Source organism: Scylla paramamosain, chromosome 28 (assembly GCF_035594125.1).
Source record: "Scylla paramamosain isolate STU-SP2022 chromosome 28, ASM3559412v1, whole genome shotgun sequence".
Lineage (NCBI taxonomy): Eukaryota > Metazoa > Arthropoda > Malacostraca > Decapoda > Portunidae > Scylla > Scylla paramamosain.
Window position 1 is genome coordinate 12143690 of NC_087178.1, and position 69565 is coordinate 12213254.

The 69565-nt window shown below is 43.7% G+C and overlaps 7 protein-coding genes and 2 non-coding genes across 12 annotated transcripts; 5 read left to right on the plus strand and 4 right to left on the minus strand.

Annotated features, from left to right (window-relative positions):
- Nucleotides 1-18547: 18547 nt before the first annotated feature.
- Nucleotides 18548-20494, plus strand: LOC135115127 (multiple epidermal growth factor-like domains protein 6). Of its 2 annotated transcripts, none has more exons than XM_064031625.1 (3): nt 18548-18867; nt 19544-19666; nt 20238-20494. In XM_064031625.1, the coding sequence occupies exons 1-3, from the start codon at nt 18636-18638 to the stop codon at nt 20381-20383; spliced, it is 501 nt and encodes a 166-aa protein (XP_063887695.1). In that variant the 5' UTR covers nt 18548-18635; the 3' UTR covers nt 20384-20494. The 2 variants fall into 2 exon arrangements, with proteins under 2 accessions (XP_063887695.1, XP_063887696.1); XM_064031626.1 differs by having other exon boundaries at nt 18552-18867; nt 20292-20493.
- A 2422-nt stretch (nt 20495-22916) lies between these two features.
- On the plus strand, nt 22917-24981 carry LOC135115151 (multiple epidermal growth factor-like domains protein 10). The gene is made up of 7 exons (XM_064031653.1): nt 22917-23079; nt 23163-23288; nt 23432-23541; nt 23909-24012; nt 24308-24480; nt 24600-24701; nt 24800-24981. Exons 1-7 carry the CDS (start codon nt 22917-22919, stop codon nt 24979-24981), a joined length of 960 nt encoding a protein of 319 aa, XP_063887723.1.
- Nucleotides 24826-26636, plus strand: LOC135115128 (protein draper-like). The gene is made up of 4 exons (XM_064031627.1): nt 24826-24955; nt 25264-25523; nt 26138-26278; nt 26430-26636. The coding sequence occupies exons 2-4, from the start codon at nt 25421-25423 to the stop codon at nt 26552-26554; spliced, it is 369 nt and encodes a 122-aa protein (XP_063887697.1). The 5' UTR covers nt 24826-24955; nt 25264-25420; the 3' UTR covers nt 26555-26636.
- Nucleotides 26598-27903, plus strand: LOC135115153 (multiple epidermal growth factor-like domains protein 10). Its single transcript, XM_064031654.1, has 5 exons — nt 26598-26658; nt 26870-26998; nt 27101-27267; nt 27395-27523; nt 27613-27903. The coding sequence occupies exons 1-5, from the start codon at nt 26598-26600 to the stop codon at nt 27829-27831; spliced, it is 705 nt and encodes a 234-aa protein (XP_063887724.1). The 3' UTR covers nt 27832-27903.
- A 7583-nt stretch (nt 27904-35486) lies between these two features.
- Nucleotides 35487-39822, plus strand: LOC135115154 (uncharacterized). The gene is made up of 3 exons (XM_064031655.1): nt 35487-35846; nt 35921-38413; nt 39172-39822. The coding sequence occupies exons 1-3, from the start codon at nt 35487-35489 to the stop codon at nt 39820-39822; spliced, it is 3504 nt and encodes a 1167-aa protein (XP_063887725.1).
- A 3509-nt stretch (nt 39823-43331) lies between these two features.
- On the minus strand, nt 43332-43524 carry LOC135115163 (U2 spliceosomal RNA). Its single transcript, XR_010275836.1, has one exon. It is a non-coding gene; the product is annotated as a U2 spliceosomal RNA (small nuclear RNA).
- A 1885-nt stretch (nt 43525-45409) lies between these two features.
- Nucleotides 45410-45572, minus strand: LOC135115159 (U1 spliceosomal RNA). Its single transcript, XR_010275833.1, has one exon. It is a non-coding gene; the product is annotated as a U1 spliceosomal RNA (small nuclear RNA).
- Nucleotides 45573-45830: 258 nt separating this feature from the next.
- On the minus strand, nt 45831-56930 carry LOC135114914 (uncharacterized). 3 transcript variants are annotated; one of them, XM_064031177.1, is made up of 3 exons: nt 55863-56549; nt 53811-53850; nt 45831-51692 (listed from the first exon to the last, which is right to left on the minus strand). In XM_064031177.1, exon 3 carries the CDS (start codon nt 51325-51327, stop codon nt 45988-45990), a length of 5340 nt encoding a protein of 1779 aa, XP_063887247.1. In that variant the 5' UTR covers nt 51328-51692; nt 53811-53850; nt 55863-56549; the 3' UTR covers nt 45831-45987. The 3 variants fall into 3 exon arrangements, 2 of the variants coding, with proteins under 2 accessions (XP_063887247.1, XP_063887246.1); XM_064031176.1 differs by having other exon boundaries at nt 55785-56549; XR_010275716.1 differs by lacking the exons at nt 45831-51692; nt 55863-56549 and adding an exon at nt 56642-56930 and having other exon boundaries at nt 51701-53850.
- Nucleotides 56931-61367: 4437 nt separating this feature from the next.
- On the minus strand, nt 61368-66164 carry LOC135114916 (uncharacterized). The gene is made up of 2 exons (XM_064031178.1): nt 65897-66164; nt 61368-64893 (listed from the first exon to the last, which is right to left on the minus strand). Exons 1-2 carry the CDS (start codon nt 66020-66022, stop codon nt 64675-64677), a joined length of 345 nt encoding a protein of 114 aa, XP_063887248.1. The 5' UTR covers nt 66023-66164; the 3' UTR covers nt 61368-64674.
- Between the last annotated feature and the right edge of the window lie 3401 nt (nt 66165-69565).

Consider the following 69565-nt stretch of genomic DNA (forward strand, 5'->3'; position numbering starts at 1 on the left):
CTCGCTGAACCAGAAAGCTTCCATGATTCACTATGATACCTCACAAGTACATATTTTCAGTGACAGAAGAAAAATTAATTCAGTCTGCTAAAATGGAAATGGAAAAAGAAATGTAACAGGTTAATGAATGAAGCGTCACCTGATCTAGGTGAAACTATGTAATACTTCAAGGCTTCTGTCACAGGTGTTTTTGAATGGAACACTTTTAAGAGCGAACTATGGAGCACATTAATAATAAAGTTCAAGGTTCCCTTCATCATAATTTTGAGGTGTTTCCGCCACGAGTAAGTACATTTATCAAGAGAATTTGTTATCACTTTGTGCGTAACTTCTAACATAACAATAACAACTTGAAATAAGTAGAAATACACATATTACCTGCTTTATAAATACTTGCTTTACTGATACGATTGGGAAGATGTAAAAAAGCAAAAAGAAACCTGAAGTTATTATCTATGTACTTTTAACTTAATGCGGGAGGAAAGAGCTATAACAGAGAAAAGAAAACTCTTGGTTTGTTCAGTATTGTTCAATAAAGACCATTTTATGAAGCACGCAGTCAGTCATATGACAGTTGTACAACAAAGACAGAATTGTACGCTTCAAAGAATAATTCATGAATATTTGTAAATATTTTGAAACACTGGACAGTTTTTTTTATATCTACACTTACTAATAATTTCTGTACTTGGGTCATCCTACTTAAAGCGATGATAAATGTCACAACACAGGTTATGTTCCATAACTGCGTTAAGTAAAATTGTGGAATGTAAAATTAAAGTGATCTTTAAATAACGCATGTCATCCCCTTCCATTTATCACAGGTAATTACCCTATGAATCAGTATTACATTCTAAATAAAAAAAAAGAAATGTTTTTCTAAGAAGTTTACGATCAAGAGAAAATGGTCTGAAAACCTGCCCAACATTGTAACACCATTCATGAAAACAATTATTGCTATTACCACCAAAGGAACAGTTAGTAACGTCTCCTCGTCTCTTAAAACACGAAATATGAAAAAAATAAATAAATAAAATATGCACCCTTATTTACTACACACACACACATACACACACACACACACACACACACACACACACACACACACACACACACACACACACACACACACACACACACATTAACGAAGACTTGTGGCCGTCACCTCCTTCATGGCTCCTGGCTGTAGTAATCTGGTGCTGGGAGAATGCAGTGTGATCCATGGCGCCCCCACTTTATATTTTAAATGTGATCACTCCCGACGCACCTCCGTTAAGGGATATATGAGAGAGAGAGAGAGAGAGAGAGAGAGAGAGAGAGAGAGAGAGAGAGAGAGAGAGAGAGAGAGAGAGAGAGAGAGAGAGAGAGAGAGAGAGAGAGAGAGAGAGAGAGAGAGAGAGAGAGAGAGAGAGAGAGAGAGAGAGAGAGAGAGAGAGAGAGAGAGAGAGAGAGAGAGAGAGAGAGAGAGAGAGAGAGAGAGAGAGAGAGAGAGAGAGAGAGAGAGAGAATAAACACAAAATAATCGCTACATCGAGAATATCCATCTAGTCATATTGAAATCAAGGTTCACACACAGTCTTAGAAAACTAATTGAAAAGGAAAAACAGAGAAGAGAGGGAGAAGGGAAAAAAATAATGATGGGCAGTGGTGATGGTGAATAAGAGGAAGAGAAGAAGAGAGAAAAAGAAACGAGAAAAGGAAGAAGAGAGATAATGAAGGATAAGGATCCTCAGGAAAGGTTCATTAGTCTGATTTTCATAGACATTTGTAAAGATATGTGTGGCTATCCCACTGACACTGACGAGAAAATGTAAGTTTCCTCGCTAATTAGTACCAGTAATAGTAATACTACTTTGTACTACTACTATAGTGTATCATCTAGTCAAGATGATGTTGTTGCTGCTGATGATGATGATGATAATTATTATAATGATGATGATGATGATGATGATGATGATGATGATGATGATGATGATGATGATAAATAATAAAATAATAATAATAATAATAATAATAATGATAATATACTACTACTACTACTACTACTACTACTACTACTAATAATAATAATAATAATAATAATAATAATTATATAATAATAATAATTATATAATAATAATAATAATAATAATAATAATAATAATAATAATAATAATATAATAATGATAATAATAGTAATAATAATAAAAAACTGATAAAGGGAAAGGATGGATGAATGTGATTGGCCAGATGGGGAGAACGGGCGCACCTGATTGGCTGAGTCCCTAGCAGAGGAGCTTGGAGGTGAGTAAGAGCTTGCCGAGCCATCATTTCATGTTAAATATTACCCCCTCCCACATGTCTGCCGTAGCTGCCTAGCTACGGCAAGACTGACTGAATCATGGGTTCCAGGAAGATTCTCAATAATAAGGAGAAGCAAATCACTGGCACAGATAATCCCAGCGCCTGCACAAGCATGGTAAAGCAGCGGACCCAGCAGCTTCCACCACAGGGCGACAAGACTCAATACAAGACCACGAAGAGTCCCTCTAAGACTGACATGGCGCCGCCACCGATCGGCCCAGCACGCGTGGCGTGGGCCCGACGGGAGGCCGCCAGGAAACACCGGAGGCGTGTGAAGGCAGGCGAGGAGCCCAGGAAACTGGCTCCTCCTCTGCAAGTGTGGATCGCTCCTCAGCAGGATATTAAGAATGAAGAGGCGAATTGTCCCGCTATGGAGGCGTCTCTTGGTCTAAAGGAGATAGAAGGTATCCGAAAAGAAATTCCGTCTGTTACTACAGCACTTTATCCTACTAAAGAAGTAACGTCTGCTGTTGAAGAATTACCGTCCATTCCTGAAGAAGCAATTGTAAATGAAGTGATCCCTTGCGTTAACAAGGAGGACTGTACTCCTAAAGAAGTGTCGTCCACTGGAGAAGTAATGCCTGTTTCTGAAGAAGAGATGCCCTCTCATGAAAAAGTAATGTCAAACCCTAAAGAAGACGACACACAGTTTTTGCGGCGACACGTCCCGTTTTTGACAGAGGAACAGCTGCACAGCCTGGGCCCTGGACGCCACCTGGGTGCTGGAGGCTACGGCTCCGTCAAGCAGCTGCGGTATGAGGGCACTGAGGCGGTCGTTAAAGAACTCCTGCGCGATGGCGACCCAGCGCCGTTGTTAAGAGAGGCCCGCGTTCTGGTGAATGTAAATGGTGCTGGTGGAGTGCCACGGTTGCTGGCAGTGTGCCAGACTTCACCAGCTTTGCTCCAGGAGTTCTTAGGGCAGACTTACGACTATTATTTAGACGAGTGCTCGGTTGAGCTATTCCTTAAATCACTTATTAGCATTTGTCAGCGAATGGAAGAAGTCCATGCCAAGGGATACGTTCATAATGATATCAAGTACAATAACATCACGTTTACCGGCGCCGTCAGCGATCCTGATCTTCATATCATTGACTTTGGCTTGGCTTGTCACATCGGGGAAATTCTCTATAAGCGTCCATTCGACCTGACTGAAAGGCATGCGAAGGTTTCACGGAGGAAAGCCAAATACGCAATAACTGGGGATACCTTTGAAAAGTTTTTAGCATGCTTCGATGATAAAATCACTAATGAGGACCAAGGAAAGGAAAATAAGGAGGCCGACGACGACGAGGTAGAAAAATGTCCCTGGATGGCACCCGAGGTGCTGGGAGGAAAGCCAGTGCTGCCATCTGGGGACGTGTACAGTTTTGGTTACTTATTGGAGTTTTTAATGAAATATTCAACACAGTCTTTCGTTGCGAGCCCTCTCAGGAGACTATCACATCTATGCACCGCCTGGGACGCCCACGCACGCCCCTCCCTCACCCAGGTGGTTCAAGGAATTGCAACACTGCTTCAACATTTGACTGTTACGCAACTCGCCGAAAAATTTGATATCGACGACGGCAACGAAGACGAAGAAAACAAGTCTGTCAATGATGAGGTGCCGTGTGTTGCCCAGAAAGAGTCTCTTGGTCTGGAAGAGAAAGATAATGTTCTCGAGGAAAAGCCTTCTGCCACTCCTCTTGAAGATGTAATGCATAGTCTTGAACAAGTAATACCTGCTCCAGTAGAAGTAATACCGAGCCCTGAGGAGAAAGATAATGTTTCCGAAGAAAAGCCTTCTGCCACTCCTCTTGAAGATGTAATGCATAGTCTTGAACAAGTAATACCTGCTCCAGAAAAAGAAATATCGAGGCCTGAGGAGAAAACTATCAAAGAAGAGGTTCCGCTTGTCAGTGAGGAGACACGTAATTCTCTGGAAAAAGCAGATTGCGTACTGAAAAAGTCACTGTCTGGAACTGAAGGATTGTATGATAGTGAGGAGCCAATGCGTGTTATTGAAGAAGAAATACAAGCGCCTGAAGAAGTAATGCTCGCCGGTGAAAGAGTAATGACAGTTGAAAGCTTTGAACTGGAGCACGGCTACGAAGTGCCGTGTGCTGCCCATGAGGCACCTCTTGCTCTTACTCTTCTTCTGTTCTTCTATTGCCGAAGAGGTGCCGCCTGCCACACGCGTTGAAGAGGTTTTCTTTTTTCTTGAAGAAGTAATACCTGCTCTGAGAAACGACAATGAAGACGAGGATTGAGGGAACACTGATGAAAACCGTGATAAAAGTGAGAAAAGTGTAAAAAAAAAAAAAAAAGTTGTCGCGAAATTATGTACGTATGAGTAAAAAAATCTTGTTGGAGGATAAAAAAAGTAAAAGAAAAGTTAAAAGGAAAACAAAAGAGAAAACATCTATTAGACTTCGTATACGTGTGAAAAACGTATCTTGAAGAGGATAGAAAATAGTAAAGAAAAAGAAAATACGTAGTAAGATTATATACGTGAAAAAAGTGAGAAAAGAAATATGGTGTTTCTAAATCACATAAATGTGTAAAAAAGAATAAAAAGAATAAAGCATAAAAAGAAAAGAAAAAAAAGAAAAAGAAAATAAATGAAAAATAAAAAGAGAAAGGAGATTAAAATATTTTGGAAAAGAATGATGTATATGTGAGAAAGACGTAACTTAAAAAAAAGGAAAAAAAAGTATTTAGCAAGATGATAGGTGTGTGTGTGTGTGTGTGTGTGTGTGTGTGTGTGTGTGTGTGTGTGTGTGTGTGAAAACTAACTTCTTGAAAATAAAGAAAAAAGAAAAAAGAAAATAGTATGTAATGTAATAATGGATGTTTCTGTTAAAACCGTAACTTTTCAAGAGGATAAAATAAAACAAAGAAAAAAGAATAAAAGAAAATGAAATAAAGTAGTAAATTTATTTATATACGTATGATGAAAAACTTTAAAAAGACAAAAAAAAAAAAAAAAGAAAGAAAAATATTGATAGTAAAATTATTGATGTATGCGTGAAAATCGTAACTTGGAAGGGATGAAAAAAAAAAGAAATGCAGTAAAATTACAGATGCGTATATGAAAAATTTGTCGTTTTTTTTTTTTTTCTTACATAAATTTGAGGCTTGCTTTTCATGCAGCAAGATCACTACCTTTGGGAGAAAGAGAAAATAAGGAGAGAGAAAAAAAAAAAAAAAGAATGTTGCAGTAAAATTTCTACGTATAAGTGAAAAATGTTACTTCAAAAGCATTAAACAAGAAAAAAAAAACGGAAAATATGTAGTAAAATAATGGATGTATATATGGAAAAATACAAAGAAAAAAAACATATACAATAACTATGGATGTTTGTGTGGAAAACGTGACTCGTGCAAGAGGATAAAAGACAACAAAGGAAAAAAAAAAGAAAAGGAACACAATCATCTCATAATGTAATAATGTACTCGTATATAAATGTCAATCCATAACATGTTCAAGAGGATGAAATAAAGAAAAGAAAAAAGAAAGAAAAAACTATGTTGTAGAAAAATTATGTGCATAGCATGTGTGAAAGAAAAAAATGATGATGATGAATATGAATAAGGAAACGAAAAAAAATAATAAAAATAAATAAAAATAATAAAAACGTAACTTATAAGATAAAAAAAAATAAAGAAAAAAAGAAAAAAATATGGATATTTGTGTGAAAAAGATTACTTGTGCAATAGGATAAAATGAAACAAAGAAAAGAACTAAAAAGAAAAAAAAGTAAAAAGTATAACTCCTTGAAGAGATTAAAAAGAAAAAAATCTACATTAAAACGTGAAAAAAATAAAAATAAAATCTTTTAATACAATAATGTATATAAGTGTGAAATGGTAAGGTGTCCAAAATAAAGAAAAAGAAAGAAAAAAAAGAATAAAATATATGTTCTGGAAAAATATGTATATAATATGTGTGCAAAAGGAAACTTAATGATAAAAGAATAAAGGAAAAAAATAATAAAAAATAAAGGAAAAAATATATAAGAGGATAAAAAAAAGAAAAAAGAATATATAGTGAAATTATAGAAATTTGCAAAAAAAGACAATTGTTGAAAAGGATGGCAAAAAAAAATGAAAATACAAAGAAAAGGAAAATACGAACTATAATTATGGATGTTTGTGTGAAAAGAGCAACTCGTTCAAGACGATGAAATAAAAAAAAATAGATAAATAAATGTAGTAAATTATGTACGTGTGAAAATCTTCACTTAAAAAGGAGAAAAAAAAATAACGAAGAAAAAGGAAAAAAAAAAAGATAATATAGATGTATGTGTGAAAAATTGAACTTTATAAAAAGGATACATGTTTTCTTATCCACAAGAATTCCAGTTTTGTTATTTATGCAGTAAGAACATTGTTTCATTTGAAGATGATAAAAAGACATGCAAAAAAAAAAAAAATGAGGAAGAAAGAAAAGCAAAAAGATTGTTGTTGTACAAGAAGAAAAAGAAACAAAACAAGAAAATGTAGAAAATAATTGATGCATATGTGAAATAAAAACTATGTTGGAGGATAAAAAAAAAATAAAAGACGCAAAAAAAAATAAAGGAAAAGAAAAGAAAACATCTTGAAAAAAAAATGTTTACAGGAGTGAAAAACGTAACTTATTCGATACGATGCAGTAAAGAAAAGAAAAAAAATATGTATACATCTGTGAAAGAAGAAACTTGAAAATTTGAAAAAAATAAAAGCAAAAATGATAAAAAGGAAAAAAAGTGTATTAGTAGTAAAATTAAGTATACATATGTGAACAAAAAAAAATATCAAGAGAGTAAAAATAAAAAAGAGAAAGAAAAGACATGCAGTAGAATTATGGTTGTACTACGTGTAAGTTGTTGAAGAGAACAGACTGTCTTTCTCCTACAAGTATTTGAGTTGTTTTTTCATGCAGTAAGATCATTAATTTTGTTGCATTAAAAAAAAAAAAAGGAAAAAAGAAAAGTTCATATGCTACTTGCCTTGAAGAGAAAAAAAGAAAAAAAAGTATGTAGCAAGATTATACATATATTTGTGAAAAACGTAACTTGTTGAAAAAGAGCGAGAAAGAAAAATACAAGAGTAATAAATAAAACAGAAAATAAATAGAGGAAGAAATAAAACAGATAAAATAAGAAAATAAGAATAAAAAATGTAATAAAATTATGTATATCCATATGTGAAAACCATAATTTGAAAAGGATAAAAAATAACAAAAAGGAAGAAAAGAAAGACATTATGGATGCATGAGTTAAATGTGATGAATTTCTTTTTACCAACAAAAATTTGAATGCTGTTATCCATGCAGCAAGAAAATAATTTTATGAAAAAAAAAAGTAAAACAACAAAGCGAAAAAAAAAGAAAAAAAGAAAAAACGAATATGATGTAATACAAAAAAAATAAGAAAATATATAGTAAAGTAATGAATGTAGATGTAAAAAAAAAATTGTAAGAAACGAATATATATATATATATATATATATATATATATATATATATATATATATATATATATATATATATATATATATATATATATATATATATATATATATATATATATATATATATATATATATATATATATATATATATATATATATATATATATATATATATATATATATATATATATATATATATAACACGCAATATAATTATGGATGTTCTGTGAGTGATAAACTAAACTTGGCGGCAGATATGTCTGACAGTCGCCTTGAAGAGGTTCCCTTTGCTCTTGAAGAAGTAATGCCCGCTCCGAGAGACGCCACTGAAGAGAATTGAGGGAACAATGATGAAAACAGTCAAAGTACGTGAAAAAAAAAAGATTAAAGAAAAAGAAAATCAAAATAATGTATATGTGTGAAAAAAAAAAATGTAATTTGTTGAATAAGATGGAACCCCCCAAAAATACAAAAGAAAAAAATGCTGCAGATTTATGAATATGTGTGGAAAATTTAATTTGTTTAAGAGCATAAAAGAATATAAAAATAAAAGGAAAACGATAAATAAGTTGTAAAAAAATTACATATATCTGAGTGTGAAAAACGTAATTTGTTGAGAAGGATAAATTGTTCTTTTTACACACTATAATTTAGTTTTTTTTCCAAGCAATGATATTATTATTTGTCGCAATGAAAAAAAAAAATAAATAAATAAATAAACAATGTATTTCAGCATCTAATTAAAATTAAGTGACTGCGTATGTTTAGCAACGATGTGTTCGCTTTACAATGATACCAAAAATGAGATTATAAGAGGAGGAGGAGGAGGTGGAGGAGGAGGAACTGGGGTAAAGGGATTTAGACACACCTGGCGTGTGGTGCTGGCTGCCTTGCGAGTTGAGGAGCACGTATGGAAGGAAGTTTGCGTGAGAGAGAAGCTGCCACAGAAGTTATCAGAAGAGCGAGGAGCATATGAAGCAATCACATTATCATGCTTCCTCTCGCGCCTTTTTCCGTCTCTCTTCTTTACAATGCTTTTTCTCCCTTTACTCGTATTTTCATTTTTCCCTTCTGATATTCTTCCTTTGTTTGCTTTCGTACTTACTTTCTCTCTCTGCACGCGTTACTTTCCTTGCAATCGTGGGTTAGTGGATGTGCAAGGCAGGGAGAAGGATTTGGTGTATATTCATCCTTTGAAAATATCCTTATACTGTTTCCCCCCCCCTTCTTCTCTCTCTCTCTTCCCCCTTCTCTTCTTCCTCCTCCTCCTTTTCTTTGTCTACATAGTTTTTCTACTTTTATCTTCTTATCTTCCTCATATTTCATTAATTTTTCCTCCTTTTCTCTTTATCCTTTTCTTGCCTTTCTCCTTTTTCCTCGTCTCCTTTTTTTTTGTTGTTCTTCTTCTTTTTCCTTGTAACTAATTTCTTCCATACTTTCCTTTTTGTTTCCTTGTCTTCTCCTCCTTTTATTCCTTGTATTCTCTTCTTGCGTCCCCTTTTCCTCCACCTCCTTTCAGCTTCTAATCATTATTGTCATTATTGTTACAATCATTATAATTACTACTATTATTATTATCATTAGTATCAGTATTAGTATTTTTTTTCCTCGTCCTCCTCCTCCTCCTGTTTACCCTCCTCCTCAGTACTCCACCCACGGTATAGGAACACCCCTTTGTGCACTTTCACCACTTACACTTACTAACCCTTTGTTGACGCCGAGAGACATCCACACACTCATCCAGGACTCCCTCCCACACAACCTTCTCATTTCAGCACATTTCCCAGCCGGTATCTCCCTAATCCCATGGAACCTCCTCCTTTAAGTCCCCCTCATCCGACAGTCCCGTTTTTCTTCTTTATTCTTAGTCCAGCTTCCCTTTTCCTTGCCGCTTGTTTTCCGAGTATCAGTTTACACGTCCTGTTTCTTGCTGGCCTCGACCTCTGCTGCCCCGTGCTATATCAAAGTTAATTAGCTGACGCCGTTTATAATGTAGTACGTGGTATCAGCCCCATTATGACTGTGTGTGCTTGTGTGTATGAAGGCACTGCTGTTTATGCCTCTGGGTTCATCTGTCTCTGCCATCTCATTGACTTGCTGGTTTGTATCAGGGTTATTTAATTGTTCCCGTATACTGCTATCTTATTTGTTGCTGTGGCTTATGAAAAAAAAAAAGAGAAGAGAAAGGAAAAGACATTTGTTGCCATCCCTTAATCCCGCCTCTTTAAAAATAAAAGACTAAGAATCAAGGTACTCTTAAAATATTAGTGTATATTTTTCTCTTTCGTTGTGTTCCTTTTATCATTTTGTCATTCGTCATTTTTTTTTATAAAGATAATTGTACCTTCAACCAAAAAATACCTAACTATCTAGCTTTTTTTTTTTATTTGTAATACGTATGTATGAATGTGTGTGTGTTTGTTTGTTTGTCTGAATGTGGGAGAAGTAGTACGAAGCTCTGTCTAAATGTACGTATGTTCCTGTTTGTCTGAATGTAGGTATGTATGTTTGTCTGTATGCCTGTCGGTTTGAATGTACGTCTCTCACTCTAACTATCTCTCTCTCTCTCTCTCTCTCTCTCTCTCTCTCTCTCTCTCTCTCTCTCTCTCTCTCTCTCTCAAGCCCTCAACACCCCACAGTAGCACCTCAACGGACCCTAAACACAACTGACAGCCGCACCAATCACGTTCTTCACCTTTAACATCAACACGAACTCATTTCTCTGCGAGACAGAGTACTGGGCACACCTGTACGTGAGTCTGGGAACAGCAAGGCGAGGAGCTAATGTATGTGAAGGTGCCACCTAGAATTCGCCAGGTGTGAAGGGTTCCCCGCACTGAGAACTCGTGCCAAACTCCCAAACACAGACCTGCTCGTATGTTCAATGTTCTATAATAAACGAAGTACATTTTATAGTTAATGTTGCACGTGAGAATGGTTTACATTTGTCTCAGGTCTTTTCTATATTAGCTTAGCGACACTTCCGGCTTACTAGGACCAGCTGCTGTTGAAGGCTTTTATGTATACTAAGTGGAAAGAAAGAATAAGACGCTTGGAAACTGAAGAAACAGATGATGAGATTTAGTAGTGTAAAAAAAAAAAAGCAAAAACGAAAGTAATGGAAGAAAAAATTAGAGAGGTTTGAATACACTTTTCAACTCAAAGATAAATACATGAGCTCAATGGAAGAACAAACAGCAGCATACCTGATGGCCCTTACGAGACTGTTTGTGATAAGCTACAGTAATCTAATCTAAAACAAGAGATGTATGATGGTGAAGATGAAAGAAACTTTGGGGGTGTTGGTGAACATTCTTATGCTGCGACTGTAATTATAAAGTTGTTAATTATGTAGTCACACCTGCGTTTACATGATCACACACACATCTGTTGTAAGTTACTCGTGGCGTAACGGGTAGCGCTCCTGACTGGGAGGCGGAAGGTCCCATGTTCGATCCCCCAGTAGGTGTTTGTTATTCTGTGGCGAAGCTCCTTCCAAAGATGTATATCGTATGCAGTTCAATCATGTCCACACTATGAAAGTGGTGAAGCTATGTAAATGGTGCAGCTTCAGCCAAAAAAGTATATCGTATGCAGTTCAATCATGTCCACACTGTAAAAGCGGTGAAGCTGCTGCCATGTAAATATATATGCCATATATATATGTAAATATGTATACCATGTAAATCAAGACCCCTTCAGCGACTATCACTGTATTGTCTGCTGCCTCTTGATAAATAAACCTGATATTATTATTATTATTATTATTATTATTATTATTATTATTATTATTATTATCATCCCCCCCCTCTCTCTCTTTCACCATCACCACCCCCTCCTCCACCTCCTGTTACCAGCAATCACAAACAAGAGAACCACATCCTTGCTCCCACGCTCCGCCCCTTCCACCACCCCTCCTCCTCCCATTCCCAGCCCCCACCACCACCCCTTCCCCTCCATCCCGCAGGACGCGACTGGCATAATCTCTTCTACTTGTCAATTCCGTGACGAATCGCCCCGAGTCCTTCTGGCGCCGGCTGGACACAGGACATGACGGTCGTGTGTGTGTGTGTGTGTGTGTGTTGATGTTGAATAAAAGGACTGATAGACAAAAGAGGGGCTGTGATGAATGGGATTGCTTTTTATGGATGTGTCACAGTAGAAGTAGGAGTATTAGAGTTGCAGTAGTAGTAGTAGTAGTAGTAGCAGAGTTGTAGTGGTGGTGGTAGTAGCAGTAGTAGTAGTATGTGCTGTTATTGTTGTAACCATCGTCGTCGTCATCACTGTTGTCGTTGTTGTTGTTGTTGTTGGTGGTGGTGGTGGTGGTGTATTCAGGGTTTGTGTCCAGGGTGTACACAACATCCTAACACATAATTTGATTTATATGTAATTCTTGTCTGAAACAATATTTTACTAGTTACAAAAAGATCACTTCATCCAGTCTTTATCAGTTCTCCTCCCAGAACCCTTCCTTAAAAATTTTATAAGTTTGTTGCCTCAATTCATATTCAGCTCAATGAAGAGGCTGTCATCGATGAAAGATGTATAGAACATATGTATCTTAAGAGATGTGAGTGAGTCCATTATCAAAGAGACACAGGGAGGGAGAGAGGACGGTGATTCGTGTGGCGATTGAATTTGGAACGTTTTTCTCACATAATAAATTATGTGTGGGCTATATATATTTTGACTTTACACGTCACTCTCATCCTGATGTTTCTTATTTACTATTTATCACTTTTTTTCATCAAACTCTCACTGTATAAGGAAAAAAAAAAGCTGTACTTGGCATAGTATTTTCGTAAAAACTAACAATAAGAATAAAAGATTGTTATTCCTGCGAGTAAGAGAGAAAAGGACTAATCGAGATACGGAAAGACGCAGCGACACATGGTTATAAGGAACAAAAGCATAGAAAGGACGATAGAGGAATGACTCTGTGGAGGAACAAGGAAGGGTTAGGGCGCGGCGAGGAGAGCGAGGCAGGTGTGAAGGAGGAGAGAAAACACCTTGATGTTTAGAAAAGTCAGGCGGTGGAGGAAGGAACAATTATGAGACGAGTAGCAGTGGTTGGAAGAAGACACGAGTGGGGCTGAAATTCTGTGAGAGGAGGTTGGGAAGGTGCAAGAAAGGAAGGGAGGGAGGGGCGCCGGAAGGGAAGGGATGTTAAGTGGAACCATGCTGAGTGGAGAGATGAGTGAGGCTGAGTGAGTGAAAGAGGGAGAGGGAGAGTTGGAGCGATACTGAAGCTAAAGTGAGTGATTTCACAAAAAAAATGTGAGATTAGGAAACAGGATGATGATAATAATAATAATAATAATAATAATAATAATAATAATAATAATAATAATAATATGAAAGCGAGCGTTATTATTCAGAGAGAGAGAGAGAGAGAGAGAGAGAGAGAGAGAGAGAGAGACGCTAGGCTATAGATGTGTCATTCACTCAAGAGGTACCAAGCCCAGAGAAGATGCAAGGTGTAAGGTGGGAACCCGTGGTGGCTCATGAAGGGGGGTGCGGATGCTGTGGAGGTGGGGGAGGCATTGGGAGGCGTGTGGGTGAAGAGGAGGGAGAATAAGGGAGGAGGGTGGGAAGATGAGGAGGGTGGGAGTGCTACCGGGTGCTGTAGAGCCTTATAAGCACTTCACTGATGCCTATCGTGGATGCTACACTGTCCATTGTATCCCTCCCTGCCTCCCTGACTCCCTCCTGCCTCTAATCCTCACTGTACCAAAGCTGCTCCCAACTTCTCACTCATCTATTTTTATCTCTCGCTTTCATCATCCTTTCCCTCTCTATTACTCATCGTTTTCCTCTCTTCCTCACTCGTTTGTTTTTTTTCATTTGTATATTTCTCTTTTATTTGATATTTCACTGCGTTTTTATCTTTTATTTTATGTTTTATTTATTTTCTTATATCCGGTTTTTTTCGTTCTTCCATGACTATTGTGTTTTGTTTTTTCTTTCATTCATATTTATCCGTTCTATCCTTCCAGTCCTTTAGTGTATTTATATATTTTTTTCTAAGTTTTTTTCCTACCTTTCCTTTCCTCCATTTCCCCGTACATTCATACATCACATACCTCTTTTCCTCTCACATATATCTTCCCTTTCTCTTTTTTGTTCCCCTCCCTTTCCTTCCTCTGTAATGTCTTTTCCTTTTTTTTCTTTTTTACATTATATTCATGTTTATTCACATATATATTTTCTTCTTCCTCCCTCTGAACTTTTTAATCCTTCCATACAGTCTGCTTCCATCTCTCATCTCTCTCTCTCTCTCTCTCTCTCTCTCTCTCTCTCTCTCTCTCTCTCTCTCTCTCTCTCTCTCTCTCTCTCTCTCTCTCTCCACTGCATCCCTTTACTCTTCTCTCGTATCTATATAATGTCTTCCCTTTTCTCTCATTTTACGCTTTCTTTCACATATCAAATTCCTTTCCCTTGACATTAATTCTTTCTTTAACTCTTAAATTCTATCTTATAATCTTTTATCTATATAACTCATTACCTTTCTTTTAATATTCATTTGTTTATACGCTTCCTATCATCGTAATGTGTCTCTGCCTTCACTCTACACAGCACATTACCATAACAAGCATTTATACTCTCCAAGTGGTTATAGATGTCAACTTCTTTTTATTTTATTTTATATTAAAGTTATTTTCTCATCTAGCATTATAGTTTGTGTGATTTAGTATGGTAAAATGTAACGGCCTAATCCGCATCTAAAGGCCTGTTGCTGTTAGAAATTGTTAGTAATTCCCTGTAATAATCTTTCTACATGGCGGTACTCCTCAGTCACTACACTTAACCCTTTTCAATTTTTCTCTTGTATCTATGAAATTCCTTCCCTCATTCTCTATTTCATCTTTGCATTCTTTTGTTTTAATTTTTTTTCTCTTGTATCTGTCAAATTCCTTCCCTCACTCTCTAGTTCATCTTTGTAGTCTTTTTCCTATCTTCGTATTTCACTCATCTCCATACCACAAACTTAAGATCCACGTCTCAACAAATGAAACTCTTCGCTCCTTCCTTATCCTCTTCACAACACTTGCATATGCTCTTCCCTATACCTCCTTGTACTTCCAACCCTTCCCGCGCCGCACCCTCACCTTCACTTCCCCGCCAGCCTTCCCTTTCTTCACACTGTCATTCCGCTAATTAGAGGCGATGGGGTCAGATGATGTACCGCGCGGGGAGATCGACACCAAGACTATGGGGAGTCTCCAGGTTTGGCGAGTGGGGAGGGGGCAGGCCACGAATGGGGCAGCCAAACGAGGCGTGATGTGAAGCCTCTATTTACTATGCTTTGCTTCGCCGCGTGTAGCAAAGGGAAATTGCTCCTAGGGTAAGGGGCGCGGAGGTCGTGTGCAGCCTGGCGGGTTCTCATATTTTGAGTGTCTTGATTAAAATGTTACTGTTGGTCTTACTGCTTCCTCCTGTTATTGTTGTGGGTTGTGACTCTCTTTTTTGCTTGTTCTGTTGTCTTTCTGGTGCTCTCTCTCTCTCTCTCTCTCTCTCTCTCTCTCTCTCTCTGTCAAATACTTGGATTTCATATATTCTTTTCTCTCTTAGCCAAACATTTATTAATTGTTTTCTTGTCTTGATAATGAAAAAGAAATCTCGAGACGTTAACTTGACAGACGCAGGTATTTGCTAAGAACACCAATCACAGCCACAGCCACGCTCTGTCTCGCTCGCAGCTTCACCCTCCCTTGCTCACCTTACCCTTCCTCCCTTACAGTCTAACCATCCCTCCCTCACAGCCTCACCCTTCGTTCCTCATAACCTCGCCCTCCCTTACTCACCTCCTCACTCTCCCCAACATCCTCACTCTACCTCCCTTACCTTCACCCTCCATTGCTTATACACACATCCTCCCTCCCCTACATCATTACTTATATCCGCACAATCTCACCTTACCTCCCTCACATTGTCACTAACTCGCTTACATCCTCACTTTCCCTTACAGCTTCACTCTCCCTCCCTCACCTTCACCCTCCTCAGCCATCGTTGTTCGTTACACACACACACACACACACACACACACACACACACACACACACACACACACACACACACACACACACACACACACCATCAACAACAACAACAATAACAACAACCAAAGAAGAAAATGTTGCGCTTTTAGATTCAGGTTTGATTACTCTTCGCGTTCGCTATACGTACAAAGTTCTCATTCTCGGTATTATTTTTGCGAGAAGTCATAAATACTTGTTACCCAGTGTGAATATATGAATGCCAAACACTGAGGGATAAATGTAAGAGGAGACCTGATATTTGTAGCCTCCGTTGGTAAAATATACACCACTACGTACTTCTTCCACTGGTGATTCTGGTTTGATATTCGCCTATCAGTGTTTCTACTACACTTTCGTCACACTTCCCATCCTTCCCTCAACTTAGATTTTCCCTCCAGTAAAAATAAATATCACTACTTCTTGCTCCTGTGATTCTGCTTTGTCATTCGCCTCTCAGTGCTTCCACCACCCTTTAGTCACACCTCCAATCCTTTCCTCCAGTTTTATCTTTTCCCAACAGTTCCTTTCTTCTTGAGAGTCCCTCCTACAACCTTACAATCATCTCTCAAGGCCTCTGATTACACACTGCACCACCTTTTCCAGTCCGCCCTTTCTAGCAGTTTGTTCTCTTGTCCCTTCTTACACGCCTTTCACCTCTACTCTCCCTCCCTTCCTCGCTCCTTGCTTCCTCGCCCTCAACATCCTGCTCAGCCCCTCCCAGATCCTTAAGGGCCAGCGGGCAAATGTGTGATGTACAAAGCGTTGGGAAGGAAGCGCCATACATCACGCCAAGCAGACACCTTATTTACTGCTTGTTTACCTGCGAGGAGGCTAATGGACATGACCTAAAATGTGGAGGCTAGGACACCATCTGAAGGAACTGTGTGTGTGTGTGTGTGTGTGTGTGTTGAGACAGAGACAGAGAGAGAGAGAGAGAGAGAGAGAGAGAGAGAGAGAGAGAGAGAGAGAGAGAGAGAGAGTTTTGAATTAATTTAGCCGTATTTATCCTTGCTCTCTCTCTCTCTCTCTCTCTCTCTCTCTCTCTCTCTCTCTCTCTCTCTCTCTCTCTCTCTCTCTCTCTCTCTCAAACCCCCTTTCCTTCCTTTCCCACAATCCCTTCCCCCATTAACTCTCCTCATCCACCACCCCGCGATGGCTACACAGATTAACTCATCACAACCCTCCAGACCCCCGGCCCGGATGACAGGTATCCCCCCGCAGCTCCTCCTGAAACCGCCGCCTCCTCCACGGTGACTTGGGCCAAAGCGTCCTCGATGCCGCGCCGATAAGCGATACACGAGCGAGGACTGTGTTGGTGCTCTTATCGAAGAAGGGTTTAGGGTATTGATATGTAATCTAGACGTGGGATTCTGTGACGCGTGAAGTTTTATGTTCATGTAGAGTTTGTAGACTGCAGATGCGTTGTTGTACTGTGTTTTTATGTGGTTAAGGTATACATGATCTACACGCAGTACAATGTATACTAAACGTACACATTACCATATCAATATTTATTTATAACCTCTCCCCTAAAAACAACGGTGGCTGCAGCAAACACCATCTCTTTTTTCCGTTGACGTACTGCGGTTAGTTTTTAAGTGTAATACCGAATAGTGTTGTGGAACCAGTGAAATTAAACAGCTTATTAAAGACTTGAAGGATTTATGTTGTTATAAAACTTTCCGTAATTTTTTGTAATGAAATAAGAAGAGCAACCCTGAGATGCATAAAATATAATCCCATAATGAAATAAGGTAAACAAAACTGAGATGCACAGAAAAGAGGAGTTAGGACCCACATCCTTCCTTTAAGAGGTGAAAGGTGAAGGCCGGCCACAACACCAGCACAGTTGCCATCTCCCCTCGCGGATTGCAAGGCAGACTCCACGTGGAGTTCCGTTTCATGTCTGTGGTCAGCTTAACGCGGGTTACATAATCTTCCTCCTTTGTACCTCAATAACTGACTAACTCCGTGCTCTGTTCCACTCCCGCCTTTCCTTGTTTCGCTATCTCATTAAAGCAAGAACTAGCTAACCAATAATCATTTTTCACCACAATATTCCCTTCAGCAGCATCTTTTTATGTAACAGGTGCACTGGCTAAGGGCTACAAAACTATAATCACAATGTAATTTGTTTTTTTCTTATTTTTGCTCAAGACTCTTAGAAATATTAACGGCCTAGAAAAGACAGAATTGAACTGACTCACTTTTTTCATTCTGCATGTCAAAGCAAACATTGGTTTTACAGTAATCTGAATTTTGACAAAAGGTGACCATAGCTGTAAAAGGGTCAAGCATCAGCGGGATAATGGAGCAGAATGTGGTGCGCAACTGTTGCATATATACCTATGCGTCCAGGTATATTGACATGCGAAGTCAGGGCAAGCCACCCGGAGAATGGCAGGCGGGGCAGCAGGCGTGGCGACTAGTATGGGGGGAGAATGAAGAATATACTTAAGTCTTCTCGACGTATTAAACTTATGACTCCATCAACACACACACACACACACACACACACACACACACACACACACACACACACACACACACACACACACACCAGAATTTGCATATTGAATTAAGCATGACAACCTTCCTGACTATTCAATCTGTCTCAGACTTCGCTGTTTCAATTTCGCAGTTTCCATTTTCTATAAATTTATCAAGTGAAAGAGCGTAGGTTATTTTCTGAAAGCGTCTCTTAACACTTGTCTCCAGGCTGTTTGTATACTGTAAGTTCAGATAACAAAAGTAATAGGCATATTATTTCTTTCAGAGGTGCATTATAACCAATTTTAGTTTCTTTCTTTATGCATGATAATCTTTAAAAAAACATATTTTGTTAGTTCAACGCAGACTATTGGCAATGCTCGAAGTGTCCTTAAACTATTTAACGACCCATTACCTTCTCTCGCCCTCACAGACCGCGACAAGTGTCAGGTGAACAATGGCGGATGCGAACACTCCTGCAAGAACACCGTGGGCTCCTTCATGTGTTGCTGCAGCCCGGGGTACAGACTGAGGCGTGACGGCCGCACGTGTCAAGGTGGGGCTTTCCCCATTCTATTGCTCTCCACTACTTTCTTCATTGAGATAATCAAGTAAATGCTTCCCTCTCTCACTCGCAAACTCATCACCCCTACGAGTTTATGAATAGGTGGTACTTTTAAATACGGTAAAGTTCTTCAGGGAATGGGTTGAGCGACAGTAATGACATTTATCTCTTATTCTGATACTATTGGCCTCATTTCTATATTTTTCTTTTCTTCTTCTCTACTGTAGCTGATTAACTTCATTCTAGTCTTCTCCTCCGTCTTTCATCTCTTTCTTCAGTTTTTATTTTTTCCTTACTTGTTCTTTAACTTTTTTTATTCTTTCATTTCCTCCTCCTTTTAGTCGACCACGCTTCATTTCCCCCTTAATGTATCTCTTTCCATACGAATACTGAAGTGTTGGTGAACCTGAGTGTGTGTGTGTGTGTGTTGCATGGGAAAACACCAAAGTGAAAGCCTGAAGTTGTGAATGAATGAACGGAAGAAAACACGAATGAGTCATTCAGTGAATACATGGACCCGGTGAGCGAAAGAGTGAGCAAGTGAGCAAGTGAGTGAATTCAGTCTTCTGTTTATCATTTTAATCTATTTTCCTCTAACTTTATTCTTTATTTTCCTCTTTATGCTTTATCTTTTATCTTTATTCTTAATATTCATTGTTTATTATAGATGTGAATGAGTGTGAGTTTCACAACGGCGGATGCTCTCACGAATGTGCCAACACTGTGGGCTCCTACCGCTGTCTCTGTGGTCCCGGGAGCCGCCTGATGCCCGACGGACGCACCTGTGTTGGTAAGGCCAGGGAGGACGGGAAGACAGGACGGAGAAGGCAAAGTAAGTGGGAGGGACAAGAGGAGGATGAGAGGAGAAAAACTGAGAGGATGAAGAAGTGAGATGGTGTGACGAGAGGCAGGAAATAGAGGAGGAAGATGGCAGTGAGAAAAGGGAACGTGAGGAAGGAACGAAGAGTAGATTGTAGAAACTAGAACAAAAGAAGGGAAGAGTAGAGGGAAAACACAACGTGGAGAAAGAAGGGAAGACAAAATTTAATATATTAAAGTAGTGAAGAAGAGAATAGAAGAAAGAGACGAGAGAGAGAGAAGAGAGGAGACGAGAGGAGAGGAGAGGAGAGGAGAGAAAGAGAAGGAAAGGGTAAAGGATAGATTAATTAACATAGGCATAAAAATCTAAAAAAAAAAAGTATGACAAGAAATAAACCAAGAAATAATGAAGTACAGGAAAAGTCAAGTCAAAGGTAATCAGATGTAATCTATGGGCAAAAACGCCCACGATTTTTCTGACTTAAATTCTAAGATCTACACACAAGCGCCGAGCAATGAGTGTGCTCGTCTCGCCCTCGCAGCTTCGCCCTCTTGTGCCACGAGACGCAGGCCTAACATGGCGTGTCGTCTTGCAGGTGAGGCTTCGTGTGGCGTGAGGAATGGCGGCTGTGACCACTACTGCGACGACACCGCGGGCAGGCCAAAGTGCTCCTGCCGGCCCGGGTGAGTTGTGCAGCGAGCCGTTCAGTACTAGTGATAGGTGATCTTTATGGGAAGGTCAGCGTGCTCAGACCCGTATTCAGAAACGCTTTATTACTCTCACCACGACCATTTTCAAAGACTATATAAATGACTAGCTGGTTTCGCAAAAGTCTTAATCTGTCACCACAACCATAAAAAAAATAATAAATAAAAAATAAATAAATAAATAAAAAAAAACTTCTGTAACTTCAACCAAAGCATTTTGAAAGTAGTGAAGGTTCTCAGTGTCATGCTAAGGCGTGACTAGAATAAATAGCTGATATTTGTAGCCATTCCTAACCTTTTCTTGTGCAAATGCTTCTTTTCCTGTCCATCTTCAATTCCAACACCAATAAAGCGGTATTCGTAGCTCGCAAACTTTTCAAATAGTTGGTTCTTTTCTGATAAGTTTTCATTTCACAGTCGTATATTATTATTATTTTTTTTATGATATTAGCCGTGTTGATGATCAGCTACATTGTAACACACATTATACTGTATAAAATAATGCCTGTTCCCTCCTACAAACACCTGATTCCCACCACCAGTGATCATATGGTATAATCCCCAAGAGCATAGGAATCAAGGAGAACTTGTATTATTGTATACATTTATTATAAATCCTATTAGTAAGTACTAGAGTATTTGCATTTAAGCCACCATTTTTAAACGCTGACAACACCGTGTGACTCATCGCCACGACATCGACACGATACACTGAAAAACCTCTCTCCTGATCTGTAAGTTGTCCATGCTCTTGGTAAGATTTGAAATGAGAGCTAGTTCCTCAACAAATAGCGTCGAAAAATTATAGAAGATAGAGGATTTGTTTCATTATTATTACTATAGAAAAATTGGAAGTTGGTTTACGAACACAATTATATTCATGAGTAAGGACGTTCACGCTTAGTCTCCTCTCCAGTCTTGGGCGGTAACTACGACATGGACTACTCTGGCTACAGCATCCGAGGCGACCAGGACATGGGTTCGACAGTCATAGAGGACTACTCGACGGTGCTGGACGGCGAGACGACCAGAAACCGTGACGCGTGGAATGACGTAACTTACGCAGAGTACAGCAAGATCATTATCCTCCAGACGCGTAAGTCAAGAAGCGCACAGCGCACACATTTGCTGTGTCTGCTTGAGTGTGTGATGTTAATGTTTGTCAGTATCACAGTATCTCATTAATTTCAGAATTAGTAAAACTAAAACGAACACTTCATGTCATACTCGCATTTTCACTGTTTTACGTAATTTTCTGATATTCCCTGATGTTTATCCTCAGTTTTTTAAAGATCCGTGCAAATATTACTTTAATTCATCACAAAACTTTTAAACATTCGTGCTTACTTATAATGACTGACGAAGAGTGGCAGGCGGAATGAAATTGAAGGAATGGAAGACGAGTGAACATCAATATATTGTATGAAACGTGTCCCAGTGTCAGCATGAGATTCTGTCCTACAGGTTGCGTCCCTGGACGTTTTGGACCTAACTGTTCCCTCACGTGTAACGACTGTCCCGGGGAATGCGACAGCTCGGGGTGTGTGTGTCCCCCGGGCAGGACTGGACCCATCTGCGAACTTGAGTGTCCCTCGGGTTTCTACGTACCCAGCTGTAACGAGGCGAGTCCTGCTTACCGAGTATAACTAAATATGGCCCGATGGATCCATCACTGCACTTGTAAAACTGCAGTAAATGTTACATAAAAATTACATTTGGCCATTTTTCTATCAACACGCTTTTCCTTATGATCATAAAGGTTATTTTTTCCTGATAGGTGTGTCGCTGTGAGAACGGCAGCACATGTGATCCCGTGACTGGCAACTGCACGTGTCCACCAAGCGTGTCCGGAGAATTTTGTGAAGACGGCTGCCCTGCAGGTGCCTTGTTTCCGTCCTTACTACTTCTTTCATTGCTGCATTGTATTGAAATAATCTATTCAACGGGAAGCACAGGAACAGGAAGTAAAAAGAATGTTAAAAATAATTTGTATAAATTATCTTTTATAATGAACTTTTAGTTCCGCAGACCGGAAAAAAAAAAAACCACTAAGTGTGTTTAAAGATATTTCTAAATTGCGTCAGATACAGCAGCAAGGAACGTTTCTGGTTTATAACAACCTTTACCTCTCCAGGATACTACGGAACATCGTGTGACCGGCGCTGTCCCATGATGTGCCCCAACATGCGCTGCAACAAAGTTTTCGGGTTCTGCGAGTGTGATCCGGGGCGCTTTGGACCTAAGTGCAATATGCCTTGCCCTTCCCTCACCTGGGGGCCAAACTGCCGCCACCAGTGCCAGTGTGAGGCCCGCTCCACGTCTCGCTGTCATCCAGAGGCAAGAAATTTTAAGCTAAGATCGGTCTGCCGGTACTCTGTGGGAAAGTCACTTATTTCACAATACTATGGTGGAGCAGCTTCTGTCGCATATCAATATTATACTCGAGCACACAACCATGATGATGATCGTAACCTTTACTTCCCAGAGTGGGGTGTGCGAGTGTAAAGCAGGATATGTTGGCATTGACTGCTCCAAAGAGTGCCCAGAAAGTGGGAAAGTGGGGAGCCGGGTGTCTGCATGAGTGCCAGTGTGCCAATGGAGCCACGTGTCACCCAGCTACGGGCGTCTGTGGCCTAGACTGTCCCCCAAGATTCATGGGAACCGAATGCTACACACGTACGTTATTTTCATACTTTCATGAGAATATTCCTAACACGTACATACAACACGAGTAAATGATGAGAACACTCTCTTGACAGCGTGTCCGGCTGGTCACTATGGACCGCGGTGTATGAAGGCGTGTATGTGCGGCCTGCGACCCTGCGACCCAAGCACAGGCGTGTGTCTCTGTCCGGCGGGGAACAAGGGACCAAACTGCAATCAAGGTGGGTCGTTGTACAGGCGCATTCGGCTCGCAGGCTTTTCTCTCAGGCATATACGGCATGGCTTTGCAACGTGGAGAGAAACATAATACTAACACTGTAAGGATTAACTCATCATTGACATTTAAAATATTACTCCCTCCTAGCGTGTTCTGAGGGACAGTGGGGACAAAGCTGCTTGAGGAAGTGCGAATGCCAAAACGGTGCTACGTGCAACTCTGTGACTGGAGAATGCCACTGTCAGCCAGGATATGTGGTAAGGCCTCTTTCTCTGCACCTCGTTCTTGCTGCCAAATATCACTAAAACTATTTATGTACTACAGTGTATGTATATCAATAGAATTTTTTTTTGTGACTGCTACTTTTTACTCTTCTCAGCAGCCATATTTTACATTAAAAAAAAAAAGTATTACTTCATCCGTATTTCCTTCTTCTATACTGACTAATGGGTGCACTAGTGACTAGTATTTTACTAGTGACTGTCTTATTCTTTGAATACTGTAACCATATTTCACATTCGTTGAGCGCAGTTAGGGCCCAATTAGATTTTTTTAAGCATGTACGTGCGTGTGCGTGTGTGTGGGAGGGCGTGGGCTCTTTATGATGGTCTTCCCGTCCTACAGGGCCCTACGTGTGAGGCAACGTGCCCCGCCGGCAGGTATGGTGTCAACTGTAGTGGAATATGTGGGTGCCTCAACGGTGCCTCCTGCGACCACAGGACTGGCCGGTGAGTGCTTGCTTTCGTGAAGCCTGAGTGTTGATAATTCAGTGACGGCCAATCACCAAGAACGAATGAAATATTTTCCAGCTTAATACCAAATGCCAGTTTGTGTATTCATGCTTATACTGGTATTTTCATCATATTTTAGAAAAGTTTCGATTTATCGTATTTCATTCATATAATTCAACGCCAGACTTGATAAGGAAATAAAAAATCAATCTACATAACATTCCCTTCTCCACGTTCCTGAAGTAATTTTTGGAGGCACAACTGTTTATTCGACTTGTGCTCATCCCCACAGGTGCCAGTGCCTACCGGGATTCACGGGTCTTAGCTGCGGTCAGCCCTGTCCCCTGGGACGATTCGGTCAGGACTGTGTACAAGTATGTGACTGCAACGACGGTGGTGGGTGTGACAAGGTGACCGGGGAGTGCACATGTGCGCCGGGGTGGCAAGGGTCTCAGTGCAAACTCAGTAAGTACGGCAGTAAGCCATTTCATTGCAAATATTGCAAACCCTACGGACCTTCTTAATATCTGATGTAGGAGGTTTAAATATTACCGCTTGTTACATACACCATGAATTACTTTCAGAATGCGAGGAGGGTCGCTATGGAGCAGGTCGTGCCATGAACTGTAGCTGTGCCAATGGAGACGAATGTGACCACATTTCAGGCGCCTGCATGTGTCGTCCAGGCAAGTTAACTACTGTACACTGGAAAACACACACACACACACACACACACACACACACACAATCAATGTAATTTATATAAATCAGATTATTCTTGCAGGGTGGCGTGGGACATTCTGCTCCATTCCGTGCCCAGACGGGTTTTGGGGCATAGAGTGTCGGTACCAGTGTGACTGTGATGTTGGCGCGACCTGTGACCCCGCCACGGGAGTGTGCTCGTGTCCGCCTGGCAAACGCGGCCATCACTGTTCCAACAGTGAGTACTTAGTTTCATGTCTCTGATGGATGTAGATATAAAAAAAGAAAGGGTGTCTAAGAAAATAAGAAAGCTAAAGAGATTCGTATGTTCCTGCTTTTGTTAATTAAATAGGTATTGGGAGGACCTAATTCTCATCATTAATGACTCATGGAAATGACCTCATGCCTCTCCTCTGCTGCTGTTGACACGCACAAAGGACACTTATGGGAAACATCTTGAAAGCCGAAATTTTGTTAATCATTCCTAGATCGCGTAGAAATATTCGTACGGTATGAGGGCGCACCAATGACCCGCTGTACCTACAGCTTGCCCGGAGGACCGATGGGGAAGCGACTGTCAACACGTGTGTTTGTGTCATAATGGTGGAACGTGTGACCGCGTGTCAGGGGCGTGTGTGTGTACCCCGGGCTACACCGGTGCCACGTGTCAATAGAGGTGTCCTACGGGAACCTTTGGAAGTGGATGTCAACATACCTGTTTGTGTCAGCACGGTGCCAACTGTCAGCACGACACCGGGGCGTGTGTGTGTGTCCCCCAGGGTACACCGGCACACACTGCCAGCGAGGTAAGACCACAATGTATAATCAGGAAAACTGCGTTTTTAGGCACTATGGAGTTCTTGCACATATTTATTTATTTTATTTTTTTTTTTTTGCTGAGATCAGTATAAAGTAGAAATAAAAATATTTTGAGTTACGTACCTCATGTATCCCTTTATGAATACTCGAATATTTGCTTCTCATTTCAAAGATTATAAAAGTATTTCAATGGTATTCACTGGCACTCCAATACTTCGGCCTTTCAATTCCAAATTCTACTTTCTTCTTGACCTATAGTCATTTCGAAAGGAAATTAAAAAAAAAAAGTCTATTGGGACTTCTCGGATTAGTGAAAATGTATCATTCCACCATGCCGGTACTGCCTGGGTGTGAACTTTGTAAGTCAAGCGGTGATGTGAGATGTTCATTACATTTATACTAGACATTTTCTTTACAATTACTACTGTTCGTCAGTTGACTGTCTGAATGTGTGTACATCCTTTTTCTTCATGACCCTTAAAATCAATGATAAGACTTTCCAACCGTGTTTCATTAATAAGCACAAGTATAATCTTAATATCGAATGTTTCTGAACACAAGTATAATGTGAAAATATAATGACAATAGCTTGATGTTTCAGAATGCGGGCCGGATAGTTACGGTGCAGGGTGTGTCTTCAAGTGCGAGTGTCGGCACGGAGGTGAATGTGATCCTGAGAGTGGGGTGTGCAAGTGTGCCCCAGGATGGCGGGGACCACAGTGCCAGAAATCCTGTCCTAAAGGTTACTTTGGTGTCTCAGTGTACATACTCTTCAGAATTGCTACGCGGTACTTGAATTTCACAAATGATAACAAACACGTGAATACTCTTATGATTTCCAATATGATCACATCAGACCTCTGAAAAACAACCAACATAATGGCGTCTTTCAGGGAAGTGGGGAGCTGGATGTGAACGCGTATGCGACTGTGAGCAAGAAGCAAGTTGCCATGCGATCACAGGCCAGTGCCAGTGTCCTCCAGGCTTCATTGGTGACAGGTGTCAGTTCAGTAAGTAGTTATACATACCTACAGTACTCAGCAGACTAAAGGCACTGTCACATGATTAGTGAACGAGTGTGGTGGCCAAGCACGCTTCTCAGCAGCTTCTCTGACGAGTGTGGTTCAGCTGGAGTTTTGTATCGTTGACGAATCTACTCGAGCAATGATAGAACTTCAGTTCCGCACGTCTACATTATCAGTTTCTTCGCATTCTACACCACACTTACCCACTGATCGTGTGACAAGGCCTTAACGTGACGCATTGCAAAGGTGTCGACTAAAAACGGATGATATTGATAGTCCGCCTCTAATTGTTCCTTGGGACATTGCAGTCTGCGCTCTTGGTCAGTATGAGGAAAGCTGCAGCAAGGAGTGGCGCTGTGGGCCGTCTCAGCCGTGTGACCACGTGAGCGGGGAGTGTTCGTGTCCGCCAGGTCGCGAGGGACAGCAGTGCCACCAGTGTAAGTTAATCACACTCCAACGCCTCAGTTATCTGTTGATAGTGAATGTAATATTTGATTACCTATTCCATAATTTGATGACCATCATGAACTCTGGCACAGACTGTGCCGAGGGGCGGTGGGGCGAAGGATGTCGCCAGCAGTGCAAATGTGCAGGATCATCCCTGTGCGACCCGATGAGTGGGGAGTGTTTCTGTTCCGCGGGACTCAAGGGCAGGAAGTGCCGCAGGGAATGTCCGAGGGGCAGGTACGGCGTCGACTGTAAGCAGGTGAGCGTTTCGGGATTGTGTGTTCGCTAACAGTCTTTACACGAAATTTCTCATTATGATTGGCAAGTATTCTATGAACAAATAAATGAAAAATAAATATATGAATGCTTAATTTGTTTTCGCACAGAAATGTCAGTGTAAAAATGGTGGGACGTGTGACTGCGTGACTGGCCAGTGTGAGTGTCGCGACAACTACTACGGCGCCACCTGCTCCCTCACTTGTCCCTCCGCCACTTACGGGCCAGGATGTAATCAGGTATACCATTCCATCCCCGTTAAAATGTTTTAGCATAATACTAAGTCATCACATACATATGCTGCTACAGTCGGTTCTTTCATCGACAGACGTGCGAATGTGAGCATGGCGGGGTGTGTGATGCGACAGGGGCGTGCAACTGCCCAGCAGGGTACAGTGGCACGCTTTGCGAGATCTCCTGCCAGCCCGGTACTTGGGGCCACCGCTGCAGCTCTCAGTGTCGCTGTAAAAACGACGCTGTCTGCCATCCAGGTGATGCCTCATCCTGTTCAGGTCTACTGTATATACGGCACCGAGATATCTCTTAATTTACTCATCTATCGTTGTTTTCTAGTTCCTTATGATTTTTCGGTAAAACATTCGGCATTTATACATTTCTGACTCAATGGCTCAAGCTGATTGCGGGGGTGTATTTATACCGGTAGGCTTGTCACCCCGCTGCGCATCCTGGTCTCTGATTGGCTGACGGCTGTCGCGGGCTGTGCTGGGCTGCTATCCAAGCTGGGTCTTCGCTTGGTAATGCTTGTAGGTCTTCGGATTGTTGATTTAATGTAGGGTTTGTCTCTTTTATATATAGTGCTTCTAAGATGGGGAGACGCCTGGTGTCTGGGCATGTAGTTAGGATCTCCGTTTTATCTACTAGCATTCCTCTTGTGATGTTTATGTTATGCTTCTCCTTCAGATGTTTCTTGGGTGCTCCTGCTGCGAGGTGGAAAGTTAGTCGTTGGGAGAGTCTGGTTGTCGTCATGCCAACATAGGTGGAGGGAAGGACTTCACAGTTTCCTTGGTTACACGTAAACCTATATAAGACATGTGACTTTTGAAGGCTCTCTTTCTCTTTTGAGGGGTTATTTTTTCAGAAGAAGATGGCTGGTTTTCTTGGTGTTGTAATAAATTATCAGTTTAACTTGTCTGTCAGGGTCGGAAGGCTTGATGTTCCTCTTCACAATCTGCGTGATGGCCCTCTCATCTCATTGAGATACATAGATAATACATATCTCATTGAGATATGTATTAGAGAAAGACTCCTGCCCATATACTCGTATATATATATATATATATATATATATATATATATATATATATATATATATATATATATATATATATATATATATATATATATATATATATATATATATATATATATATATAATTTTTTTCCGAGATCTCATAACAAATAAGAGTTACAAAGCGGATATTTTTGTCATGACCACGCAGCTACTGGAGAATGCCAGTGTGGACTGGGATGGACAGGACTATTCTGCGACCAGGCGTGCGATCCAGGCATGTATGGACCTGACTGCCGCATGGACTGTGCCTGTCACCACAATGCTTCTTGCGACCGCTTCTCCGGCTACTGCGAGTGTGGTCCCGGCAGATACGGGCGTTATTACGAGTTAGGTTAGACTATCATCATTTTTTTTTTTATCTATCGTCTAAAGTTGACGCGTTTCAGTAATTCACAATACGGGCACGTTATTTTTTATTTTTTTTTTTACCTGATTTGCTTTTTTTGTATGCCTGCAAAATAAAATTACCATTGATGAAAACAAAGAAAAGTTGTGCCAACAATAACAATAGCGGCATTTCTCACGCATGTTTACTTTGTGGCTGAGTGTCCGGCAGGGTTCTATGGGGCGTATTGCACTAGTGTGTGTGACTGCCGCTACGGTGCCACGTGTGACCCTAAGACTGGCCAGTGCCGCTGTCCCCCGGGTTTTATGGGTGACACTTGTGGAGAAATGTTTCCACAAGATAATTCAAGTTATGTTACTGTTGCAGTTGTGCCATCACCAACAAAACAGTTAATTCAATATCAAATATTTTACACAACAGGAAAAAAATAATAACTGTGTGTGTGTGTGTGTGTGTGTGTGTGTGTGTGTGTGTGTGTGTGTGTGTGTGTGTGTGTGTGTGTACGAGTGCAAATATTACTGTGCCAGGATTATGAATATAATGATCGACCTTGGCTTTCCTTCAGGTATGTTCGGCGCCCACTGCCGCCAGAAATGCCACTGTGGTCTCTACCCGTGCCACCGGGAAACCGGAGTATGCCAGTGTCCGCCGGGAAGGACGAGACCAAATTGTGTTATGCGTAAGTACGAGTACAATATACACTTCCACACCTCCATTCATGCACGTTTATATCGCAGAAGTTATACATCTCTATGTAGGATGAAAAAAATAAATAAATAAAAACAACAATTAAAATCAATCCGCTCGTGGTGTCTTGTTTATACAATTATATTTTCGTCATTATTTTTTTTATTTTACAAAATCAAATAAAAGAAACGTAAGATTTTAAAGAGAAGTTCATATCTAAGTATGTAGCTTTATTATGCCATAAAAAAAAAAATCTTACTCTGTGTACTTGACAGATATATATAAAGTAAATCCATTCTAATAACAATGTCGCGGACAGCCTTTTCTGTACTGATACCATGAAAAAAGAATCCTGTACACTAAAGATATGTTTATGTAAGAAGGCATCACATGGGCTGTCGAGAGAGCTGTCTTTGTATTTCAGCTCAGTTTTCCAAACCTTTCCGCTACAGTATTATGAGCAGAAGCACTTCCATTATTGTTGGTTGTCCACCAGTACCCTTCCCCTCCTGTCCCTGTCATCAAGCCTTACTTTTCTCCACTGAAAAAGTCTCGCTATTGAAAACCAATGGAATCTATGTAGCAAGAAGAAAAATGTGATGTGTACATGACTCCACATAGTCCCGTTGCTGCAGGGTTTCCATCAATCAAAACGTGTGCTCTCAATAAATCTAACATTATTGCTGTGTCTTGCAGCATGTGTGGAGGGTAAATATGGCCCCGGTTGTCAGCAAGTGTGTGAATGTTACCATGGCGGCAGCTGCCATCCCGCCACTGGCCACTGTTCTTGTACCCCGGGTTGGCTGGGACCCACCTGCCGCGAGGAGGATGGTGAGTATTTCACTCCTTGCTTTGAGAAAAAATGTATACTTATAACGCTAGACATCCTTCAACGCTATTAACTAACGTCTATCTCTTTCCTTCCCACACGCGCATTCAGGAGATCGAAGTGAGTATTCCTCCAGCCACTTACTCACACTTGGCGATACAAGCTTATCAATTGCAATATTAGGAATAGGTATACCACAGGTAGATGTATTACAAAAACAGTACAGAACACATTTATTGATAACTGGTTTAAATATTATGTTTCCTCTCTCCCATGGTGCTTCATCTCATCACTAGTCTCCTACGTGACGACCAGCGACCAGCGTGGCCGAGCAGACATCCCAGTGCAGCTGAGCTGATTTGATAGCGACCAGTCCAAGCGACGGCCAGCGAGGCCACGTGACCACGAACAATGATTCTTTTATTTACTGATCTCTAAGGAGATACTTACAGGTGTAGTGTCTCCAGGCCGTGTGTGTGTGTGTGTGTGTGTGTGTGTGCGTGTGTGTGTGTGTGTGTGTGTAAAAGGTTCAGGACAATGAGTGACGGTGACGAGAATAGTGACTACATTGTACGTAGACTAGTGTCGTGTTCATTTCTGGCAGTTTTTATTTCCTGTGTTGATATTCGCTCGATATGACGCGCACAAAATTCCGCTGCAAATCTGAATAGTGCACCAAGCGAGCCACACGTGAAATGGTACACAACGCAAACCTTGACCAGTGCGGGGAGTCGCGTGGCCGCGGACATGACTCAAGAGGCCATTCTGGTGATGCTCAGTGATCTTAGTGTGTGTGAAGGTGCAAAAGGCGCTCCTCTCATTATGATGTCTATTGCAAATATTGATAAAATTGCAAATATTGATAAAAAATGTGAATGCGTTGTGGCGCCGCATCGAGTGATCGGCAGGTCACCAGTGTGCTCAGTAATCCTAGTGGCGGAGATTTTTTTTTAGATGCGCGAACGCAATCCCCCGCTATCAAAAATTTCGCACTCGAGTTAACCACATTTGGGTTAATCGCAGGGGTCAGCACCGCCGGAGAGAGACGCTACCTTGAAAAGGCACCGGAGAGAACTGAGGCATGCGCCTTGGAAACAATGAAATCCAAGTGGCAAGAAAACAGCTGCAAAAGAAAGGAACGAAAAAAGATGAGAGAAGATTTTTGTCGTGAAAGAGGAAAGTGATCATAACACAGCAATAAATTAACCATCTGACCACTTGTTCTCTTCTAGGTCATGACTTTCATTAAACGCCTAAGGGCAAAAGCAAATTGTAACAGAGACGCCTAGGAAGAAAAGTACGCTTGCATTTTTTGTTAGGCAAATGAGACGAGAGAAAATGGCAGCTATGAGCCTGAAATGAAGGAGGGACTACACTAAACTTTTCCAGCTTGTCGGAATGTATTTAGGCGTGCAGTCAGTACATAAATTCCCTGCTAACTAGGTCGTATATTAGAGTGAAGAAATCAATTAGGTAAAAGCTACATCATAAATAAAATCAACATCCGTCAGGCATAGAAAGATATTTTGACAGGCAACACCGACATGTCCCTGAGTACTCCAGTCTCCTCTATGACATATGTGACCATCAATAAATAGGTGGTGATGGTGAAGGCGGCAGACCCAACCTGGCAGCTCCGCGTCCAGGGAGTTGAGCTGGCATGGACCAACTCCTACCAGTACCTCGGAGTGTGGGTGGACAAGCGGCCGTAATTCACAGCCCACGCCGCCTACCTGAGGGAGAGGACGCAGTCTAGGCTGAGCGTGATGCGGGCCATGACGCGAATCAGCGCGGGCGCCACTTTTTCCGTCCTGCGCCAGTACTACGTGCACGCTGTTCGCTCACTGGTGGATTACAGCGCCCCCGTCCTCATAGCACTCTCTCCAAACCAGCAGGAGCGGATCGAGGTGCTACAAAACACCGCAATGAGGACCATGCTGGGGGCACCGAGGTGGTCCAGCGCATGCGTCATGCAGAGCGAGACCAGACTGGTACCCCTCACCACCAGGGTACAGTAGATCACGGCCTGCCGCGTAGCGAGGGTGCTGCAGCGTGACGCGGAGGGAGTGACACAGAGGAGACTAAGGCTGGCGGGGACGCAGGGCGCCGAATCTCTCCGCCGCAACCCGTGGCTGCTGCAGTGCACGCTGGCTACCCACAACCTGGCTCGCATGGAGAAATGGCCACAGGCGGACCTCCCTGCCCCCACCTTCCGCGCCCCACCCCCGTGGGAGCCACCCGCGGCAGAGTTCTCCGCCACACAGCTGCCCGCCAGCAAGGCGCTCTGCGCCGTGGAGGAGATGCGGCAGCACGCCTTCATGGCCATGGCGCAGGTCACCGAGCCAGACAGTGTTGTGTACTACACCGACGGCTCGGCTGACCCTGACAGCGGAAGGACGGGCGCTGCTGCCATCACCAGAGGGGCCGAGGTGTGTGAGAGGAGTGGGAGTACGAGGCAACGAGGCTGCTGACGCAGCCGCCAAGAGAGCTGCTAGTGGCCCCCAGGTGACAAGGCATGTGCCGCCCAGCCTGAGCCAAGTGAGGGCGCGAGCCAGGCTCGCCGCAACCAAGCGCGCCCGCCACACGCACCGGCAGCTGGAAACAAGGAAGAGACAGGCAGCTTGGTACGCCTCCGCCACTGGCTACCAGTCTTTGGACGCCTCCCAGCAGCAGCCCAGAGCAGACGGCGTGTTGCTGCAACGCGTAAGGCTGGGCTACTGCACCAGGGAACAGCTGTACGACGACTTTCGGGGGCAGGAGTGCGACCACTGCGGGAGGCACAGCCGCCACCCGCTAGTGCACTACCTACTGTCCTGTCCGGCCACCGCCGCCCTCAGACCAACGCCGCCACCACCGGCCCATCCTGTAGGCGGTGATCTCCTCAGCAGCCGCGAGGCCAGGGCTGCCCTCATCGTCCGCCACACGCCCACAGACCTGATGCTGCGAGTTCTCACGGCAGCGCCCCCTCCCCGCTGAACAGGTCGCAGCTCCTTTCCTGACCGACGAGCAGCACTCCTCGCCGCGCCACCGCACCGCCCACCACCGGGCCCCAAGACTCCCCCCACCTGCGGGCTGGTGCCCGCTTTGTGTATTATGTACATTCATGTATATTTTTTCCTTTGTGCAATATGTATATATGTATATGTTGACATAATACTCAATAAACCTTTAATAATAATAAATAGGTGGCAGTCACGACTGGGCCACGGTCGGAGTCGGACGTGGTCGCTGCCACGCTCCCTCTGACCTAAACACCACGTGTGTCGTTCCCGCCTCGTTCAATCGTCATGGCATTCAACAGTGACCAAGTGCTAGTGCTGAACAACGGTTCAGGGAAGAGGGCAAGAGCATCCTCTTCTTCAGCATCCCTAAAGTGCTCCACACCCAAGAAAGCGGCCCGTAACCTGCTGGAGGACAGCAGCAGTGATGAGCGCTCACCGAAGCGAGCCACCCGCAGCCTCCAGCCTTCATGGCAGGAGGACAACGCTACCGAAACGGACTGGGCCCCACTCGACCTCTCCGTTTTCAGCGATGTGGTGCAGCAGCAGCAGCAGGACGGCGGTGAGGAGCGAGGATGGACTACCGTCACGACCAGCCGAGCTCGCCGCCACCAGCCCCCGAGGCCCAAGTTCAAGCTGGGCAGCCTGGGAGAATACGAGAACTCTTACCGAGCCATCTCTGCCCTCGAGAGGGAGTATCCGACCCTTCGGATACAGGTAAAGGTTAATCTCAAGGGAGAGCACGTGGTCACGCCCAAGGACGAGGATTCCACGGCACTCCTGCGCCGCATCGCGGAGGAAGGAAACAGGGTGCTCCTCCTCGACCCAAGCGAAAAGAGGCACAAAGTGGTCCTGGAGCGCTACCCGCTCGACCTGCCTCTCGAGGCGGTAGAGGCTCACCCTCAGGTGACCTCCGCCCAGCGTCTGACCTCCAGGAGGGACAAGTTGCCCACGAGACAGGTGCTACTTGTGTGTGTGGGGCCGCCGCCCGCCAAGTTGGATCTCGGCTGCTGGGGCAGATACTCCCTGCGCCCATACCAAGGTGAGCCTGTAAGATGTTACAGGTGCCAACGGTACAACCACCTGCAGGCGCGGTGCGAACATGCCGCCAGGTGCGGCGTGTGCAGCCTGCCCCACCCGACGGAGGAGTGCATCGCCCGCCATAAGGCCAACGAGGCAACCACCACCAGGTGCCCAAACTGTGGGAAAAACCACCACGCGTGGAACCCCCAGTGCCCTGAGAGGCTCCGTAGGATGCCTCGTTCACGCCAGCAGCAACAACAGCAGTCTCAGGCGCCACCAAGGCGGCAACGTCGACGTCGCCATAAAGCGTCGCATGGGCAGCCCCGGCAATAGGTCGCTCAGCCCCAGCAGCAACAGCATCCACCACGTGGCCAGCCAGGAAGGTCAGCGCGAGATCCCGTCGCACCCGCCCCACCTCCAGTCAGGTCAGCTTGGGTCCCGCGGCAGGCCCCCTCAGCCACCCCCCCACCCCCGTCCCAGCCAGCGGCAAGACCGGAAGAGATTAACCGGCAACCCCCTCACCGCCGACCCGAGGTACAGCCTCCAGCCATAGGCACGGAGAGCCGCACCCCCTCCGCCCACCCCTCCACTCGCTCAGGTAGCACCCCTACCAAGCATGCTCGAGCCAAGCCCCACCACCCAAGCAGCGGCACACAAGGGAGAGACCCTCCCAGCGACGCCCCCGCCCGTGCGGCGACAGGCCCAGCACCGACAACGGCGAGGAGGAGAGCCATGGTCCCGAGCAATCCTCTCCACGGGGTGCCCGCCTGTCTCAGCGAAGAAACCCGCGCGGTGGTCAACTGCCTCGTGGCGCGGATGGTGCAGTTGATGGCGGAGCTGCTTGCCAGCCCTGATCACGTCCCCGCTAGGCGGGACGATCTGGACGCGCTCCTCCGCCAGGAGACGGCCACGGCCATCTCTGAGTGCGGCCTCCTGCCACCACCGCTGAACTCGAGGGACCCACGTCTGTGCCCCTCCCTCCAACCACCAGACCTTCACCACCAACATGGAGAGGAGATATGCTGAGGGCGCCACCCACGCGGACCAGCCTGCAGGGCCCCCCAGGCTCAGAGTCCTGCAATGGAACGTGCAGGGCCTGCGACCCAAGAAACATCAAGTCCTACAGGCCGTCTTCGAGGAACACCTTGACGTTGTGCTCCTCCAGGAAACACTGACACCCGCCGACTTTGAATGGAGGGTGGCGGGCTACACCCCTCACTCGCTCCCCACAGCGGAGGACACCCGAGGCTGTGCAGCACTGGTGAGGAACACAATCCCTCACCGTAGGGTTGCAGCCCCAGTCAACTGCGGGGACGGTGTGGAGGTCCTGGCGCTGGAGCTGCAGGAGGGAAGTCTCCCGCTCCTGGTATACAACGTATACAGGAGCCAGCGACACCAGCTGGAGGCAGGAGAGCTTCTCACCCTCGCCTCCCCCTCCAGTCTCTTGGTTGCGGGCGACCTCAACGCCCACCACCCCATGCTACAGTCACCGTCCCCAGCCAACGAAACGGACCGACCCTCACCAGCGACCACTTTGCCACCCTCACCACCCTCCCAGTGGCCCCGCCGGTCCCACCCCGCCTGCCCCCACGCTGGAACATAAGGAGAGCGGACTGGACCAAGTTTCAGGCCTCTCTTGACGAGTGGTGGGCCGCCTATCAGCCGCCCGCCGACCTACATCAGCAGGAGAGGGACCTGACGACGGCCATCCAGACCGCAGCCGCCGCAGCCATCCCCAGGTGCACCCTGAGCCGCCGCCACCGGACAGACTGGTGGTACTACAAGGAAGAGGTGCGCGAGCACAACCACCGTGTCAACCAGCACAGGAAACTGTACAAAAGGCGCCCCAACCCCAACAACCTAAGACTCCTACAGGATGTGGTGGCCCGCGCACGGCAGGTATCCCTGAGGGCCAGAGAGGCTAAGTGGCTGGAGTGGTGCGCCACTTTTAGCCACCACACGTCTCTAGGCCAGCTGTGGAGGAGCGTGAGGACAGCCTCCGGCGCTGTCCCGCCCCGCCCGCCCGCCCACCCGCACCCGCAGCAGGAGGCAGAGAGGCTTGCCACCATGTTCACCACGCGGAGCTCCAGTGACCAGCTTCCTCCCCAGACACAACGCATCCAGCAGCAGCTCCGACCACACCGCGACGAGGCTGTCAGGGAGGCGATGGAGGAAGCCGACGTGACTGACCAGCCCTTCTCCCTTCAAGAGCCGGAGCGGGCTAGGAGGAGAGGCCGCGACACGGCAGCGGGGGCGGACGGCGTGCCATACTCCATGTTGGCGCACGCTGGGCCGGCTGGGGACGCCGCGCTGTTGGCCACCATCAACGCCTCATGGATGGCGGGCTGTCTGCCGCCCGCGTGGAAGGAAGCCGACATTCAGCCGATTCCAAAGCCGAGGGAGCCCACCAAGATCAGACCCATCTCTCTCCTCAGCTGCACGGCCAAAACGGCTGAGAGGATGGTGCTCGCGCGGCTACAGTGGCGCGTAGGGCCCTCTCACCCACATGTGTTCGGCTACACCCGCGAAGTGAGCACGGCAGACAGCATCCTCGCCCTGCTGACCCAAATTGACCGCCGCCCCGCCGTCATCGTCTTCATCGACCTCGAGAAGGCGTTCGAGCTAGCCAGCCCTCACGCCATCCTCGACGCACTCGTGCGGAAAGGGGTGCGAGGAAGGCTGCTGGCCTGGCTCCGCGACTACCTGCAGCGCCGCCGCGCCAGGGTTAGTAGGTTCCAGGGCCTGAGGTCGACCTTCAAGGTACTTGAGAACGGGACGCCCCAGGGCGGCATCCTCAGCCCCCTACTGTTCAACCTGCTGATGGAACAGCTAGTGGCACTGCCTTTCCACGCTGGCACCGTCCTGCTGAGCTACGCCGATGACCTCGCCCTCGTGGTCACCGGAAGGGGCAACAAGCTCAGGAGGACGCAGCAGGCACTCGACCTCATCAGCGGGAAATGCCAGGACCTGGGGCTCAAGATCTCGGCAGAGAAGTCCCGGGCCATGATGGTGAAGGCAGCAGACCCAACCTGGCAGCTCCACGTCCAGGGAGTTGAGCTGGCATGGACCAACTCCTACCAGTACCTCGGTGTGTGGGTGGACAAGCGGCCGTCCTTCACAGCCCACGCCGCCTACCTGAGGGAGAGGACGCAGTCTAGGCTGAGCGTGATGCGGGCCATGACGCGAATCAACGCGGGCGCCACTTTTTCCGTCCTGCGCCAGTACTACGTGCACGCTGTTCGCTCGCTGGTGGATTACAGCGCCCCCGTCCTCATAGCACTCTCTCCAAACCAGCAGGAGCGGATCGAGGTGCTACAAAACACCGCAATGAGGACCATGCTGGGGGCACCGAGGTGGTCCAGCGCATGCGTCATGCAGAGCGAGACCAGACTGGTACCCCTCACCACCAGGGTACAGCAGATCACGGCCTGCCGCGTAGCGAGGGTGCTGCAGCGTGACGCGGAGGGAGTGACACAGAGGAGACTGAGACTGGCGGGGACGCAGGGCGCCGAATCTCTCCGCCGCAACCCGTGGTTGCTGCAGTGCACGCTGGCTACCCACAACCTGGCTCGCATGGAGAACTGGCCACAGGCGGACCTCCCTGCCCCCACCTTCCGTGCCCCACCCCCGTGGGAGCCACCCGCGGCAGAGTTCTCCGCCACACAGCTGCCCGCCAGCAAGGCGCTCTGCGCCGTGGAGGAGATGCGGCAGCACGCCTTCATGGCCCTGGCGCAGGTCACCGAGCCAGACAGTGTTGTGTACTACACCGACGGCTCGGCTGACCCTGACAGCGGAAGGACGGGCGCTGCTGCCATCACCAGAGGGGCCGAGGTGTGTGAGAGGACTCCCGACCACTGCTCCACCCTGCAGACAGAACTGGTGGCCATCCTGCTGGCCCTGGAGCACGCTCAACACCGGCGGGAGCGCACCGTGGTGCTCCACACCGACTCATAAGAACATAAGAACATAAGAAATAAGGGAAGCTGCAAGAAGCGACCAGGCTTACACGTGGCAGTCCCTGTATGAAACACTCCTACCTATTTCCATCTGTTATCCCCATCCATAAACTTGTCTAATCTTCTCTTAAAGCTCTCTAGTGTCCTAGCACTAACAACATGATTACTGAGTCCGTTCCACTCATCTACCACTCTATTTGAGAACCAATTTTTTCCTATCTCCTTCCTAAACCTAAATTTTTCAAGCTTGAACCCGTTATTTCTTGTTCTACCCTGGTTGCTGATCCTAAGAATTTTGCTTACATCACCCTTGTTATAACCCTTATACCACTTAAAGACTTCTATCAGGTCCCCTCTTAACCTACGTCTCTCTAGAGAATGTAAATTTAACCGCTTCAACCTCGCTTCGTAAGGAATACTCCTCATCCCCTGTATCCTTTTAGTCATTCTCCTCTGTACTGATTCTAATAGACCTATATCTTTCCTGTAATGTGGGGACCAGAACTGCACAGCGTAGTCTAGATGAGGTCTGACCAGCGCCAAGTATAACTTTAATATTACTTCCGGCCTTCTACTTTTAACACTCCTAAAAATGAATCCTAGTACCCTATTTGCCTTGTTTCTGGCTTCTATGCATTGTTTCCCTAGACGGAGTTCAGAGCTAACTATAACTCCTAAATCTTTCTCGTACCCTGTACCTACCAGAGTTTGGGTGTTTAATGTGTGGGGCTACAGGCTCCCCAACAGCCGTATCCCAGCGACAACGTGGGCCTCGTCACCGTCATCCTGGGTAGCCTCCAGAGCCTCGCCGCGCAGGGGCGGCGGGTGAGGCTCAACTGGATACCCAGCCAAGTGGGAGTACGAGGCAACGAGGCTGCCGACGCAGCCGCCAAGAGAGCTGCTAGTGGCCCCCAGGTGACACGGCATGTGCCGCCCAGCCTGAGCCAAGTGAGGGCGCGAGCCAGGCTCGCCGCAACCAAGCGCGCCCGCCACACGCACCGGCAGCTGGAAACCAGGAAGAGACAGGCAGCTTGGTACGCCTCCGCCACTGGCTACCAGTCGTTGGACGCCTCCCAGCAGCAGCCCAGAGCAGACGGCGTGTTGCTGCAACGCGTAAGGCTGGGCTACTGCACCAGGGAACAGCTGTACGACGACTTTCGGTGGCAGGAGTGCGACCACTGCGGGAGGCACAGCCGCCACCCGCTAGTGCACTACCTACTGTCCTGTCCGGCCACCGCTGCCCTCAGACCAACGCCGCCACCACCGGCCCATCCTGTAGGCGGTGATCTCCTCAGCAGCCGCGAGGCCAGGGCTGCCCTCATCGTCCACCACACGCCCACAGACCTGATGCTGCGAGTTCTCAGGGCAGCGCCCCCTCCCCGCTGAACAGGTCGCAGCTCATTTTCTGACCGGCGAGCAGCACTCCTCGCCGCGCCACCGCACCGCCCACCACCGGGACCCAAGACTCCCCCCACCTGCGGGCTGGTGCCCGCTTTGTGTATTATGTACATTCATGTATATTTTTTCTTTTGTGCAATATGTATATATGTATATGTTGACATAATACTCAATAAACCTTTAATAATAATAATAAGTTATTTTAATAAATATCAATTATCAATTTACTACACCACTTCAAAACTGAGTGGATGACTGGAGTTTACTATCATGTGTGTATGTCATCTTTGTGTGTGTAACATGGTAGATGAAAGACATAAGAACATAAGAACATAAGAAATAAGGGAAGCTGCAAGAAGCGACCAGGCTTACACGTGGCAGTCCCTGTATGAAACACTCCTACCTATTTCCATCTGTTATCCCCATCCATAAACTTGTCTAATCTTCTCTTAAAGCTCTCTAGTGTCCTAGCACTAACTACATGATTACTGAGTCCGTTCCACTCATCTACCACTCTATTTGAGAACCAATTTTTTCCTATCTCCTTCCTAAACCTAAATTTTTCAAGCTTGAACCCGTTATTTCTTGTTCTACCCTGGTTGCTGATCCTAAGAATTTTGCTTACATCTCCCTTGTTATAACCCTTATACCACTTAAAGACTTCTATCAGGTCCCCTCTTAACCTACGTCTCTCTAGAGAATGTAAATTTAACCGCTTCAACCTCGCTTCGTAAGGAATACTCCTCATCCCCTGTATCCTTTTAGTCATTCTCCTCTGTACTGATTCTAATAGACCTATATCTTTCCTGTAATGTGGGGACCAGAACTGCACAGCGTAGTCTAGATGAGGTCTGACCAGCGCCAAGTATAATTTTAATATTACTTCCGGCCTTCTACTTTTAACACTCCTAAAAATGAATCCTAGTACCCTATTTGCCTTGTTTCTGGCTTCTATGCATTGTTTCCCTAGACGGAGTTCAGAGCTAACTATAACTCCTAAATCTTTCTCGTACCCTGTACCTACCAGAATTTGGGTGTTTAATGTGTACCTATTGTGTGGGTTTCCTCTACCTACGCTAAGCACTTTGCATTTATTGATATTAAATTGCATTTGCCATCTATCCGTCCATTCATTCATTCTATCTAAGTCTGTCTGCAAGGCGATGGCATCCGCTTCTGACCTAATTAATCTACCTATCTTTGTGTCATCCGCAAATTTACTAACATCGCTACTAATTCCACTATCCAAGTCATTGATATATATTAGAAATAATAATGGCCCTAATACTGATCCCTGTGGCACCCCACTAATGACATGACCCCACTCGGATTTCGAGCCGTTTATTAGCACTCTCTGTCGCCTGTTACCAAGCCATGACCCTATCCAACCTAACACCTTCCCATCTATCCCGTGCGCCCTAACCTTTCTCAGGAGCCTTTGATGGGGCACCTTGTCGAATGCTTTACTAAAGTCCAGATATAAGATATCATAACAATCACCATTATCTACTGCCTCGTACACCTTACTGTAAAAACTTAACAAGTTTGTCAGGCAAGACTTCCCCTTCGTGAAGCCATGCTGTGACTGATTTATCAAGTTATGTTTGTCTAAATGTTCCCTAATGTTCCTGGCTATTATTGACTCTAACATTTTACCTACAACTGAAGTTAAGCTGACAGGTCTATAATTAGACGCTAAAGTTTTATCCCCTTTCTTAAAGATGGGTACTACATTAGCCTGCCTCCACATTACTGGTACCTCACCCGACTCCAGTGATTTCCTAAAGACAGAAACTAACGGCTCACTAATAATCTTTTTACATTCCTTCAGTACTCTGGGATATATTTCATCAGGTCCTGGTGACTTGAACTTTTTTAGCCTATCTATCTCCTGCTCCACTATCTCCCTAGTTATGGAAATATCCGTCAGCTTCTCATACTCATCTGCTCTAAACACCTGTTCACTATCTGGCATATCCTGCATGTTTTCCTGAGTGAAGACAGTTAAAAAATAATCATTCAGAAGTTTACTAATCTCCTCCCCAGAACTAACCAGCTCCCCATCTGCTGCCTTTAATGGACCTACAGTATCCTTATTTTTCGTCCTGTATACTCGTACCTGATAAAATCCCTTGGGGTCCGTCTTCGCCTGGCTGGCTACCTTTAATTCATAATTGTCCTTAGCTTTCCTCGTTAACTTCCTGACTGTTCTAACTAATTCATTATACTGTGTCCTTAAAACCTCCTCACCTGCCTTTAATCTCTTATATATACTTCTCTTACGCCCTATATAATGCTTTAACCTAGCAGTCATCCATTTAGGGTCATTTTTTTGTGATCTTATTGTTTTATACGGGATATTTGCTAACTGACCTGTATGAACTTTATCTACGAAATATTTATACAATTCATCTACATTTACTTCACCTAATCTCCTCATCTCGTTCCCTACCATCCTCTCCCCTCCCTCATCAACTCGCCTCGACCTTACCTCTCTCATTTCAGCATGACCTGACATTCCAACATGCTCACACCTATCTCCCCCCTTCCTCTTTTCTCCTCCCTTCTGGAGCCTCACCTCACCTCCCTCATCCTGCCTTATCTCTCTGAACTCCGTCCCTGACCTGACCTCACCCTGCATCCTTTGCCAGTCCACTCCTTGGAGGTACCTTTTCAATTCTTCAAAATCTGCTCTCCTAAAGTCAGGTATTTTACTAGTGTTTTTATTTCTAACAGTTTCTTCCCATTCTAGATTGTACCTAATTTCCCTATGGTCACTGTTACCTAGCTGTCCTCCAACCTCTACCTGCGTGACTGCTTCCTCCCTGTTAGTAAGAATTAAATCTAGAATATTATTCCCCCTTGTGGGTTCTACTACTACCTGTTTTAAAAAATTATCCTGAATTACCTTAAGGAATTCCTCTGCTTCCTTGTTACCCACAATCAGACTCCAGTCGATATTCCTAAAATTAAAATCTCCTACCACACATACCTGACTGTACCTGCCTGCTCTATTTAATTCCTGCCACAGTGAGGTGTTAATTTCCTCTGTACTGGTCGGTGGTCTGTAAACTACCCCTAGTACTACTGACTGCGATCCTTCCTTAATATCTACCCATATCGACTCTGCTTTGTTATCTGTTTTAATTCTATTGTTCATACAGCACTGTAATGTGTCCCTAACGTATAACGCGACACCTCCTCCTCTCCTGTTTTCTCTATCTTTATAGAACATTGTATACCCATCTATCTTAACTTCTGGATTAAATACTTTTCCTGACATATCTAACCAAGTTTCAGTTAAAGCAATGATATCAAATTTCTCTACACTCGCTATTCCTCTAAGCAAGTCTATTTTATTCAGAATACTTCTACAATTTGTGTAGTAAACACTTAAGCTATTTCTCACCATCCCTAAGCTAGCTTCCTTTCTATGTAATGCTGATATGCACACCTTGCTAAGGTTTTTTTTCAGATGAAAAGGTTATTTTCCCCTGGGGGAGTGGACCGATCCCGGAAGTACTGCAATACAGGGCCGATCCGCGGCAAAGGTGGAGCAAGCCCCTAGCACTTCGCCATAGTCCAAAAAACAGATTAATATCGTAGATCCCACATGGGGATCGTATCAGATATTAAGCTGATAAGAACAGATACTACACTTTGATCTTAGCCAAAAGGCCGAGAAGCGATACCTTACAAGGGAAACACGGGAGCCACACTGTCCCGGGCTGAACACCCAGGCCGATCATTGCTGTACTATGTTACTGATGTCAAACCCCTGGGTTATTTACAGAATACTATTAAGTCAATGTTGGGAACTTAAATATATTCTTATTTTTTTAGGTTTATACCAGTGCTTCCCTATCTGGAAATCATCTTCCCAAATATCACTGCTTAAAAGTATCTGGAGAGAGAGAGAGAGAGAGAGAGAGAGAGAGAGAGAGAGAGAGAGAGAGAGAGAGAGAGAGAGAGAGAGAGAGAGAGAGAGAGAGAGAGAGAGAGAGAGAGAAAACTACTCCAAGAACAATGTACGGCGATAATAGTGCGTATAATATAGAACAATGTAGAGCGATAATAGTATGTATCATATAGGGGCAGCCACATGTAGGCCTGATGGCCCTCACAGGAATTAGTTTCTCTCTCTCTCTCTCTCTCTCTCTCTCTCTCTCTCTCTCTCTCTCTCTCTCTCTCTCTCTTCCTTTTTCCTAAATCTAATGAACAAGTGATCGTAAGCACCTCAAAGTAACGTAATTACATGCACCATGAAGTGAATAAGATTTAGTATCAACGAGTGTTTACACAACGGGACAGATTTCTATGTATTAGAAATTTCTAAACTTATTTCAGCAGAATAAACATTGATCGGCTGTAATGAATGTCAACATGATCCAACCTTGCTCAAAACCTCGGATAACAAGCAAGAGTAAGCATGTCATCTGTACCACGCTGTCTCTGCCTATGTCCAAATCTTATCATGCAGCTTTACAAGTACAGACAAGAAGTTCTTTCCAGCATAACAATGTTGATATTCTTCCCAGTGCCTAAGTTAGCCATCACTACTGCTACACAAGTTTTCTACTGTGCGTATCATGAACCAGAGACTCGTCAAAACCTAATCTTTACCTTTACAAACCATTTCTCTGCAAACAATAATGTCTTAATTTAAAGATTTAATTTGCATGGGTGAAATTTCATATGGTTCCTCAATAATTACTCAACCAATTACACTGAAACTTTGTATGTGTCGTGCAAATACGTTCCACATAACCAAGCATGTCAAATCTGCATTTGCATGTGCGTCCACAAACGTGTCAGGGCAACTGATGCACTATTACAAAAATAAAGCCGAAGCATTATCAAGTCGAAAGTTCACGCTTGTGTCGTTCAAATGCAATATGCACTTAGTGAGCATTCCGCAGTGGGTGCGACACTCGTTCATTGCCAATCAATAGCACTGGACATACTTGTTCCCATATCATCTGCTTAAAGGGAGAAAATATACAAAGGTACTTCACATTATGGATTAACGGAGACACATTGTAATTATTAAAATATACAAAGGTACTTCACATTATGGATTAATGGACACACCATGTAATTACTAAAATATACAAAGGTACTTCACATTATGGATTAATGGACACACCTTGTAATTACTAAAATATACAAAGGTATTTCACATTATGGATTAATGGACATACCATGTAATTACTATCCTTCAAAAACATCCACACTTGTTCATAATAGTAATACGTAAGATGTAATAGCATCACGAAATATCATTCAACAACAGTAATAAATACGGACATGAAGGAACGCAGCCCCGGCCTTCTCCTTAGAGTAGACAGCAGGCAGAGCATCTTTGGCGTCATCCCCCAACGGTAATGCATCTACAGTTTTCACTATCTATTGTCATTCCACACCATCAGAGACAATAGGGGGATGCGCGAACGCACTGCCTCGCCATCAAAGTTGTAAGCAGAGCCGCATAGACACATGCGAGAAATGAAGAATCTACATTAACCTCCATCGTTACGTAACGGCCAGACATTTGTCATTCTACATCAGGATCAATGAGGGGGATGCGCGAACGCAATCCCCCGCTATCAAAAATTTCGCACTCGAGTTAACCACATTTGGGTTAATCGCAGGGGTCAGCACCGCCGGAGTGCAATGGTGGGCCTCGCCCTGGGAGAACCGCCTTCATGATCACGGTGTCTCCTGTGCCAGGTAAGTATGCCCAATGCCTTTTTTTTTTTTTTTTTTTTTTTTTTTATTTATTTATTTATTTATTTATTTTTTATTTTTATTTTTTTTTTTTATTTTTTTTTTTTATTTATTTTTTTTTTATTTTTATTTATTTTTATTTATTTATTTATTTTTTTTTTTTTATTTATTTTTTTTTATTTTATTTTTTTTATTTATTTTTTTTTATTTTATTTTATTTTTTTATTTTTTATTTTTTATTTATTTTTTTTTTAAGATTTATTCAGGAGTACAGACAAGTATATTTCAAGGAAACAAAAAAGCTTATAAATAATATTTACATAACAAATTACTCCCGAAACGGGCCATTGCCGTTGGCGGCCCGTAGCTAAAAACTAAGAGGTGAGCCATAGCATGTGTCCCTCTCCTATCTCTAGCTAAGCTAAGTCAGCGTGGTGGCGGGTATTGTTGGATTGTATTCGTGAGAATGTCCATGTGGCTAGAGAAGAGTGTTTTCAGCATTCTCACAGCTGTGCCCCTTGCTTCAATGTCTTGTGGGTTCATGTGGTGTGTAGATAGCTGGTGGCGGAGTTGTTCCGTCTTGTCACATTGCAGCACCCAGTGTAGTAACGGTTCTTCCTGATGGACCCCACAGTGGGCACACGGCCGTACTTCTTGTTGACGTATTCTCCAGTTGCACACGTATCCGAGTCTTAACCGGTGAAGATGTACTCGTAGTGTCCTCGGCGTACCTCTCGGAATCCTAAGTCTCTTGCCGTCCGTCACTCCTCTGTACCATTGACAGCTCCTGGATCCTTCTGCAGCATACGTCCTGTTTCTGTTTGTCGTAATAGTAGTCTCTCGTCGTCGTGCAGCCATCTTCATTGCCGAGAGTGAAGGCTGGACATGTGTTGTGACTTCAGCAAGGAGCGCCGCTGTCTTCGCTGCCATGTCGGCTGACTCGTTCCCATGAATCCCTACGTGGCTCGGAATCCAATTATTGGTGACAGTTTTCCTTTGACGCTGCAGTTCCCGGATGTTCCTCTTGACGGTGGTAGTGAGCCGAATGTTGTCCTTTAGGTTCCTTGCTTGGAGAGCCTCCATTGCTGACTGTGAGTCGGTGTGTATGATTATGTCGGTGTTGGGTAGTGTAGTAGCGTGAGCCGTGGCTTGCTGTATAGCTACCATCTCTGCCTGCATACTGCTGCAGCCATCAGAAAGTCTTGTTAGGAACTGTTCTCCGTTGTAGATGAAGGCAGCTCCGCTTCTGCCATCTTCGTCCACTGACCCATCAGTGTAGAAAACTTCAGCGTCGTTAATTGTCAGCCTGGCTATCTGGAGCTCGCCGTGTATTCGTCTTCTTACAGTGTCGTCTCTGGGAGCCTCAGGGAGCTTGCAGCTGTAGACCGTATGGTTCTCTGTCCAAGGAGGTGGTTCTGTATAACCTTCGCATGCAGTATCTTCATCCAGTGCTCCGACGTATCTTAGTCCTGAGGATGACAATGCTATGTTGGCCTTGCGAGTCCACCTGGTGGTGTCGAACTGCTCTCCCTGGGCTGCTGCGGTTCTAAGCCTGGATCGTGTCAGTGGGTAACCAGGTGTGGTGAGAAGCTTCGCTGTGGCTACTGCAACATTTTTAGTGATCCTTGCTTCTACGGGCGCTATGCCCGTCTCCACTTGTAGATTACTAAGTTTTGTCCATATAGGAGCTCCAACAATAAGGCGCATGGCCTTATTCTGCTGTACTTGTAAGGCATGTAGTTCTGTGGGATTCAACCCGACCAGAGCAATGGAGGAATAATCTGCGTGGACATAGTAAGATCGTAAGACATCATAGTCGGCTCCGGAAGATAGTGCAGTCATGCCTTTCATCGCATTGATCCTTGTGGCCATTCTTTCCTTTAGGTACTCGACCTGGGGCTTGAAGGAGAGTCTGTAGTCGAAGTGGATTCCAAGGCACTGATGTTTCTGGACCCACTCGATGTCAGTGTCCTGGATCCGTAGATTTCCCTCAGGTATCCTCCTCTCCTTGATAAGCATGGCTTTAGTCTTAAGGGGGTTAATCTTGAGGCCGAGTTCTGTACACATCTGCTCGATTTTCAGCAGAGCCACCTGAGCTTTGCGGTGTTTGGCATTCCCTTGTGAAATCAACTGGAGATCGTCGGCAGAGCAGAGGAGTTTAACCCCTCTCTCAAAGTCTATGCTGACCAACCTTTCCATGACTAGGTTAAATAGTATTGGGGACAGAATCCCTCCCTGCGGGGTGCCATTTTCTAGAGAGTATTGAAGGGACGTCTTCCCTTGGAATGTGACTCGTAGATGTCTTCCAGTGATATAACCTTGGATCCATTTCAGTAGTCTTCCTTGTACCCCTTTAAGTGCGAGCGTCTCTAGGATGGTCATTGGGTTTACCAACTCAAACGCTTTTTCCAGATCAAGAAAGACTACCACGGAAGGGTGCCCATCTACCGTGCTCAGGAGCCCTGCTAGATTCTCTGTCGTGCCGACACCTCTTCTGTAAGCGAAGAGATGAGGGTGCAGCTGGCCGACCTGGTGTTCCAGCTGTCTTCGAACAAGCTTCTCTGCTGTCTTTCCCAAGCAGCTGAGGAGATGAATAGGCCTCGGGTTGCCGGGGTCCTTTGGTTTAGGAATGGGGGTCACATTGGCAGTTTTCCATGTATCTGGTAACTGGCCTTGTCTCCAGGTGGCGTTTATTAGGGCCAGTAGCATAGTCTTGGCTGCTTCCCCGCTGTTCTTGATCATCAGATATGTCAGCCGGTCGTCTCCCGGTGCTGTGTCCTTTCCTGTCTTCTCAACACAGAGAAGTTCATGGAGAGTGAAGTTGACATCGGAAGGGCTGGGTTGCTGACAAGCTGTTGCTATGGTGTTGCGTCTGGCAAGGAGCCTGTCGTCTTGCCTCCTTCTGGTGTTGGTCGGTAGTTGTGCTGACGACGCGCGATCTCTGAACAGTGTAGCTAGTCTTTCCGCCTCAACTTGTGGGGTTGGGTGGAGGGGAGCTCTTGTTCTTGTTTTTCCGGTGACTCTGCGGATGTGGTCCCATAAACGAGCCAGAGACGTGTGTGCATTTAACTGGGAACACCACTCCAACCATTTCTCGCGTCTTATTTCCTTTAGTCGTCTGTCGGAGCTTCTTACTGCGGCTTGTAAAAGTTCTTTATTGTCTTCAGTCCTTTGCCTCCGAAACCGTTTCCTGGCTGAGTTGACCCTTGCATATAGTTCTTTGACCTCGTCGTCATAAAACCAGTGGTCCTTGTAGTGGCGGTTGCTGTGAGAAGACACTGGGCAAGCTTTGTCCAGTGCCGCATGAAAGGCTTGGACGAGGTTCTTCTCAGCTTCATTTATGTCGTCCGGAGTTATATACGTTTCACTCCAGGTGTCCAGCTCTTGTTGGAATGTAGGCCAGTTGATGTGTTTGATGTTCCACTTGGGCGGGGGAAGCGTAAGATACTCCGGGGCAGAATCTTCAAGGGTGATATTAACGGCAAAGTGGTCGCTTGTAAGGGTGGGGTGAACGCTCCACTGAATTTTTGGGTACAGGTCCGTCGATACAAGCGTTAGGTCTAACGTTCCTCCTTGTATATGGGTTGCTTCTGGTCCAGTCGCCAGGGTGACTTCGGGTATGTGTTCGAGCAGGCTGACGATTTGTCTTCCAGCAGCGTTTATCTTCCCCAAGTTCGGGTTAAACTGTGGGTGGTGAGCGTTGAAGTCGCCACCTATCAGGACAGTGTCATAGTAAACTGTGCTTAGCAGCTCGCTAGCGATGAAGTCCGTATTTGCCTTACGGTATACATTGTAGATTGCTAGCTCGTTGTTCCGTGTCGTTACTCGTACTCCCAGTACCTCGTTTCCTTCTCCGCAGTCAGGTGTGTCAGCTATTTTGATTGCTGGGAGCGTGTTCTTTACCAGTGTGGCGAGGCCGTTGGTTCCTCCTGTCTGTGGTGTGAGGAAGACTTGGTAACCTGAGAGTCGGAAGATGGTGTTGGGCATTTTAGTTTCTTGTAGGAGAAAAATGTCAACATCCTCTGCCTCTGCTGCTGCCCTGATGTGGTGTGTTTTACTACGCAGCCCACATATGTTCCATTGTATTATCTTAAGGTTGTCCTTTTCTGCCATGTTGGGTGTTATTTCTTTCCAGTAGCTGTTTTGAGATGATGTTCTCTTGCCCGTCTTGCTGCGGGTGACTGGCGCTTTAGGTGAGGCATGCTGTCCTGCGTAGCTAGGGCTGGCCTGAGCTACAACATGTCGTCTGCCCTCATCGTTCCTTCGTCCCTTTCGGCCGGTTAGTTGCTCGCTTTTTCCTGTAACGCCGCTCTCGTTGCTCAGGGTTTCGTCTCCACTCTTGTCTGCGCTGTTTGTCTCGTCCTCATGGTCTTCATTAGTTGTGTCAATATCTACCTCTTCAGCTTCTGGGTCTTCCTCATCTTCTGTTTCTTGAGTGTCAAGGTGTGTGGTGGTGGTGCTTGCCCGAAAAGTGGCTTCAATTAATGTAGTAATCTGAGTTTTTATGGCATCTCTGTTGGCCTGTGGATGAAGTATGGAGATAAGGCCTTCAAGGAGCGTGTGTAAGCACGCCGGCGTTATCTCAAGCGTTTCACATGTGTCTTTAGCTGTGTGGTTGCTGGCTGTGGTGGTCGTATCTTTTTCAGTTGTCTGCGTAGCGGCTTCTGTTGTATGTAATTCCTTATGCGAAAGTGTTGCTGGCGGTGGCGATACAGGCTGCGAAGTCGTAGTCTGGGGTGCTGGAAAATGCGCCGGGTCATTTAGACTAGGCGCTGGCTGGACTTGAAGGTTTGGAGGTTCGGGTTGATTATGAGGAATGCCCATTTTGTCCCTAATTGCCTTTTTCCTAGCAGGACAGTGCAGGCTCCAGGCAGGATGACTACGTTGACAATTTGGGCACCTGACATCAGCCGAGATGTGATTTTCTCTCTTGTTCCTGAAGCATTCCTCGGATTGGTGGCGGCCGCCACAGACTGCGCACGAGAACGGCCTGGTGCAAGTAGTTTGGTGGTGGCCGAAGTGTTGGCACCTGAAGCACCGAATAGGGTCAGGAGTGTATGGGCGTAATTTGTATTTCCCGTACCACCCTAAGTCGACAGTGCTGTCAGGAAAGGTTCCTGTAGCTTTGATAAGTACCTGTCTGGTTTCTACAGTCCTCTCCAGGTGTCTGTCTTTGAGCGTGAACTGCTCAGCCTCCAAGACTTGCGGATGCTGGATCAACAGGTGAGGCTCCAGCCCGAGGGGGAACTTCATTACCACCCATCGTTTCTGTCTTTCCTCCGGGTCGAGAGCTTCAATCCGAACCGCCTTGTTGTGGATGGTCTTGGTGTTGCTAAGGAGTGTAGCAGCCTCGTCGGTTAGTGCAGTGATGATCACTTCCCGCTTCACGTTGGGACGTACCTTAAGGCGAAGTGTAGGATGTGCTCGCGCCAAGGCATCTACGACGTCAAATCCTGTCCGGTAGTGTTCGTTTGGAAGCGCTTTGAATTTGCGCCATGGCTGCCCCATCTGATCCGGCTGGATGTTGATGTCTTCTCCTAGGGCAAGCTGCTGTTGTCGTCGGCGCTCCCTTGCTTCCTTTCTGCGGTTCTTCGTACGTTCCTCCCGTCCTGTCTGGAAGTCGTCCTCTTGGTCCTCGGGTTGTGGTCCGTCTCTCGGTCCTGGGTCGTCCTCGCGGTCCTCGTTGGTGGCCATCCTGAAGTCCATGATACCAACCACGTACTCCCTAGAAGCACCTCTCCGGCTACGCGGGGAGATGCACGCCATTAGTTGCTACCATGGTGTAGGTGTTACGCATCTCAGCTAGTCCAGTTCACCTCTCACCCTAGCTGCACCTCCCTGCTACGCAGGGAGATGCATGTCCTATGGCCTAGCTCTAAGAGCAGCCACCTAAAGTTCCTATGTACCTAGACCCTTCTGTAGGGACTAGCTCAGGGGAAGAGTTCCCTAACTACCTAAGTGCACTATACCAGGGTCGGGTTTCTGAGGCCTCACTGGCCGACACTCAGGAAACCCCTAGTGGATTGGAGATTCACAGCCGGGCTACTAATCCGGACAGCTTCACTCCTCTCCATTGGGCAGATCCTTCTAATGCCAAAACTTCGCTCATGTAAACCTAAACTGCTAAACACCTGCAAAAACCAAAAACACCTTATGCAAGAACTTTTTCCATAGCAAATTTAACCTTAAAAGTATTATTATATTTTACATGGAAATAAAAGTTATCATTCAATGTTTGCCTCGTGCTTATCCTATTTTATGCAAAGAAAGAGGATAAACCTGACAAGAAACCAGTACACACACACAATTGCAGTAACCTTAAATCACCTTAGCAAAGTAATATTTTTTTCAACTTAATTTTATAGGAGGCAGTGACCAATTGTTGTTAACAGGTATATAGGAGAAATTAATACAAAGTTCAACATTAAGCCCTGCCTATGATGCAGATTTTAGAAGAATGAATGAGCAAATTGATATTACCCACAAGTTGTCCTTCAAGTGTAACTTAGGCTAAATACAGCAGCAAGGAATGGCACGGCCTTCAGGGAGTATCATATGTGGGATCCTGTGATTAGTTTTCAACTAATCACTTCAAGTCTGGCTCAGGGGTATAAATGGTCTCAAGTCAACTAACTTATGCTTCCCAATTTTCATCTATCAAGCAGCTGCCTGCTCATTAACTTATACGAGTTACCATCCTGCCCATCACACTACCAGCAACTCACCACTACCTTGACTTTTCTCTAGCTTCCCTATTGTCCTTAACCCTCATAGGACTGTACTACCTCAAAGGCAAGAAAATAAAAAAAGAAATTTCCTGGATTCACTGACTATGCACTAGTGCTAAAGGAGAGGAATGAGTTGCCAGAGGGGGAGAGAGTAAAGGACATCTGGCTAATTGGAGGGTTGTGATATTGTTGCCACCAGTGAAGCAGGCTCTCAACAAGCTGACTTCCTAAAACCTACTTGACTTTTTTATTATATAAATTCTATTTACAGCATACACTGTTGAGCTTTGCTTGCCATTCTCTAACTTAACATGCAAAATCTATTAATATATACAGTACTATCTGTCATTCAATAATGATAAAAAGTAAAATAGAGTTATCTTACTTTCTGCTGAGTAAGCTTTTCCTAGAACAAACACTTTCAAGATTTGTAATTTTTTTTTTAATACCAATTTAAAAATTTGTGCTCACAGGGTCCTAACGTAAACACACTTGTCCCTGAGGGCAAAGCCTGGGTTGATGACCAATAATTCAATTAAAATACAATTCAGCAATCCTTCATAAAACAAATTAAGTGACGGAAAGCCTCATTAGAGTTCAAAACTTCGCTACCAGTATCTTAATGTGACAGCAAGGGCCGTAAGTAACCTCTGATGAGGATATGAGCAGTCATTCAGTAATACTCATTCAAACAGTAGCAATGCTGAGTAGCAGGAATTCCAAAGCATTACCTAACACCATGTGCTGCCACCTATAACATATGCTAAGCTCATAAACAACATATTTGCACCTTCACATCAAGCTTTTAAAAACTGCATTGTGTTTAGCAAACATCCACCATGTATAACAAAGTCATTGAAGATTTTGTGAAGTTTAGATGGCACAGGGTCCTAGCTATATAAGAAAAATCATCACATGAGAAAACAAAAGATCATGTGCATACGGTTGTTAGTGCCTGAATAAGGACTGAAATTTCTAATTCCACATGTTATATAATCCAAGGTTCAGTCCAAATACACTGAGTTGTCTTTGGACTAACACAAATTGTACTTGGAATTGAAAAATTTGATTATACTTGTACATACTTACATACACCAAAGTACAGTATTTTGAAAAATACAAAGTGCATTCAAGTCCATTGTACTAAACCAAAAGATATAAGTAATCTATATGAATTCTAGTGAACCTTGTGAAGACATTATTGGGTAAACATATGGAGTGTTATGATACTGCAGAGTTATGTAGAATAAAAGTACTATTCATTTATGTGAGTATATCAAAATTTCTCAACTTTGCAATAGGAACTCTTTTTTTCATATAATGTAGGGACTTAAAAAAATGTACAAGTACAATGACTTGTACTTGGATTTCGACTTTACATAAATAGCAAAATGAATGTACATGAAAATATCCACATAGTTCTTGAACATAGTAGAATTGCCTGTACTTGGACCCAACCCTGAGTTAGCATCCCCCACACGAACAGTTCTTAAAACTGGTAAACAGTGAAGATAACAGTACCTTGGGAGTCCAACGGAAGAGCTGAGCAGTGAGCAGTTTTCTGTAAGAAGCAGAACACAAACATGAAGTGTTTAATATACAGCAAGACACAGAGTTTTAGTACATAAATGGTACACGAGTTACCCAGCACAGAAGCCACATGTAATTTAAAGTAAGATATGTGACAAAAGCTAAATCACTTATCCTCTAAATAACATGAGGGGTTCCTAAGACATATGGTAAAATGGGGTCTATACACTTTGAAGATGCATCATTCTTCAATTCAATTCAATTAATAAGCATGAATTGTTAAATGATTATGTTAAATGACTGTAGTGGTGAGATGAACAAGGTGAGGTGTGCGTGTAATATTGCAGACAAGACTGAGGCTGAGAGCAACAGGAGCTTCATGAGAAAAGGCCAACTGTTTGAGTAGGATTTGAGTGACCAAGTGAAGCAAGTTCTTTTAAAAATGGAAGCTTAGAAGGACGGGAGGTATTATAATACTATAAAAGACATAATAAAGCCCAGAGAAGGACTAACAGGGAAAGTTTTATGCACACAAACCGTCAGGCTGTCTGCCATCAGTTGACAAGAGTTGGCCCAGAAAATATGAAATCTACAGAACAATGATTCAAATACAAACGCATAATGCTTATCTACTCTGATTGCTTAAATTATACTTAGTTAACAAATATCTCATGTTATTAATCAAAACTGTCAACTACAATCCTTGATCACAGGCCAATTATTTGTTAAAAAATCTTGATTCCCCATAAGTAATGTCTGTAACTTTGAATTCTTAATAACCCAAACTCAACCAAAGTCCAGTATAAGGCTGAGTTAGCAGAAATAAAAATTCAGAGTTGAAAACAATGATTTCTGAGACCACAGGAAGTTGAGTTGCACAACACTGGGATAACTTCATTAACCTGCACCACAAAAAAGGACACCCTATACTATACATATAAACAAGTCCCAAACAGTCATCCCTTAACATCCATAGCAAGCCAGTAAGACAACCTCTCATGTTGAAAATGTGCATGTACATATCTCCTGGCCCTCTTTGGGACATCCCTGAATAACAGAGCTATACACATCAAGAATATTGAGCTGCTGTAGGGCAAAGCAAGGAAAAGTGCCTCTCTCTGGTAAGAAACATTCTGTAGGCTACCTTGCAAGGTAAAAGTTTCTTAAGGCCACTGTTGATATCATCAAGTGTTTTGTCTTTCTTCAAGAGGCTACTTCCTGTACAACCTATAGTCCTACCAATAGGCCACTTCCTATAGCCCAACCTGCCCAGAGGAGACACCTGCTACCTCAACCTCTTTGTGAGTATTTGCAAACCATTTTATATTTTGAATATTTTGGTATTCAAAAATATTATAATTTTCTGTGCACTTTGACCGCATTGCTGGGTAGAGCAGTATTGCATATATGTCACCTTGCCTCCTGGTTGGTGGTTAGAGGGACAACAAAAAAATATAAGGAGATCCTATTGGTATGATTAACAAAACTATCAGCATTAGTAATAGACAGCAACATTCTGGAAGAAAAACTATCATGAAACATTTAAACATCTTATGAGATACACTAAGACAAAAGAGATTAATTAAAAAAAATTACTAATATTAAATCTTGATATCTTTCTCTTAGACAGTTACATCTGGTGCCAAGACAAAATAATTATATTAATACGCTATCACACATAATTACTGCTACTCAAGAATCACTATAATGTTTAACTTAAAATGCATAGGTATCTCAGATTCACTCTACATCCTCCTTTCCTCGAGACTTCCTCCACGCCATACACAAACACATCACAGCTTCACTCCACACCCTCCTTCCCTCGAGACGCCCTGCAAACACACACACACACACACACACACACACATCTTACAACTTCCGTACAAAAAAATAAATAAATAAATAAAGCCCTGAAAGACAAAAGCTCGCCTACAAGTGTTTTAAGTGTTAAGCAGACACCCTCACCTTAGCCGCCATTAACCTCCGGTCCACTGCCAACCACCACCTCTTCGTTCCTCCTCCCGCCCTTCCAGTTTGACTCACCGTGCTCACTCATGACTGTAGCCTTGCGCCGTGCCGTCAGGAGTAAACAGGACGGTGGGCATGATGAATATGGGAGGATTTAATCCTATAAATCGCACATAAGAGCACGCCACTACTTTGCCTAACCCCGCAAATGCCACGTAGACAACTAGACTGAGAAGTGTTGCCACGTGTTAGGTACTAAAATCATCTAATGACTCCCAGAACACTTCATAGATAACCAAATAAGCAAGCAAATAAATAAATAAATAAATACTATGAAACATTACACCAGAAATGTTAACATGTACATGATCTTGTTAATTTGATTTTATATAACACTATGAAGAAGGTACGAGCATAAGAATTTATATAGATTACATAACAAAAAAATTATAAATATACTGAGTGGTTACTTACTGTTCATGTTTTATTTTCTTTGAAATGATAGGTTTTCAGGAATGATATTTCTAAGTTCTTGTCTTTATCAGTTAAGCATATTTTTCTGTACTTTCCATTTCATGTCTTCGACACATAGCATTATTAGACACATTGTGTTACATATTACAGGTCCATACAGGTCCAAATTATAAATAAGAAGGAAAAAATTAAGACAGTGGTGTAAGTAAAAGCATATTTCCGAGAACATAGAAAGAAAGAAGTGGAAGATAGCATGATGAGCTGCGCGAGGTCATGATGATCAAGGATGGCGCACATCTCTATTCAATTCGCAAACTATTAATCCCTATCTATCATCTTCTTACAAGACAGAAAGAAGGAGGTAATAGTACCGTACATACCAGAGAGCAGGCCTTATGTTGGCAACTGTTTCGCTGTTAGATCCGAGGCAGAGCAACGAAGCGCGGCGAACTGGGTGATTCACAAGCAACTCCTCTCCTTCCCGACTGTGAGATGTGGAGCTGCATGTCTCTCATTGCAGGCGAGTAAGGACTGAGGGTGACTATGGGGCGTACGGGCAGGGAAGAGGGTTTGGCGTTGGTGACAGGTAAACACTCCCTGACTCGTTTTTACCGGATATGAGTATGTGTCGTAACCTACAATCTCTCTCTCTCTCTCTCTCTCTCTCTCTCTCTCTCTCTCTCTCTCTCTCTCTCTCTCTGTGTGTGTGTGTGTGTGTGTGTGTGTGTAATGTGATTATTCGTGGGACTTGGTTAATTAGTCACGTCTTATAGCAGGGGCATGGAAAGTCTCCGTTCCCTGCTTCATTAATAGCTAACAAACGTCCTTTTCTCATTCACCTAATTTTCAATCCACGCTTTCACTAAGCCACATACACACCCAACACGCTTATCACGTTTATACTACTCATGTCACCAGCTTTCTATTTAATACTTATTTTTCAGCTCAGAGATCACGTCGCAGGTGGCGGGCAGCACGCAAAGCACTGCAAGCCCACCACTGCCGGAGACATCGCAATGGTGCAGCGCCCCTGCTTGGGTGATGTCCTGCCTAAATTTAAAATTGTATTTCTTGGAAGAGTGTCGCCATGCTGAGCAGGATGTAAATTATGAAAAAAATAAATCTCAACCAAAGGGATATGAAGCATCAACCACAGTAACAAATATCTTTTATTTTTAAAACTTTGACAGTTTATGCGTTAAGTATAATGTGTAAAGTACCTATGTATAATAAGAAATGAAGACAAATTGTGATCCCAAGCCAACCTGCAGACAACGTTTCGCCAAGACGTCTACTTTACGAGGTGACAGCGAACTTTCAGGTCTCGCCGAGCCGAGCTCCGCCCAAGACGAGCAGCCCATGCATGCCTACACACTGCGACTCACTCACGACAGAATATGGGGACTGAGCATGCGTCACTGACTGGAGACCCAACACTGGCCTTGCACAACAAACGCCATATACACAGCATCCTTCATTACAGTTAAAAATAAGACTAGTTGCCCTCCTGCCCCAAGCTCTCAGGCCCGGGAGCTGCACTGGTGTCTTTAGTGCATTGCTGAGCACGCTGCTCATGTAACAAGCTGATGGGAATGACAAGTCAACAAGTGAGTCTACATTTCGGTTTTTAATTTGATAATTTTCAACTTTATCGTTTGGAAAGATAATCACTACATTTCATTCCAAGAAAAGGCCGCTTTGCTAGGTAGGAAAAAAAAAACAAATCATGGATTCTGTAACATCTACAGTGATCATATACATTCTGCAAAGCTTTATCTGAAGCTCACCACTGACTGTACCTTTGGATCATTACAACAGAATAATGACATGTGTAAGTAAATCACAAAATCATATATAACTTATGTAACACTCAAGACAAAACATCAAAAAGAAAATTATGGTTTATATATAGAAAAAAAAGTACCCATAAACGCAAGGTTCCATTTGTTATTTATGAAGGAAACTGAAAGTGCGACTAACTGAAGGCTTGACCTAGGCAGAAACGAGATGTAACGGAGGAAAGCGAGCCAAGCACAGTAATATATAGCATGTATGAGCATTACATATATCTGCTATCCACCTGTAGCATTTGGTAAAAACAAGATATATCCAGAAAAATATGTTGGCTTCTTACATACACTACACATGTGATCTAATATAGGACACTATAATCAGCTTAGCATATAGTACAGTTTCATTAATAGTCTAGCAAGTATTACTGTCCATAGTACATACTTTTTACAATACTATACGTACTTCATTTATGTGGCAACCTGTACGTAGATTGCACTCTTGAGGGGCACACGGAAAGTCCGGGCAGTGCTTTATCACGCACACACACACACACACACACACACACACACTTGAAGCCCAAACCTGTTTCTAATTTTGTGATTATAAACCGAGTAGTAAGTGTCACCGATGCCAAAATAATAATAGATTTTCTAAGAAGATGACGTAAGAGGAAAGATCTTACTGTAGTAATTAAGTATATTGCCAAGAGAGAGAGAGAGAGAGAGAGAGAGAGAGAGAGAGAGAGAGAGAGAGAGAGAGAGAGAATGAATCAGTATGGATGAGTAAGACACTGGTTACAAAAAAAGGATCGTAAGTGCTGTACTTCCCAACACAACATGCTTCAGGTTTAACACTTGTACCAGAGACATTACCGCAGGCTCGTATTCTGAGACGCTTCGTTCTTTCATCGTCACTATTTTCAGAGGCCACAAAGATGATTAGTGAGGTTTCCAAGGGTGATTTTCCCATTGATGATGCAGAATCCTTGCTCATCTGTCACTAGAATCATGAAAACACACTTGGAAAACCCCTAATAACTTCCACTGAAGGCTGTTGAAAGTAAGAGGTGGATGACGAAGTGTTTGAGAATACGCTCCTACTTCCAAGATCGAAATCATAACGGTATTATTATTATTATTATTTTTTATTATTTTTTATTTTTTTTTATTTTTTATCTTGGCTACTCTTGTGTGTTCTGTCGAGCCATGCCGCCGCTACTGCCACCGCCGCCCACACGCTGCCGCCCTCATCACTGCTACCCGCGCACCACTAAAGGTCAAATAATCAAGTAAACCTTCTTCCATTCACTCAAGTTTACAGTCACCTTATGAGTTTCTCAGTAAGGGATACAATGTGCTACACGACAAGGCTCTTCAAGGGATGGGTCGTTTAAAGATGTGGTTCTACAGGTCAGGTCTTCTTCCTAACTCATTGCACTGGGAAGTTAACTGATTTTTTTTAAAGCTTTCCAAACAAAATGTGAAGTGAAAATCCGTACACATGTCTACTTCATACTGATAAGAGAATAACGGAAGAATAAAAAATTGGTCTACATTTGAAGTTATCTTTTTTTCTTAGACAGAATGTGAAATGGGGATACATATTGCGTGACTCTAATGAACAGGCGCCAAAATCTCATCATGTTAGATAAATACAGATGCAAATGCTTTCGTAACAAAAAATAAATAAAAGTAAAACGGCTAGGGTGAAATTGCAGTCACATATTAATATTACGTATAATAAACAAAGTGCTTTTTTTTTTCTTCTACAACAAGATTAGCGCAGGACAGAATTTAGTAGTAATATGAATCGGTGAGTTTGGGAACAGAGAACTGAGCTGAATGAGGTGTTTGGGTTCAGAGTTTTAGACCGCCAAGCCAACACGTGACAAACAACGCGAGACTTGGACTGTTAATGGCTATGCTTATATCAGGTGAGGAATTTGAAGCTTGGACACACACTCACAATAAAAATGAATAAATAAATAAATAAAATAAAATAAAAAGCCATAATGTTGGATATGAAGAAAATTCATCAAGAGTTGCCAAGTAAGAGAAGATACCTTTCTCCGCTGATCATCTACAGTAGCACATACACGTCTTTCTCTGCGATGAATATCTTACATAAGCAGCTAGTAAATACTCTAGTTTATGATCTTATATGCTACACACTAACTGATCTTTTTCTCTCTTCTTATCTAATTTTCCAAAGGTACACCCAATTTCCTGATTTTTTTGCATCATACCCACAAGCCTCGAGGTGATGCGTAACTTAAGACTTGCATTTGAACTGTCTCCTTTAGTGTCTGGTATCTTAAGTGTTTTTTTTTTTTCTTCCCTATTTCTCACCAGTTTCTGTTGTCCCTTCCCCTGAGCCTCCTCGCATACGAAAAAAATTAATGAAAATTCCCAACCCTCAAGTCACACCCAAAAATTACACCTGACATTCGGTGCTGCGTTGGTGTTCAGCCTCCCACACACAGCAGGGGTCACTCTCAGCCATTTCTACCTTCCTGCCTTGGACATGTTGTTGTTATTGTTGTTGTTGGAATGGCCTGTTTTGTAAGAGCATGTATGCAGAAAAGAAGCACACACACACACACACACACACACACACACACACACACTGCATTATTCATAATTCTCTTCAGTCTCGGTTAAAAAAAAAATCACTCCTTCGCAACACAAATGCATTACGTCTTTATGGACATGTAGGAATAAAAATAAATAATTAGATGAATAAAATAAATAAAAAAGGGCGCCCGCAACCATGGTATCTTTCAGATCATCATAAGGCCTCATATAAAAATCCAATCAAAATATTCATCCTTGCTAATCATCACACTCCAATCACCTCAGAATCTTGATTACCATGACAACAAAGTGACTTCCGTTGGTCTGTTACTCTCTTCGAGATTTACGAAGCCTTGGGGAGGTAGAGAGAGAGAGAGAGAGAGAGAGAGAGAGAGAGAGAGAGAGAGAGAGAGAGAGAGAGAGAGAGAGAGAGAGAGAGAGAGAGAGAAACATGTTGAAAATATGTATAATCCAAATAATTCCTTCTTGTTCATTTGCGTCAGAACATTAGTGGGTTCGAGCATTGCTGGCGAAAAGGGACGATTTTTCAGAGAACATTTATGGCGGTAACAAACACGGCCAGCCAGCACAAGTCAAGGACAAGGCAAGGCAAGGGCGAAAGGGAAGCAAGCATGTATACACTCGTACGTACTTCTCAGCAGCAAAGACCGTTGTTGGAATGGCTTTTGTTATCAGAGCATGACGGCAAAAGGCTCACGTGTTTTTTTTTATTTATTTATTTTATTCTAGATTAGACAGTGCAGCTTATCACAAACAGCCTCGTAAAGACTCAACATGTCTACTGCCCTTTCTTCTTTCTTTATGCTTTTTCGTACATACCGCAGTGCTGTCGCCTGTGCCTCACTCACTGTCTCCCATAATCACCGTTCATTTTCAGCGTTGTTGTGATTCTGAAATGACGTGGTTTGCATTGATAGCCAACTGCTGTCTTGTCCATCCCGCGGTGGTGGTGATGATGGTAAAGTTTACTTCGTGTCATGTTTAATAGTATAATTGGTCTTGTCTCCACTATATGTAAGATAATCAAGGTGATGTTGGAGATGCATCAGCGCTTTAAGAAGCAATGTATTTACCTGTACTAATATTGCAAAGTGACTGCAGGTAAATCTTATACAGACCTTTGTTTTTACAGTTTGCCGAGGAATTTCACGATAATCTCTTAATCCTACACATACGTATTTAAATATTATTATTCAAGAGACACCAATATAACCCAATTCTTAATGAGTATGAGCGTGGGGCGCCGCGAGGTCGTTGCTTGATACATGTTACCCTTCCACTGGGCTTTTGGTGTTAATGTTTTCTTGATCGTTATTGAAATCGTTCAGCACAACTCTGTCACAGCGTCCCACCGTCAGTATATATTTTTTTTGGTTGGCAACAATTCTGCATTTTTCTCTACATACCTAGAAAATGAAACACGGTACACGTACATTAATTGCACATACGCGTCTCCTAACAACCGTGTGCACAAGTTGGGCTCATTCTACAGTGTTATTAGGGCACCGCGCGGGCGCCGCTACCCTCTGAGGGCAGCCTTGCACTAACCACGCACTATACACACCCACACTCACACTGCTACGCTAACACTACGCGGGCATGACTGACACTACTTGAGGATGGGATTTGGTACACGACTCTCTTGCCTTACGCTACTATGTACAAAACATCGAGGAATGCCAGAATGAGGCCAAATACGTGACGTTACTCTTCACTCTGGCGTGAGGCGTACCCGTACCCGCGGCAGCAGTACACCGGACACCAGCGTGAGGGCAAGACTTGTACACTCACTCAAACTGCGTGAGTTACTGTGATTTGCAATGATCCGCGGTTGATATCTTGAACAGATTGTGGCATTCTTGTTCTCCCTATTGGCCTACACTAAATATAACATTGGTGAGATTCCTCGGCGCTTGTTTGGCGCCTCCCGGCAGCCCTCCCCTCCCCTTCTCTCCAAGCAGGAGGTGCGGGGCTGGTGGGGCGGCGAGCTAGGGCGCTGCACCACGGACGCGCCTTTGCACCACCTCAGAACTGGCAATGGTGACTCGCTGACAGCATCTCTCCATCATACACCTGACTTTTGTCTTGAAGCGGAAAGTTTGGACTGCGAGTTGGGTTGTCAAGGTGACAGTTATCATAGAGACAGTTAACATGACACTTCACTAGAAACATACGGTATTTTTTGCTTTGGCGTGGAAAAAATTATGTTGCAAGCTATCATGGTGGCTGTTATGGTGACACGTGGTCATGACAGAGTCTTCATAATTCCCAGAAGTTTCTTTTCTCCACGTCCTACTTCGTAAAATACTTATAACTTCCTTGAACTTCTTCTTTCACACCACTTCTCGTCCGATCAGTGAAGTTAAGCAACGTTGGGTCCGGTTAGTACTTGGATAGGTGGTTCTCCTCCACATTTCACCTCCCAAAGTGCGCTCCACTGCACCGCCATGCTGGCTGTTATATGGCTAAGCGTGGACATAACCCGCTGGAAAATGGATAACGAGAGCAGCTCTAATAACACGACCACAGGTAATTATTATATGAACCGTTATCACCACACGAGCACCGCCATCACATGAACCGCGACCACAACACACATACGTACATACCCCGTGCGGGAACACGGCGCTGTAAAAAGGGAGATTCCATTACGCTCCAAACGCACGCTGGAATACTGGAATATGCCGCCTAATTTGATCAAACAAACCTGCATAGCCTGAAAGATTATTTTTTGTTTTGGTCACAATGGATATGAAATGTGAGGGTATACGTGTTTCACCACAAAGCCGTGATTCCTAACTTCACTCTGCCTTCCCGCCACCCTTACTGCCTTCCCATGAATCATCTGGCTTCACGTGAGCGTGGATGTTGCTCTGAAAATACCGCGCAATGCCTGAAGCTAAATCTTACACACCTGTTTTATTCGCAACTCATCTATTACAATGTAACTCGAATGACTTTACGTGTGCCTTGCCGCTGACGACAAAGAACTGCTTCAAGATTCACGGTGTAACTTTATGGTTCTGAACAAATGTTGATAAATGTGTACCCAAATGTTACATATCACTTAGTATTAGATCTTTAACACTATAGGCCTCCTTTGAGCATATCTTTACTAATTTCCTGTTTCCCTGAGTCCACAAGACTGAGATGACACACACACACACACACACACACACACACACTCATCAAACACAAAATCAAAGTCACTGCAGGAATGGAGATGTGTAATAAATAAATAAGAGGCTGTACCTCGGCAACTCATCGAGGGTGTGTACCTTGTGTATCTGAAACGCTGGCTGCGGTACAAGCAACGGCGGTGTGGGCGGCGCTGCGGCGGCCACTCCACGCTGCGCCCTCCCTACCACCCTCCTCACCCTGCCGCCGGTGCTGGCAGCGTTATGAAGTACAACACACAACTATATGGGACGTTTCCAATATCTGCAACACAGATATCCTATTTGTATGTTAGCGACATTGACATCGATGTTCACGAAATACGAGTTACAGCGGCCAGGAGCGACTAACTCACCGTCCTCTTTCATATTTCTATACGAAAATAAGCTTTCTCGATAAATATCATGATCCTAATATATAAAAAAAAAAAACATAATAAAAACTTCGTATTCTCAGCTCAGACAGTTCACTTAAAATTAAGGTTTTCCAGCAAATACCTAACATTATATGTTAATCTGCGTGCGTGTGTCAGGCGCCCGACCCCCAGACAGCACTGCGCAGTCCCGCCTGGGAGTCGCGCGCCTGGCCATTCTTGGCCGACGTTACAAACAGTTACAAAGCTACACTACTTGATCACTAGTACACCAAGATGACTCGTGCAGAAGGCTCAGTACTGCACTGCCTCACAGTCCCGCCAGGGTCACGCTGCATCGGGTGGGTTGAGCAGTAACTCTACACGTCACGAGAACCGAATGTGCGCTGCGTTGTTGATGGTATTGTTGGTGTTGTTGGTCAGACGGCAGTGTAGTAATGACCCCCGGCTGGCCTCCTCCCCCCGCCGGCCGCTCTCAAGATCCTTTGTCCGTCTTGGAGCTGCTGTTCCCTTCCTCCGAGTTGATCGCCTTCTTCTCGTTGTCGTTGGGCTCCTTCGACTCAGCCAGCTCGTAGCCGCGCACCACCGTTTCGATGAGGAACTTGATGGTGATCCTGTAGATGTTGTCCATGTTGTCGGTGTAGCGATCCCCCAGCGTGAGCCGCACGGCCTCCAGGAACGGGTGCTCGATTTTCTGCCGGGCAAACACTAATTAGAGGTGGTAAGTAGGAAGAGACAGGTAACCCCTAAGCCGCTGATGACACTGACGCCTGTTGCTTCATCTGAGTGACCCTTAACTGTTTTACTGAGCCGTAATAAAACTACTTATATATTTGAACTACTCAGTCATTCGCTGTATCCGTAGTGTCTTTTAAAACTGTTCTGCTTCACTTTAAGACTTGCACTATTTTATCAAGTTCGAGAGGCCATAGCAGTGAAGGGTTAAGAGAAAATTTTTTTACCATTACTATTACTGTTATTACTGAAGAACATGATAACGTATGATAATAATGAGACATCAGAAAGCTACTTAGGCAACTCATGGTAACTTCTGGGCACTTAAAACTTACCAACCGCCATTATTTTCTTTATTTATCCAAACTCCTCTTGAAATTACGAAATGACTGTGCGTCTGCCGCGCTCTTGCTAAGTTTGTTCCTCTTATCTACTGCTATTACTACTACTACTACTACTACTACTACTACTACTACTACTACTACTTTCATCTTCACAAACAGCCACATTTTCACCGTCATCACCAACACACCCTTCCAAACATCACCACAATAACCCGAACACGACAATGCCACCACACCAGCACCAACATTATATCTGCACCACATGAGCTGCAGGTAGTGGCAATAATGCTAACACACACACACACACACACAAAGGGTAATAAGTGCTAATATCACCTCTAACATTTACCACAGTATCATTACACAGAAACTCCACGCAATGCACTTCTCTTTTCCCTTTTTAATACCCCAAGATGCCTCCCCTCATGCCCGCCACCCTCCCTGCACCCAAACAAAGCACGGAGACAATGGAACAGAAGGTTTAATACAAACCACATTACCAAAGGCTACAGAAAAAAAAAGACTGGAATGCCCAGCTTCAGGCTAACTGGTTATACTTCAGTTCTTTCGTTCACTTCATAAGGCTGCTCTTTTTTCTAGTCCTCGGCATCACCTTACCCAGAAATACTCCTTTTTGAACCCCGGGATCTTGCGATGAGAGGCGCCGATCTGGTGGAGGAGGCCAAAGAAGAAGTCCACGTTGTCCATGGCCTTGATGCCCTCGTCAATGGAGTTCATGACCATGGTGGCGTGCTCGGCCAGCTCCAGAGACTCGGCCTGCTCGTCCCGCCTCCGCAGCTGCCGGAACTTGGTGAACAGCGTGATCAGCTCAGAGTGGTTCTCGAACAGCCTGGAATACAAGGGCGTGGTGAGGACTAGTGATGTTTGTAAGTGGTAATGGAGGATGCAACAAGGATGATATAAGCAAAATCATGAAGTTATGGTTACGATTAGAATGGACAGAGTTTTGTAAATGATACAGGGGTTATAATAAGGCTGACACACGCAAAATCCTTATCCTCAAGTCTTTAAATAGTATAGGGAAAAAAAAAAGGATGCCACAAGCAAAATTTTTAGGGTCAGTAATCAAGCCTGATAAAGCTAGATAAAAGAGAGAGAGAGAGAGAGAGAGAGAGAGAGAGAGAGAGAGAGAGAGAGAGAGAGAGAGAGAGAGAGAGAGAGAGAGAGAGAGAGAGAGAGAGAGAGAGAGAGAGGAAGAAATTGGTTTTTAAATAGAGTGACAAATGGATGGAATATACTTAATATTCATCTTTCCTGGAGTGTCAGGCAACTTCCCGAAATAGAGCAAACAAATGAAACGTCTCAACTCTCCCCTGAATTACCACCTCGCACACAAATGAGCTCATTCAACAGACGATCAAACTTTTGCAAGTGTTTATTGGTCGCAGCCTCGCATTGCACAGCTCTCGGCTCTCCTTTTCGTTTTTAATTACTCCCGTTTTCTTCAATTCAGTATTTTTCCTTGAGAATTTAATCATAATTCCTAACGTATAAATTGCGGTATATATATATATATATATATATATATATATATATATATATATATATATATATATATATATATATATATATATATATATATATATATATATATATATATATATATATATATATATATATATATATATATATATATATATATATATATATATATATATATATATATTAATCTTTACAGGTGTGCGCATTAATATTTCTAAAAAAATATACAAATAAAGATACCAATTACAACGCAATATTAAAACAACAATTATTATTAAAGGTTTATTGAGTATTATGTCACATATACATATATACATATTGCACAAAAAGAAAAATGTACATGAATATACATAATACACAAAGCGGGCACCAGCCCGCAGGTGGGGGAGTCTTGGGTCCCGGTGGTGGGCGGTGCGGTGGCGCGGCGAGGAGTGCTACTCGCCGGTCAGAATAAGGAGCTGCGACCTGTTCAGCGGTGTGGGGGCGCTGCCCTGAGAACTCGCAGCATCAGGTCTGTGGGCGTGTGGTGGACGATGAGGGCAGCCCTGGCCTCGCGGCTGCTGAGGAGATCACCGCCTACAGGATGGGCCGGTGGTGACGGCGTTGGTCTGAGGGCGGCGGTGGCCGGACAGGACAGTAGGTAGTGCACTAGCAGGTGGCGGCTGTGCCTCCCGCAGTGGTCGCACTCCTGCCCCCGAAAGTCGTCGTACAGCTGTTCCATGGTGCAGTAGCCCAGCCTTACGCGTTGCAGCAACACGCCGTCTGCTGACTCTGCTCTGGGCTGCTGCTGGGAGGCGTCCAACGACTGGTAGCCAGTGGCGGAGGCGTACCAAGCTGCCTGTCTCTTCCTTGTTTCCAGCTGCCGGTGTGTGTGGCGGGCGCGCTTGGTTGCGGCGAGCCTGGCTTGCGCTCACACACACACACACACACACACACACACACACACACTTATACTAATAAAATGATCAATAAACACATTTTTTTCTCGGGAATAAAAAGGTTTATTCATGAAAAAAAATCATAAATAAAAATACAAACACACACATTTTAAGTTTAAATCTTTCCTTTAATTTTTTTTTATGAATTATATAAAAAAAATATTTGGAATGCAGAGAGAGATAGAGAGAGAGAGAGAGAAAGATTATCACAGAAAGCTCTACAATAAAATAAAGAAAAAATTAATACAAAATGAAAATAAATGATAATAATAATAATAATTTGAGAGAGAGAGAGAGAGAGAGAGAGAGAGAGAGAGAGAGAGAGAGAGAGAGAGAGAGAGAGAGAGTGCCTATTCTTTACTTAAAATTTCACTTTTTTGTTTTTTCATTTGTTTAATTTTGTGCAAAGTTGAAAATTATTATTATTATTATTATTATTATTATTATTATTATTATTATTATTATTATTATTATCATTATTATTTCTAATTTCTACTTTACTTATCTTCATTTTCTTTCTCTCTCTTCATTCCTTTCTTCTTTCATTTTTTTCTTTCCATCTCTTTCTTATTTCCTTAATTCCTCCTTCTTCTTCTTTTCTTCTTATTCCTTTCACAATTTCTCTCATTTTCTTTATTTTTGTTCTTTTTTTCTTATTTCCATCTTCTTTTTCATCTTTTTCTTTCAATTCTTAACTTTTTTCTTGTTTATTTTTTCGTTTCTTCTTCTTCTTCTTCTTCTTCTTCTTTCGTTTTTCTTTCTTCCTCCATTTTCTTTCATTATCTTCATTTTTCCATTTTTCTTGTATTTCCATCTTTATCTTCATTCTCTTTTAACTAAATTTACATTTTGAAAAGTCCATCTCTGGGTGTTGTTCCATAAACCTGAGAGAGAGAGAGAGAGAGAGAGAGAGAGAGAGAGAGAGAGAGAGAGATTTTTTTCATTAATTTCTTCTTAAATACGTCAACAAAATTATTATTTTCTTCTTTTTTCTCTATTCAATTATTCTATTTTCTTCATTATTCCTCTCTTTATCCTTAATTTCTGTCCTCCCTATCGAGTTTTTAGTTAATCTTACAATATCTATTATTTCTCCTTTTCTTCCTTTATCTACCTATTCTTTTTCCATTTCTCTACACCCAAAATTATCATAGTTTTTCCTTATTCCCATATTTATCACCAGTTTTTACCCTCCATGGCCTGTATAGAATAAACTTATCATTATCAAGTATTTCTCCTTTTCCTCCTCTATTTATCGATCCTTTCCCCATCTCCCTATTCCAAAAATGATTGTAGTTTTCTCCTATTCCTTCTTTTATTCTGTCTTCCTCTACCTCCGTTTACTCATCTCTTAATGAACTATTTCTCCTTTTCTTCTTCTATCCATTCATGTTTTCCCAATCTCTCTATTTCAAAAATTTTTATACTTTCCTTATATTCCCTTCTATATTCACTCTTCTATTCCTCTTCCTTCCTTCCTTCCTTCCCTTTCTTATTTCAAAACCCTTAAAAAAATACCCTTGTTTCATTTCACTGCTTAATTTTCATTATCCCTCTTATCCCTTCGTTTATCACGTCTCCCTCTCTTCCCATCACTCTGTTCTTCCTTTATTCCTTCCTTCCACCATTTCTTCCCCATCTCCTGTCCTCCTATTTCTCCCAAACAAACCATTTCTTTAAATCCTTCGTTTTTCATTCGTTTTTTGTTTAGTCCCCCCTCCTCGTCCTCCTGATCCTCCTCTTCTTCTTCTTCCTACTCTTCCCTTCCTCTCCCATTCCTTAACCCATCACTTACTTCTTCAGCACATCCTGTTTCTTCTGCTCATCTGAGGTTGGTAAGCCCATT

Coding starts and splice junctions, on each gene's coding strand:
- LOC135115127 (XM_064031625.1), top strand. CDS start 18,636: ATGATAATCTTTAAAAAAACATATTTTGTTAGTTCAACGCAGACTATT. Junction 18,868..19,543: donor TGACGGCCGCACGTGTCAAG/GTGGGGCTTTCC, acceptor TGTTTATTATAG/ATGTGAATGAGTGTGAGTTT. Junction 19,667..20,237: donor CGACGGACGCACCTGTGTTG/GTAAGGCCAGGG, acceptor TCGCCCTCGCAG/CTTCGCCCTCTTGTGCCACG.
- LOC135115151 (XM_064031653.1), top strand. CDS start 22,917: ATGTTGGCATTGACTGCTCCAAAGAGTGCCCAGAAAGTGGGAAAGTGG. Junction 23,080..23,162: donor GGGAACCGAATGCTACACAC/GTACGTTATTTT, acceptor CTCTCTTGACAG/CGTGTCCGGCTGGTCACTAT. Junction 24,013..24,307: donor TGCGACCACAGGACTGGCCG/GTGAGTGCTTGC, acceptor TCATCCCCACAG/GTGCCAGTGCCTACCGGGAT.
- LOC135115128 (XM_064031627.1), top strand. CDS start 25,421: ATGTCAACATACCTGTTTGTGTCAGCACGGTGCCAACTGTCAGCACGA. Junction 25,524..26,137: donor CGGCACACACTGCCAGCGAG/GTAAGACCACAA, acceptor TTGATGTTTCAG/AATGCGGGCCGGATAGTTAC. Junction 26,279..26,429: donor CCAGAAATCCTGTCCTAAAG/GTTACTTTGGTG, acceptor GGCGTCTTTCAG/GGAAGTGGGGAGCTGGATGT.
- LOC135115153 (XM_064031654.1), top strand. CDS start 26,598: ATGATTAGTGAACGAGTGTGGTGGCCAAGCACGCTTCTCAGCAGCTTC. Junction 26,659..26,869: donor CAGCTTCTCTGACGAGTGTG/GTTCAGCTGGAG, acceptor GGGACATTGCAG/TCTGCGCTCTTGGTCAGTAT. Junction 26,999..27,100: donor GGGACAGCAGTGCCACCAGT/GTAAGTTAATCA, acceptor ACTCTGGCACAG/ACTGTGCCGAGGGGCGGTGG.
- LOC135115154 (XM_064031655.1), top strand. CDS start 35,487: ATGGAGAGGAGATATGCTGAGGGCGCCACCCACGCGGACCAGCCTGCA. Junction 35,847..35,920: donor AGGGAAGTCTCCCGCTCCTG/GTATACAACGTA, acceptor CTCCCCCTCCAG/TCTCTTGGTTGCGGGCGACC. Junction 38,414..39,171: donor ACCGGCGGGAGCGCACCGTG/GTGCTCCACACC, acceptor GTGGGGCTACAG/GCTCCCCAACAGCCGTATCC.
- LOC135114914 (XM_064031177.1), bottom strand. CDS start 51,327: ATGGCGTGCATCTCCCCGCGTAGCCGGAGAGGTGCTTCTAGGGAGTAC.
- LOC135114916 (XM_064031178.1), bottom strand. CDS start 66,022: ATGGTCATGAACTCCATTGACGAGGGCATCAAGGCCATGGACAACGTG. Junction 64,894..65,896: donor TCAAAAAGGAGTATTTCTGG/GTAAGGTGATGC, acceptor TTTGCCCGGCAG/AAAATCGAGCACCCGTTCCT.